This window comes from Balearica regulorum, chromosome 9, assembly GCF_011004875.1.
Source record: "Balearica regulorum gibbericeps isolate bBalReg1 chromosome 9, bBalReg1.pri, whole genome shotgun sequence".
NCBI lineage: Eukaryota > Metazoa > Chordata > Aves > Gruiformes > Gruidae > Balearica > Balearica regulorum.
The window spans coordinates 13782093-13853101 of NC_046192.1; the positions used below are offsets into that span (position 1 = coordinate 13782093).

General features: G+C 47.4%; 2 protein-coding genes across 4 annotated transcripts; one reads left to right on the top strand and one right to left on the bottom strand.

The window, feature by feature from the left end:
* Nucleotides 1-12668: 12668 nt before the first annotated feature.
* ZIC4 (Zic family zinc finger 4) lies at nt 12669-21069 on the bottom strand. 3 transcript variants are annotated; one of them, XM_075761176.1, is made up of 4 exons: nt 20304-21069; nt 19578-20195; nt 14830-15154; nt 12669-12792 (listed from the first exon to the last, which is right to left on the bottom strand). In XM_075761176.1, coding segments are annotated over exons 1-4 (1425 nt in total). In that variant the 5' UTR covers nt 20785-21069; the 3' UTR covers nt 12669-12791. The 3 variants fall into 3 exon arrangements, with proteins under 3 accessions (XP_075617291.1, XP_075617289.1, XP_075617288.1); XM_075761174.1 differs by lacking the exon at nt 12669-12792 and having other exon boundaries at nt 14149-15154; XM_075761173.1 differs by lacking the exon at nt 12669-12792 and having other exon boundaries at nt 14149-15154; nt 19578-21069.
* Nucleotides 21070-31643: 10574 nt separating this feature from the next.
* Nucleotides 31644-35975, top strand: LOC142602924 (zinc finger protein ZIC 1). The gene is made up of 4 exons (XM_075761177.1): nt 31644-33305; nt 34492-34655; nt 35186-35373; nt 35703-35975. Exons 1-4 carry the CDS (start codon nt 32330-32332, stop codon nt 35725-35727), a joined length of 1353 nt encoding a protein of 450 aa, XP_075617292.1. The 5' UTR covers nt 31644-32329; the 3' UTR covers nt 35728-35975.
* The last annotated feature ends 35034 nt before the right edge of the window (nt 35976-71009 follow it).

The following is a 71009-nucleotide window of genomic DNA, read 5'->3' on the forward strand; positions in this document are numbered from 1 at the left end:
CCTGGCCGGGGCGGCGAGCAGCCTGCGGGCGCCGGGCGAGGCCAGCTCCGCACGGCCTGCGCGGCCCCCGGTGCCCCGCTCCGCGCCCGCTCCGCGCCCGGGCGTGGTGGCGCTGCTGCTGCGGAGCCTTCCTGGAAGAAGTCGATTTGTTCTTGTACCTGAAGCAGGTGATGTTTATGCAGAGACATCTGAATGACAGCAGGAGTGAAGGACAAATCTAATAAAGCCTAATAAACCGTGAGAGTCTAAATGTCATTAAACTTACAAAGATGAGACTCCAAATCACCAAAAAGGTAAATGTCTTCATTAGTCTGATCTCTGAAGACTGTCGAACATTTCATTAATTTATAATTTATGATTGTTTGACAAATATTGAAAAGTATGTAAATATGAGGGGGATAATGTCTTTTCTGCGGGAGATAAGGAAATGACCCAAACTGTACGTGCCTGCTAGATTACACACGAGGTTCCATCTATCTGTTATCAAACTGTGCTTTCCCTTTATACAACATATTGTGCAACTGACAAGTGAAATAGTGCAGATAAACCAATGGTTTAAAACGTAATAAAGACAACAGCCATTTGCATTTTTTACATTTTATTACAAAGGTAATTTACTATGACACATTTCTGAATGTAATTTATGAAAACATTTTAAAGCAATTATATAATGTATACAGCACTCGGAGACACAGAAAGTCAGATAAATAACAATCTTATGGATCTTCAGAGACTTTCTATAACGCTGGAAATATAGACTTTCGCAGGAACAGCAGTAAAACATAAAATCATAGAAATAAAATGCAGAATGATGTAATAAAGAGGAAATGGGTATGCTTCGAACTGGAATTGCAGCATTAGATATTCAAGGAAACAATCTCATCTATTCCAAAGAACTAGATCATCTCAGAATATTTTTTTCCTTCCCCTGCTTTGTGAAATAGTCTTCCTGAAGCAAAGAGGATTTCTGAGGAAAACACCTTGCTCCCCGGTCCTCCTTGACGGACCAAGAAGTGGACCTTCCGGTGGGGGCCCCGAGGAGGCAAGAAGCAGCGTCAGCCTCCCTTCGCTCTCCTGTGACAAAGGGGAATTACGAGTTTATTATCACTCTTCACCTCGGGGACGGAGGGGGCAGAAGGCGCTGCTCTGTGCGGACCGGGGCCCGGGGGTGCGGGCAGGCCCGGGCAGCTGCCAGCCCTCCTGCCTGCCCTCCCCGCACCCCACCCGGCGGGACCCCCGCTTCTCAGCACAGCGCACACTTGCTCGTGCCCCAGTAAGGTCCACGGCGAGGTTTCCACTGTCCTGGTGGGCGAGGAGCAGGGGGCGGCCCTCGGCGGGGGGGGTCCCTGCGCCCCCTCCGCCCGCCCCCTCCTCTCACCGCTCCGCGGCTCTCCGCGGCTGGCGCAGGAGCTCTTCGTCGCTTACCGTGGAGAGCAGGGAGACGCCCAGAAACCGAGAGGGCACAGCATCGCCTGATAAGCGTCTCCAGGTGCCTCCAACGAGGTATTTGCAACCAGAGGGTCAGCAAACCCATCGCGTGCGACTGCCTAGCAATTCCCCCCCGCCCCCCCCAGCCACCCAGGAGACAATAAGCCACGGAGCAGAGTTTTGTAAAAGCCCCGCGTTCCCCAGAACGGGCTCTGTGTCTTTGTCTTTACATAAAACAGTGCCCTTTGGCCAAATGTGCCTGTAACGAGCTTGTAAAACAAACCAGAAATCTCAGCTCTTCCTCGAGTCGACAAGCAAGTCGCTTTATTCCCAAATCTTGCAAATATGTTAGGAGTGTTAGAAGTGGGACTAAAAAGCCCCCTAGCAGAACTGGTTACCTGCTGTGAGCCTCGCTGCCACAGGCCCTTTCACCAGACATATTAAATCTCTTACCCTAAGAAAACAGGCACTTGTCACAATTGAAACCCGACGTATCGGGGCAGCGGGATGTAACAGTTTAGGGAACTTTATATTTTCCCCCGGAGGCCCTTCCTAGCGGAGGTCCCTAACACGCCTTACCCGAGAGACCTGAAGGGTCTGCCCTGGCTTCAACGTTTCTGAGGGCCACGTCCAGAGAGGTGTCCCCTCGCTGGTGTCCCCTGCCCACCGCCAGCACCTTCCCTCTGGCCTGGCGCTCAGTTATTTATGGAGCGAAAGAGACTGCGACGAGATGGCAGGTGATGCCCCCCAACCCCCCCCCCCCCCAACCCCAGAACCCCGGGTTTTATGCTCCCCCTCCCCATCGTTTGTCCCGGCTGTCTCCCCCGACGGCAGGTCCAGGTGCCAGCCCCAAGCCCGGGGCCGGCAGGGCGGGTGCGGCGGCAGCGCTGCCCGGCGCTGGGAATGGCCACCCCGGCCCCCCAGCAGCCGGGGACGGGGTGCCGCCAGCTATCCCCCCCCCCGCCCTTCGACAACACGCTGTCATTCTTTCCCAGCTCTGAAATATGTGTTTTATTATAGATTATTTAATTACATGAGCAACATTCCCACCGCCCTGAGCACAGTCTAAGTGGAAAAAGGTTTACTTGGCATTGCGAAGCAATTTCAATAATAATCATTTAAAAATCAAAAGAAGCCAACGACGCGCACACAAGCAAAAAAGCTCTCCAAATATCACCAGAGGGGCTGAGCCGGCTTCCACCGACCTAGGTTGCAAGGTTTTCCACCCAAACTAGCCCTCATCTATTTTTTCTAATGGAGACAAGGAACAAGAGGTGTCCTGTCCTGCCATCCCACATCTGCTGCCAGGGCAGGTCCTCCCCGTCCAGTCCTTACACGGCTGTTTGTGAGCATCTTGGCTAACAACCGTCATTTGTTGAAAACTGGCAAAATCTCCCCTGTAATTCAAGTTCAATATACGTGAGGCGGCGGAAAGACACTGGCAACTCATTTTTAGGGCGTAAATGATTCCTTACAACACACGCGGGTTTGTAACTTGCAACGAAAGGAGGAAAAAAGGCAGAAGCGGCCGGAGGCTGGGCTGGGAGAAGCTCACCGATCCCTTAGTCATAAAAGTGTACAATGGAAGGGCTTTATTGTCTCTCGTTAAGCAGTTCATAAGTGACCCCGTTTATTCCTGAATAGCCATGTTTTGATGACTTATAGTATATGCAAAAACAAACTTTCCCGCGGTGTTTTTTTTTCTCGTCATGCTTTTCTTTTCAAACAGCCAGATGATTTTAAAAAGAAAAACACCCAGAAATGATAAATCGCGTCGCATAGCTAATGGCTGGAGGGCGCGTTTACCAATTCATAATCATTTATTCTTGGTGATGTATGACCCTTACTCTTAAATCTCAAAAGCTTCTATTTGAAGGTGTAAATAGCTTTTTCCCCCCTTGCAGTAAACCTTACTGCATTAGCAGTGATTGATCTCCTGTACAATTCGTCCCAGAGTGCTATTTTAGAGGGGGAACACTGGCTTTTGGAGATTAACTGGGGAGTCTGTTACATATTAATGAACCTAGGAGATATACTAACGTTTTGGTAATTTAGTTATTTGTGTCTATAGCTTTCGCCGTTATTTTCTCTTAGACCCCCGCGGTTGTTACACATCGAATTAAAAAGTGGTCCTTCAGCATCATTTTTTCAGTGGCAACTAAACGCCATTTAATGTGAAAAACAAATGTTGACTTGTCTCTTGAAGGAAGTGTGTTTCTTGGCAAGACATCAAAGTGTTTTAAACTGTATTAGAAGGGTTTGTTAGTTTTCTTACCCGGAGCCTACGGTAATGTAAGAAAACAGCCTCTCGGAGGAGGCAGCCCGTCGGCGGGGGGAGCGGGCGCTGCGCAGCGCTGCACATAGGTGCACGCTCGAGAGGCGGTTTTAGCTGCAGCAGGAATGCGCGGGCACCTCTTCGCTGGGATTACAGCCTTGATTAACGTGCTAATGAATAGGGATGTTAAAGAGTCGTCCGGAAACCCGTCTGTGAGAAGGAGGAGTGAGAAACTCCTAGGTTGGGCTTAGCCTGCAGAGAGACCAACTTAACTAAAATGCCATTAACCTACTGCTCCTTAGCAGACACTCGGACAAAACACCTCGGAAACGTCTGAGACGGGGCCGAGGCGGAGGCAGGAGGTGGAATCCCCGCTGGGCTCTAGCCTCTGCCCCCGCAGCTGATGCGGGGCTGCGGAGCGGGCAGGGCAGCCCGGAGCAGCCGGGCCGGGCACCGCGCACCCGGGGATGGGGCAGCCGCTGTCCGGCTCCTCGGCAGAAAAATAGGGTCGGGCTTGGGGGGGGGGGGGGGGCGGGGAAGGAGCCCGGCGGTTTTTTGCAGCGGTTCCGCTCCCTATTAACTTTGACATCTTGCGCGGATTTATAAATTAGAGTTCATTATCCTCGCAGGTCGTTAAACTAGGCAGCTCAGCTAAGAATTAATGCGTGCAAACCCCCTCGCTACAGCTGGCTTCGCCCTGAGCTGCCTGGTGGGCTCAGAGAGCAGGCGGAGGCTACCGTCACTCCAGTGGGCGAGGAGATGTACCGGTCCTTCCTGCCATCCTCCACGCCATTTATCGCCGGTACCTAAAAGGTTGAAGCATAGCTAGCCACCAGCCTGGAGAGAGCAGCGAGCGGATCCCCAAGTCAAATGGATCTGCCCTTATTTTTGAAGGGAACAAACACGTTTCTGCCCCCGCGTCCCATCCCAAAGTTAAACGCTTGTTTAGGACAAACTCGAGAAGCAACATTCTTTCCGAGAACCTTGTTTTCCCCTTCTTCTCCTTCTGAATAACAAAGTGATCATAGGCTACTCGGCCAGTTGGCGAGGAGAGAACTTTTGTTTTCTGGGGCGATTTATGTTCTTTATAAATATGTGGTTTGGAAAATAAAAAGAGACTTGAAAACGTTGTTACAATGAAAAAGGACAAATTAGAAGACATTTTCTGTGATCAAAGGAGGAAGAGAAAGCGAGTAGGGGTATTCAAAAAGCTTGACTTATTCACACAACTCCTTTGGAGCCCAGGGGCAACAAGCGTGTCTTACATTGAAAAGGCGGCTCTATTCAGAGTGCAGGTGCGAAGTGGTGTGGCACATTCTGCCACATTATGTAAAGGTTGTTGGAGATTAGTGTTCAGACTTAATAACTAAAGCGCTTGATTTACATTGGAAAAAAGCCCCCTCATCCGTGAAAGCAAAATAATTTAACGCGTGATCATTTCGAGTGCTGCTGATATCCTAATACTTGCATTGTTCTCGGCCAAGTACTAGAGGAGCGCGGATTGATGCTTTTGGGAACCTATCATTTACAGCCACTGAACTCTGCTCAGAACTGGAGGTCTGGAGGGGACATAAAAGAGGGGCACAAGAGAAAAGTTTCACATTAGGAAAAACGGGGCGGGGGGGGGGGGGAAGAGAGAGAGAGAAAACAATATAAATGTGACAGTTCCCCTCCTCCCCGCAGACGAGTCCGCTCCTCCTGCCCGGTGCCAGGGCGAAGCAGCGTCCGGGCTCTGCGGAGCCGAAAATTGGGCTCAGGTCTCAGGCACTTCTCTACTCCGCCTTCCCCGTCGGAGCAGAATTACTTACCTTACTAATTATTCATATTTATGTAAATGTCATTAGTTAATGTAACTTTCTATAAAAAGATAATCAGGCGAGAACGGAGCATAGGTATTACCTTAAGTGCATTGGCTCTGGTTGTTTCATTCATATGTTAATACACGTGATGCAGTAGTGCCAGGCGCGGGGAGGGGGGAAAGGAGGGGAGAGGAGGAAGGCAAGGGAAAGAAATTAAATAATAATAACAAAGCCCCACAAAGGCTTTAAGTTTGCATCGCGGGCTCAAGAAGCACGATGCCTTCTGATGAACTGAACAAAGGGGGACCCGGCGCCGTCCCAGACGCGGCGGCTGCCCGGGCATTCCGGCAACTTTGGGTGGCTTTTTTGTTTGTTTGTGCCCCCTCCTCTCCTGGAAGAGAATTTTACGCTTCAGACCGTTTCGATCTACCCAAATCCTCGTGCCGGGCTGAGACCCTCCATTCCCGAACGACTCGAATGAAAGTATCTTTATCCGGGACACGCACCAATTAAAATTGCAATACCTTTTTGCATCCCTCTTAAGTGTAAGCATTTTAGGGCCATTTCCATAAATTCTCCGCGAGAATAAAGGCTATAATGGGAACAAGGTGAGAAAGCTGTTAACCATTGTTTCAGCAAGAAAAGGTCGTAAGTCAGGCAATTGGTGTCTGACCTGTCAGGATAAGGTATAAAGGCTTTATTCATGCAGTCGCTCACGATTTTCTCAGCTCTCACAAAAGTGTTTTTATGATTCTGTTTTCTTACCTCGTTCCTTAATTAAAAAGCTGAATGATTAGAATAGCACCTGCATAATGTCTGGACGACGCCTGCATACTAATTCGCGAGTCTTTACATCTAGTAATTATAACATAAAATCAGAGATTGAATAAAACAGAAGGATTTTGCCCCTAAAGCCCCGCTAATCCCCCTTTAAAAGAGTCTGCTGAAATAATTCAGAACAGTTTCCGGAAGTTGGATTACCGACTCTTTTTTGACTATTTACAATGAAATGATATTTCACACTTAAAGGAGTCTCTGTATTTCTACAACAGGTTTTTAAAGGTGGCCTGTTTTCTAGACAATAACAATCCAGTGACTCCTTCTTTCTTTTCCTACCCATTTTTTCCTCCTTCCTCCCAGAAAGATCTTCATCTTTATCAAGCATATGCGAGGATTAATCTGTCCTCAGGTAGGGAGAACAAAACCTCCCTCCTTGAAACCTCCCTTTGACTCAAACTCCAGGACTCCCAGCCTGGCTACCCGGGGGGGCGAGGGGAGAGGGCTGCGTGGGGGCAGCCCAGCTTTGCCCAAATTCGGATGCACCCTGTTTCCCAGCCGCTCGCAGGAGCAGGCGGTGGAGCAAGGAGCTCCCATTGCTTCACTGTCGCCTCCCCCCCCCCCTCGCCCCGGGCAGAGGATAATTTAAGCCAGCAGTGACTAGTCAAAAGTTGGAGAATACATTTGTGTGTGTGTGTGTCTTCCCAAAACAGCTGGGTGGGGGGAAAAGAGGAGAGGGGGGATCCGCTCTTTTGTCTGGCTTTCAGGGCGGGCTGGAGCAGGTATCCTCAGGTGCAGCAGCGAGGCAGGGCGAAGGCAGGAGGGAGCCGCTGGCCGCGGGCAGCGCGGTCCCGGGGGTGGGTCCCCCGGCCCGGGAGGGCGGCGCAGCCCCACACGGGTCACCCCGGCTCCCGGTCCTCCGGTGCTCAGCCCTGCACCCCGGGGTGGCTTCCCCAGCCCGCGCACACCAGCACACTGACCCGGAGACAGGTTTGCAGCAGTAGTGAGCTGATGCTCTGGGTAACATTGACTTGAGGAAACAAAAAAATAAATTAGTCGGTTTGTTTATTTTAGGAAAAAAACGTTTCCTCGCAGCCCGGCGTGCTCCAGCCCGGCCATGAGGTTGACTGCTGCCGTTGAAGAAGAAGAAAACGAGCCTGATGCGCGGATTTCCAAACGCGGGAGCACCAGCCCGAAGCTGCGGGGTCTTGTCGCCTAATCCAGGCGAGCTAGCGGGGTCCTCGCCTCGGAGCGGGGTAACTCGAAATGCAGAAGTTGAGAACAAATTCAACCACACGGGAAAGCTGCAGAGGTCTCTCTGAGCTGTTGCTGTCATTAGGAACACCTTAATCTGATGTGACTCTTTTTTTTTTTTTTTAAACTGTCAAAGAGTTGGTTTTGCGGTGACTTTTGTCGTCTCCCCTCCTTCTCCTCCCCTAGTGTAATCCTGCAAAAACTCTAAATCATCTACGAGAAAATGGAGTCAATCTGTCATTCAGCATTAAAAATCTGGGGGTCTTAACTAAAAGCTTTAATTGCTATTCTGGCCCCATTATAACCATGGGAACGACGTGCTCTGTTGGGATCTCAGAAATGTTACATATCCCTTAAGCAGGGGCTCCCCTTGTTTGTTTACTCTAGCTTACTTTCATTTATATCCCAGGAATATTCTTTCACCAGGCGACACACGAAAAGACAAAGGGTGTAAATAAACTAACATATGGCCCAGAGGTTTTAGAGAAGCTGGAGCCGCTTAGCAAGTCATGTGGGTGACACTGGGAATCCGGCTTCTCTCCTTCCCCCACTCCCGCATAACCTCCACTTCCCTGCGCTCTCCTTCTACCTTCTCACGCTCGTGTCGCGACCGGCTTTGGGGAACCAGCTGGTTTTTCCTTCCGACTGGAAAAATCTAGGCAGGCAAGGGATGGGGAAGGATGGGCGCACGTCTGTGTGTCTGTGCCTCTACGTGCAGCTGCACAAATCCCGTTGACATAACAAATGTGCGTGGGGATGTGTGTACTCACGCACACCAGCCCTGGACGAGGTCGCTCCCGGGTAGGGGGGGACCGGCCCCGGGAAGCGGCGGCGGTGCGGAGCGGTGCGGAGCGGTGCGGAGCGGTGCGGGCCGGGCCGGGCCGGCCCCTCGGAGCGGGCAGGCTGGCGGGGGCGCAGGGGAGGGCTAAGCAATCCGACGCACACAGAGACACTTGACAACAACCCTTTTTTTTTTTTTTTCCTTCCCCTCCCTCCCCCAATTGTAATCCGTTTCAGGGTTTCTGTCCCAATTAGCCTAAATGGTGGCCGAGCCCCCGCTCAGGCTGGGGAGGTGCAGTGTGTTTAACCGCACGCTGCACCTCCTTCCCCTCCGCTTCTCCCGGTAAGGCGGCGGAAACGGGTCTCGGTAACTGATTCATATTTCTAATCTTCCTTTCCTGAACATACAATGTTCTTTTGTTAAATGAATGGTCTTTAATTAATGCACTTGCACAATGCAGGGGCTTGCATGGGGATCGATGATAGGAAGCAACAGGGGATGGTTCCCTCCAAAATGGTTTGTCAGCATTGAGAAAGAAAAGGCAATGTCTATAAAAGGACCACTAATAATGCCCACACGTCTCTCACCATGTTGTCTGAGGGGACATTCCTTCCCTTGTTGACAGTCAAGTGTAATAAGTACATGTCTTCGCTCAATCATTATAGACCATAGAATTGTATTCTTTAATTAGCATGTACTGTTAGCCCTCCTTTCCTTTATGGGCCATTTTTTTGTCTTTTACAGACCAGCAGAAATGTTTTCCTTCGGTTCTTTTTCTTGAATTCTTTTCTTTCTTTAATTATTTTCTTTCCCTCTCTCTCTTTCTGCAGTCAAATGTACTCTTTATTGACAATATTCCTACCAGCCCAAGCCAGCTTTTTGTCATCCCTCTGTGTTAGGCAACTTCTTTCAAGTTTTCCCTTTTTTCCACAGGCGTCAAGGCAGCGCGCATGCGCACGACGCCCGCCGGGGCTCGGGCCGCTGTGTGCCCAAGGCTGCGGCATCCCTCCCGGTTGCAAAGCTGAGGTTTAAAAAGTCATGCCAAGCAAACTCGGGGCGTGTTAGGGAGCTGCGAAACCCTGCGATGTGTTGGGATCGGCTAGGGGAATATGCAAGGCGAGGAAGGCTTACCTTCAGACTACTTAACTGAAGAACGAATTTCCTCTCTTAAAAAGAAATAAAATGCTCTAAATCATCCTAGGAGCATTATAAAAGTGTCACTGTGACAGGGACACATTTTTTGTGGGGGAAATTCTTCAAACAAACAGTTTCATCCCTCACCCGCCCTGCCAAAACAATAACCCCTCGGGGGCGGAGGGGAGCAGCAGCTTTTCGGGGGGCGGCTCCGGCTGGAAACTCTCACCAACATCCAGAGTGTTAGTGACCCCAGAACCGCGAACTGCGTGTGCTGGAGTCGGGGTGCCACTGCAGAGCTGGCGGGGGAGGGACAACAAAGGGACAGGGCTCCGCTTGGGTGACACCGGGCTCTGCGTCCGCTCTCCGCGCCTCGGTCACTAAAGTACGATTCATTCAAAGTCTCCGATCTGAAAAATGTTATGTCAGAAATGAAGCCAAAGAAGTGTTTTGGTTTGGTTCGTTCTTTTAATGCAAATGCCAACCTAAAACGATTAACATTAAAAGAGGTTAAAGACCAACAAAAAACACGCATTAGTACTTGATTGTACACCACATTACAAGTACACAGGCTTGAGGATTATTTTTTTTTTTTTCAACTAATATAAAAACCAACAGAAAGACAAGGTTGACTACACAGTGTTTTAGGAATGGCTCGGTATCATCAGTACAAACACACATTTTAAAAGTGCACATTTGTAAAAATAACCATAGAATTGAAACGTTTATAAATATTTATTGTAAAAAAATCCAAATATTAAAAATAAATAGTATGTTCAAACACACAACAGAACATTCCTTCATTGCCAAACATGTGCTGAAGGAAAATATGGAATATAAGAAGTCTGGAAAGAGATACAGCATATCAACACTGAAAAAATTTTTTTTTTTTTTTTTTTTGCGAGCTACATTTTTCAGAGGTGTTTCTTCTCTGTACAGTTCACAAGGAATGTGGTGGGCTTTCCCATAAATATGACAAGATCCAGGATTAATAATAGCAATAATAATAATAATAATAATAATAATAATACCCACTCCACTGCAGTTTGACTCGGTCTTTACTAAGGAAAAGTCCCATTCAATTAATGGGGTTGCTTAGAACGGCAGGATTGGGCTCAGATCATTCTGTAGCAACTAAACCAGAAGTACACTGATGAGTTACAACTTCAAGGAATTCGTGTTACGAACAGAGCATTTAATGATCTCCAGTGAGAAACTACTAAATAAACCTTGATCAGAGAATCATTTCAGTATACACCGTGATGTTTATAAAATGAAGATACAAAAGGGATGCAGTTTGACTATCTTTACACTTACGGACAATAAAACATGAGAGCATATGGAAGCCATCGCTTTGAATGCGTTAACAACTTCGATACATTGCAGTATATACATGCTTAATAGGTATTCGGACTGTTAAAATGATCAAAGCTTTTACTCTTATGTCTACGCTCATGCTTTCACTCTACTGGAAAGAGAATGTTTGTTGGTCACATACTGGTGTTAATGAAACCCAACGTTTCTGCCTTCTCCCAAGAATCGCATTCTGTGCAGCACATGTGTAGGAATAATTTATTAGATGGAAAAGTTCAGAGGATAAAATGCAAAAAAAAAAAAAAAAAGGACATAATTTCAACTTTAGAACAGTAAGGTCATACAGACATCTATGGAGACCTGTACACAGAGTTTCACACAGCCACATATATCCAGATGTATGTCTATACACAGGATTCGATAGTTTGGTATTTTCTGCACCCTCTGGGCCCCTAAAGTTATCTTTAAAAGTTTGATTTTATCTCTTTAGAAACGGTTTAAAGCTAACGGGCAGGGTGAGTTTGACAGAGAGGAGAACAAATCGCTGACAAAGAACCTTTTACGTTTCATCAGCGTTGTTAGGACGACGAGCAGGAATTTCTCAGATAATAACTCCCACTTCAAAGATTTCTCAGCTCAATAGAAATTGGACCATCCTTTTTATTCAACCACAAGGGCTGGCACTAAAGACGACTCAACTGTTTGAATTTTTTTTCATCGTGTTTATTTTTCCCCTATTCACTAGGGTACTTGGATAAAATAAACAACAAGACAATTACTGGAACATGGACTTCTAACTTTCCCGGGCCCATGGCCCAGCGCCCATGGCCCCGGCCGTGCGGGTGTCAAGTTCCCCCGCACCGCGGAGCCTCCGCTCACGGCCGCGCAGCGCCGGCCGGGCAGGGCGGGGTGGGAAGGGGGGCACGGGCAGCTCCCCCCCGGCCCTCGTCCCGCGTTACCGGGTCCTGGGGGACTTCCATCAGCACACCTACTCCCTGGGGCCGAGGTAGCCCAAGGGCGTCTTTCGGTCCCCGTCCTATCTTCCCCTGCGAGGTGGGGGGGTGGAGAGGAGAGGGAAGCACTTCTCGGACTTAGTGGCCGGGTTTGGCGAGAAGCTGGTCAGAAATGCTGGGGAGAGGGGACGGGAGCTTGCCCCGAGCCTGGCTGGTAGCCCCTTCCTTTGGGGAGAAGGAGAGCGGGGCTACAACGCCTGAGCGGAGCCCGCCTCGGGGGGGGAGGGCGAAGCCCAGCAAACCCCAACTCCGCCGGAGTGCATTAGGTGGAGGAAGTATATCTATAGCGGGGAGCAGATTGAGTGTATTAAGCTAGCATGAAACCAAAGGTCAGTGCAAATGTATCTTAATAGACTGTCTCAAATGGAGTGTGCCTCCTTTGAAGGCCGCTTGCTATTGCTCTCCTCATTACCATAGCGATCCTAACGTGGCATGCTGATGCACCATAAAACTCACACTTTCAACCCCAAAATCAGGCCCTTTGAACAACCCGAGCTTGATTAGACCTTTCTCCTTTTCTTTTCCCCCTTAAAAACCATTTCCTTGCCTTTAGAAACTCGCCCTCAAATCCCAAACGCATTCTCTGATCCCGGCAGAAAGCAGAAACAAAAGTGAGCTGAGGCGACGGTTCAAGCGGGCCTTTTCTTCCTGACAGTCTTATCCATTTTTATTATGGTCTGGAACAAGTGCCCTGTTCGCGTGGGTTTTGTTTACCGGAAATTAAATGAAAATGATTTAGTTCGTGTCAAACAAAAATATATACTTGTATACACAAGAAAAAGGGCCTGTTAGACGTAAATATTATGTCCTTAATGAAAAGACTGGACGGGCTCCAGACTTCGCCTTTCACTATTTAAGTATGACTTGCCTATTGCCATAGAAATCCTAACTTACCATGAAGATTCACCGTTGTGAAGAAATACTTCTTTGTGCGAGCTTGCTTTGATGTCTAAGGCATAAGATTCAGGCTTTCAGCTGCGTCTGTCTAGATTACCTTGAGAGCAACGGGGTAGACATCTGTAACAAGCAAATGAAAAATTAAAGGTGATTAGCCTGCACATCCAAACACTTCTGTAAATAGAGAAATAAAGAAATAAACAGATCTCAGGACACGATGGAAGCACCCTCCCTGCCCGCAGCTGGCTTCTGTACCTCTCGGTTTCCACGACACAGGTCTCAGGGGCTGCAGAGGGGCACAATTCTCCCCTAGTTTAGGCTCCTCTCTCGCACATTGCTCTCCCCTAGGTATTTTCCTACATGTATCTCCCGGTACCGACACGCTGTTGTCGCTATTCGAGGCGTTTAAACGCAAAAGTTGTCGAGTTTGGGCGAGTGGAGAAGGGAACCCCGATTTGGTGCCTTGGGAGAAAAACAAAGCTGCACCAGGGGAAGGCGTTGGGCGTGGGGGTGTTTTTAGCCACCGACCAGCGATTCCTTTTCCTGTAGCTTTTATATTTATACATATATACATGTACGTGTTTGTGCATGTGTGTACAGTTGCACACACACACTAACCCCAGTCACCCGGGTGCAGAGGTGATGTAGCAGACGCGAGAAGATGCGGTTATCGCAGCCTTCCGTCTGCACTCAGCAAGCCATGGAAACCTCTTCCAGCAGCCCATGCTATTTATTTGCCTATACTATCTGGTATTCTTAAACATCATTAAAGTAATTAAACCGGCACCATTCGGCAGTTTCAAGCTACCCCAGTGGAGGGGTTTGTTTATCTATTTTGTTGGGATTTTTTTTTTCCCCTCCTCCTTTCTTTCTCTGAGCCAGAGCAGTGAACCCTGTGGGTTTGTGTAGGGTCCAGCTTGCAGCTCTCGGGCGGGATGAAGATGCTATAGCCACGTTGCCGGACCGGTACAAGAATTTATCCCAACGGGGACTATTCGCAGGGCAAACGCCGTGGAGCAGCGGCCCTGAGTCCCCGCGCTGCTGGGGGCTGCCCGACCCCGGCCCCGGCCCTTGCCGTGACGTCAGCGAGCGGGCTCTGCCCTCACCCTCCGCCCCCCCGGGAGCCCCAGCGCCCACGGTTCAACAGGAGCCACGCTCTGGGGGGGGGGGGGGGGGGCGGGCATGTTTGGGTATTAGAAGTCATTACCAGTGGGAGCTAAAATGGACAGTCAATCATCGCACCCCCCGGGCCTTTCTTTATTAGCGGCTACAGGGGGGGAAATGTATATATATGTATATATATACACACACACATATATATATGTATTTATATGCAGCAACAGGGAAAAGTAAGGAGATTCTTTACAGAAACTTCCATCGAACGGGTTAATTAATCAAAGAATTTAATGGATCCATTTTGTACAATTCGGTAACAAATAATAGTTTATATATATTTCTTAAAAACAACCCCAAAACACTCTCGCAGAAAATAGTGGGCGAACAGAACACGGCAGCACACAGTACTGTTGACAAGAGAAAATCTGTACAGCCAAAATCTGTATGAAACCACTTTGGTCCTTCGGGGTGGGGAGGGGAAGGGAAGGGGGAAAGGAAAGGAAGGGAAGGGGGGAAAAAAAGGAAAGGAAAGGAAAGGAAAGGAAAGGAAAGGAAAGGAAAGGAAAGGAAAGGAAAGGAAAGGAAAGGAAAGGAAAGGAAAGGAAAGGAAAGGAAAGGAAAGGAAAGGAAAGGGAAATGCAAATCAGTGGGCTTGTAAACAGACTGGAGCAAGACGGTCAGAGCCGGGGGGGTGTGTGGCACTGAGGGAGGAGGCGGCAGCACCCCGGCCGAGGCGGGAGCAGCCCTCCCGTGTGCGGGGTGCCGGGAGCGCAGGCTGGGGCCCACGCCGGCCCACCCGCGTACTCCGCAGCGCGTCGTCTCTCCCTCTGCCAAGCGCCTCACTCTGCCTCTCCCGCTCGGCCTCCCCGCGCCCCGGAGCAGCGCTCCCCGTCCCCGGCCCGGGCGAGGGCCGCCCGACGCCGCTCCGCCGCCCGCGGAGCGCCCTAGCAGCGGGGCCGGGGCTCGCCGTGGGGGCGCGGCGGCGGGGGGGCGGCGGGGGCGGCGGGGGGGCGGCGGAGCCCCGCGCCCTGACACACGTACCATTCGCTCAGGTTGGCGGCGGGCTGCGCGGGCGCGGAGGGCTCGGCGTGGGAACAGGAGGCGGGGGGCTCCCGGCCGGAGTCCGAGGAGGGGGACACCAAGGAGGGCGTGGAGGACTCGTAGCCGGAGCTGGGAGGAGGGGATTTGCAGTGCACTTTCATGTGTTTTCTCAGGGAGCTGGGGTGGGTGTAGGACTTGTCGCAGCCTCTCACTTTGCAGTTGTAGGGCTTGTCGCTGGTGTGGACGTGCGAGTGCTTCTTCCTGTCGCTGCTGTTGGCGAAGCGCCTGTCACAGCCCTCGAATTCACATTTGAACGGCTTCTCCCCTGCAGGAGGCAACGGGCGAGCACAGCCGTTAGCGACGGCGGCCGCGGGGCAGGGAGCACCCCCCCAAACCCGCAGCTTCCCCGGGCCCCTCTCTCCGGCCCTGGCACGGTTCTCCGCGGGGCAGGTCCCCTCCGGCCACCGGCCCTGTCCTTCCCCGCCCGCCCCGCCGAGCTCCCCCGCCGCCGCCGCCGCCCCGTGCCCACCCAGCTGCGCAGCCGGCTCTGTACCGGGAGCGCCCTGCCCGGCCAGCTTCTCCTCCCCCTTCCCCTGCCCTGTGTGTCAACGCGGGGTTCTGTGCAAAAGACAAAGCCCCAAGATAAGGAAAACTCAGAGGCCAAGTGCTCGTTCCGAGCCAACAACGTGTGTTGTCCCCGCAGACTCCGATGTCCTGCAGAAAGAGCGGTCAGTGATGTATCTCTAGGAAGGTTTTCACGTTAAATACATTTCTCACACTCCCCTAGGTGCAAGTGGAAATATTATTCATAACCTGGCTAGATCACATCTCATCTACTCCATTCTTGCACTGATTACAATCCCGTGGAAGATCCGCATCCCCCCTTTCCCTGCTCCCCGGCTTGCTGATACCGTGTGTTAAGGCACAAAATCTTTCAAAAAGACATTGATTGTGGGGGGGCAAAACGATAGAGATTCAGCAGGAGGATGACTAGGCCGGCGCACGGCACTGTCGTGAGAATAGGATTCCCTTTTCATTTGAACCTACTCAGTCATGGAAGGAATTGCAATCGGGATTAATTTATCTGGTAATATGATAAGTGACGTTAAGCATAATAGAAATATAATCGTGTTGCTGGAGTTGTGTGAAAGTTTAGCCTCGGATCGTGTGGACCGAGCATGATATACGATATATAGGAGGTTTTCAAGGAAACACGCCACAGCCAGCTTCGGGACGAAATGATGACTACATTGTTGTATCTGATAATAGTAAATTGCAAAAACCTGCTCGCCACGGAGTGCCCGGGTCCTGCACCCACCGAGTATGAAAACAACCTCCTCATCCGTCCAAAGCGGAAAAAGTATCAGGGCGCAGAAGACACCACAAATAGATACGGCCGAACCTTAAACGTAAAGTGCAAACAAAGCCACTGTGTTCAGCATCATGGCGTATGTGGTCGAAAGGACTTCCAATACTTGTAAAAGCTTCCAGGTTTTGCTTTTGGGTTTGGTTTGTTTGTTTGTTTGGGGTTTTTTTCCCCGAATTTGTTGGTGTCCCCCCCCCCCCCCGTTTGTCACCATTAAATTTCGGAGGGACGCAGCCCACCTCGTCCTCAGCTGCGAACAGAGGCACATAAAGGAAGGCATTCCAAATATTTCACATGAATGCACTTTATGCAAGGTGGGTGGGAAAAAGCTCATGGCTCCGCGTTTAAAGTGTGTCTTTTCCGCACTGTAATAATCAATGAAGAGCTCCCACATCCTGCACCGCTAACATTTGCACAGAGAATGGGTAAATACCTAGCGTTAGAGGGAAAGGTGGAAGAGGTTAAAAATAAGGTCTCCTAGAAAAAGATGCGGGTCCTGTAACCAAATACGGTCGACGTAGAGCGGTGCATATGCATTGACACACGCACGCATATAATCAAATTACAGTTTCCACGTAAGGAAACAATTTGACCTTCAGCATCTGAGTTGAGACAACAAATCAAGGATATTAGCGTAGTACAAGCGAGCAGTAAGTTAGGAGACCCCAGGGAAAGCCGTCCTCATAAGCACTCTGCTTGTGCAAAGTGAGTTACATTCAGGTAAAAGCGGGCTGCGGCGCATTCCGCTTCCCCGAGAGTTGAAAAATGTTCAACTTCGCTTAACGCCCTGAAAGAGCCACTGAAAAGTCCCTCCGTACAGTCAGGTTTCGAGTGGGAAGAGGGCAGCATTTTCTCAGCTGCCCGGTTTGCATTCTCTGAACGCCTCAATAAAGAGGAGCCATCCGAGCCATTTGCAAGTATTCCTTTCGCGAGAGCAGGTTTTCTTACGTGGAAATCCCTACCCGCCAGGGAGAGGACATTTACAGGTCCTGGCTGCCGCAGCCCGGGCACGGAGGTGCAGCCACGCAGAAAGTTCCCCGGGCGATGGAGAAGCGCAGGATCTCAACCGCCATTTTACCCCCACACTTGTAGCTGGGCAAAAGTGTTCAGTGAAATTCAGCTTGGAAATTGTGGCATAATCCCCTGTCTCCGGGAGTGGATTAAGGTATTTACCAACTTCTCCGGGGGGGTTGGAGGGGGGGGGGGGGTGCGGGGGAAGCCGGAGGTGGCGGCCCCCGGGGCTGCGGGCGAGGCGCGGGGGCGGCGGGGGCCGCCCGGGAGGGAGAGGGGCTCCGTCCCACGCCTCGCACTATTGTTCCTGGCCCGCTGGGAAGGAGGCGAAGCGATCCCTTGCCCGTCCTGCTCGTCCCGCTGCCGCCGCCTTAACGGCCTTATCCGCCAACCTGGAAAATCCGCACATCGCCAGAAATCCCTTTGCCTGCTCCCCAGCCTCGGAGAAATCAGAAGTCATTAATATTTGAGGAGGCAATAATTTTCCTGTTGAATCTAGAACTGTCTTCATGAATAATTCGTAGCGAGTTCTATTAGGGTTTCAGAAACATTGCGTTTTTGACAACTTCTGGGTGTTTAATAGAAACGGTGGAACCATAAAGGCCCTGCAGGAGTTTTCACAATACAGCAATTAATCACCGGGAAAGTTAAAGCGAAAAGTACAGACGCGCGGAATGATGTTTAATAAACGCAAACCTCCGATCTCGGGTTCGCCCTGAGCCTGCCTCTCCGATGTAGGTCAGTTTTCCCAAGAATTTAACCATTTTCTGCTTCAGAGACTTCAAACAGTGAGGCCGTTAAAGAGCAGTAAAAGTTTGTTTACTTAAGAAAAACACTGTCATTAAGGGATGAGCTCTCCCGGTTAATGGCTGTACCTGTGCTGATCCGACAAGGAGCTGGCTCGGATACAAGTTATGTGACCCGGGGACACTCCTTTCTCCTCGAAAAAGGGGGCCGAGAAGGCAGCAGAGAAACACGACTTTGCTCTCGCCGCCCCCCCCCCGCACACAGACGAGCTATTCATAGAGCGATGGAAAAATAATTAGGTGACGAGTGACGGTCGCTGTAAAATCTCTGTGCTATGTTTAGCCGATAGCGATACGAAATCAGTGTACGTTCTGCATATTATATCATGTCGAGTTATATCATAAAAATGGAACTCCTGGAAGGTCAAGCCCTGCACCAAGCATGGGGGAAGGGGAGTTTTATGAACTGGAAGGCGAAAAAAATCGTTTGGCTGTAAGCAGATCTTACGATAGGATTATGTAGTTTCCCTCGCAGTGCATAAGGCTGTACAGGAGAGAGTGAGAGGTGGAAAACCCTACACTGGAACAGATTAAATTTTCCAAAAAGGGTTTATTTCTTATCTTCTTCTTCAGAGATGGGGGGGAAAAAAAAAAAGGGAGGAAAAAAAAAAAAAGCCACCGCTACTGACTACAAACACCGGCTGCTAAACTAATTAATACAACTTCACAAGATGCTCCTGGAAGTGTGAAAACTTTTTACCTGCAATTTCAATAATAATAAATGTTTTCCTGGCCGGAAGAGTTCAAACATAGTTTTGCAAGATCTTCCATCGAGTTACTTTATTTTCTCTTAGCTAGAACTAACAGATGTTTCTGACACATGTCCCAATTTCGCTTAACAGATCTGCAAATGACATTTCAAAATGTACAGGCCGAAACAATGCCGGGTTTTCTTCTTTTTTTTTTTTTTTTTTTTCCCCCCTCCCGAGAATCAGAACTTGCAGCTCCCCATATTTGCGAATGCAGAGATTCGTTGGACGGCAATGCTCATTAAAAATGTCAGTGTTATTCAGATCAAACATTTGAAACTCCCTCTGCCCAAAACAAAACTGTTGAACGAAAAGGTCGCAGCTGTGTTATTCTCACAATGTTCGAGCAGCAGCATCTCAGCGACATCAGTCAAAACTGACTAGACAAGTTGTAACTTCTATTGTTCACTTTTAATTTGTGAGCTTGCACAATGATTTCATTTTTTCCCCAACTACTTTAAACTGCCAAAAAAAAAAAAAATCCTCTCCTGTGTGAATAAGCAGAAATAGTAGCTATATCACTCGATATTTACACAGCTCTGCACACATAAACATTACAGCAGCCTCTCCGCAAAATCCGAAAAAAAAAAAAAAATAGATGAGAATTCTGAGATTTGTTCTCGCTCTCCTTTTTCCTCCCCTTTTCTCCCCCCCTCCCTCCAAACGGTAAAGAAGCAAACAAATCTGAGAATTTATTTTCCAGAAGTACTTGGCGTGCATTCAATAACAACGCAAAGGATACATTAAAAATAAAATAAAGCAAAACAGTATGCTGAATAACACAGAGAGATAGTAAAGAGAGCTTTACATACTGACCTGTATGAGTTCTTTTGTGTATTTTGAGATTCTCTGATCTGGCAAACACTTTGCCACAGCCTGGGAAAGGGCAGGGGAAAGGTTTTTCACCTGTGTGGACTCTGATGTGATTTACAAGTTTATATTTGGCCTTGAAAGGTTTCCCTTCTCTCGGACACTCTTCCCAGAAACATATGTGATTGGACTGCTCGGGTCCTCCAACGTGCTCCACCGTGACATGAGTCACCAGCTCGTGCATCGTGCTGAAAGTTTTCGAGCATAATTTTTTGGGAGTCTGGTCCAACTCAATCCACTTACAGATGAGTTCCTGTTTGATGGGCTGCCTCATGTAACGAAAGAAGGCACCCGGGCCGTGGTGTGGAGCCAGATTCACGTTCAGATTCATGCCACCGAAGCTATGAAGCGAAGAAGCAGCAAAAGGATCTGTCCTGGAGGCTGGTACTTGAGTGAAATGTTCAGACCTGGCGTACATTTCTCCAGGTAACCCCAGTCTTATCTGTCCGTTTAGATGGCCACCTGGAGCTGCATGGGGAGGCTGCTCATGGAGTCCAGTGAACAGAGAGGGATTCCCAGCTTCTGAGTGGTGGTGGTGGTGGCCATGGTGTCCGGGGTAGCTACCTGTTGTTGAGACAAACAGTCCGTGGTGAGAACTTGCAGCAGGGTGCTGCTCGGTCAGCCCTGGCATGAGTGGGGCCGGCAGGTCACTGCGTATGAAGAAGTCCCTACCTGCTGCCAGAGCCTGGGCCGGGTGAGAGACGGGGTAAGGGGCTGCTGGTGACTGCGCCGGGCCAAACGCTCCCGTTTGACTAGAGACCACCTCGGCTTGGCCTGCCGGATGATGATGATGATGATGATGATGATGAAGATGGTGGTGGTGGTGGTGGAGCTGGTGGTGGGGATGAGGGGCAGGGCTGAGCTTAAGGGCCGCGGGGTGATGCTGAGGAGGAGGATGGTGGCGGTGCCCCATGTGTTCTGGCCGGAGCGGATGCGGCCCGAGGCGGGACTCGGCGGCGTGCTCCCCCGGCTGCGTGGGCGCCGTGGCGTGGGGGTGCCCGGCGAAGCCCGGGAAGCCTGTCATGCTCTGAGGGGGGTGGTGGTGGTGGTGGTGGCGAGGAGCCCCCCCCAAGTCTACTAATCTCAGCGCCGTGTTCCGCCTGGAGAGAGCAGCAGGGTCCATCACTGGGATCCCCAGAGCACCCACGCTCATTAGCTTCTAACGCTAAAAAGTCACCTGACAGCGGGAGGAGAGAGAGGGGGGAAAAAACCCCTAAACTTTTTTTTTCTCTCCCCCCCCCCCCCCGAAAAAGTTTCCCGTTCCCGCTGCCCCGGCGGCGGGGCGCACGGGCGGCGCTGCCAGCGGGTGGGCTCGGCGGGGACGGCGGGGGCTCGCTTTTGGCGGCGGCGGGCCGGGGAGGTCCCCCCGCGCGGCCCGTCCTCCCGCGAGGCCGGCGGGGAGCCCCACGCGGCGCGGCCGCGGGACGGGGCGCGAGCGGCCGCGCGCCGCCTCCGGGCCGCGGCGCCGGCCCCACCGGTCAAACAATCGCCGCGCCTTCCCATTGGCTGCCGCCGCGGTGACGTCGCCGATGACAGGTCCCGCTGATGACTGAAAGGGTTATCGCTCGATGCGACGGGGGGGGGGGGGGCGTATGTGTATGGGCGCGCGGGGGAGGGACCGCGCATGCGCCGCCGCCGGGTGTTCCCCCTTCCCCCGGCCCCCCCCCCCCCCCCCCCGACCCGCGGAGCCCCTCGGCCCGGCGTGGGGGGCACGGCGGGACCCGCGGCCGCAGCCCGGCCCGGCGGCGGGAGGCCCTGACCGGGGGAGGGGTCTTCCCCCGGGCCGCCCTGCGCCCCCGCCGCCGGGCCATTGCCGCTGGGCTGCGGCCGCGGGGGAACAAAGCCGAGGCGGGCGGGGGGAGCCCTGGGGGAGCGCCATTGTCCGGTCCCGCTGCCCTGCCCCGGGGCGGGGGGAGGGGGGGGCTTCTCGCGGGGTTCCCCTCCCCAGGAGAGCCCCGCCGGTCCCGGCCGCTCGGCCGGAGCAGCGGGAGGCGAGGCGGCCCCGCGCCCCCGCGGCGGCGGCCCCGGACCAGCCTGCGGGCCCCTGACACTTGTTGACAGCGCGGGGAGCGGGTCCTTCCCCGGCAGAACCGGCAGCTGGAGCCGCACCGCCGAGTCTCTTGCCGGGCGTACGCGTTTGGCCTGTTGCTCGGGCTATCGTACCGTGGCCTGAGCCCTGACAAAGGATTCCTGGAAGATTCCCCGTCCCCTTCCGCTCCTTCGACAAGTTTTAGCAGTTATCTGGTTATTGGCTGCCGGAGCGATGCGAGAAATCGTGATGCTTAGACTGAATCTTAGTGTTTAACCCAGAAGAGGGAGTCTCTCTCCCTTTCCCTCTCTCTCTCTCACATGCACACTTACGGAGTAGTTCCACGTAAAATCACCACCCTTGCCTTGAAGGAAAAGCATTGCAAAACATTCATGACCGACTCGGTGCTGATGCTTCTCACCCGAAGGAAGGGACATTCTCCGCAGGGATTGCGTTGCTAGTGATGAAAGTGTAGGTTAGGGTGTCCGCTGCGCGCACTGGGGCCTTGCAGGTTTAGGAAAGCTTAGGGCTTCCGCGCAGAAGGAAGCATCTACTCAAGGTTTAAAGAAGGGGATTGTGAACTTCAAAAAGTAAATGAAACATGGGAAAAGAGGAAAGAAATAGGGCTTCTGCTTCAAAAAAGGAAAACACAGCTGTAAATATCTGCCCACGGTATTACCACAGAATGCAGATCCTGACACAAAAATGACTCCACCAATAAACGCGCAGCCTTACGAAATAAAGCAACAATTAAGTCTCTATCCGTCGTGTCAAACTCTCAGCGTTTTAAGACATTGACTTGCTGTTAACTTGGCAGTGGGTACTTTACGGCATGCACGCCAGGCAAAGCCTCCAGCGCGGAATTTTGCATCGCCGTGAAAATTTAACTGTATCGGCGATCAATAGGTTTTATGTTAAGTAGTAAAACAAGAAACTGGCAAAGTCAACCCAGCTACTCTCACAACAGAAGCTACCAGGCAATGATCGGAAACTGTAAGGTTAAAGTGTTGGACGTACATAACCTCATAGGGGACATTTTTGTCACAGCTTCGCATACTCTGGGCGGGCTGCAGTTACATATTTTGGGTCTCCTTGGCTTTCACCATATTTCCCCTGTAACACAAGGCTGATATTTAGGTAGCTTGCTATAGATACATCCTTGTGTACATCCTTCTGAGTGGAGATGATGAAAAGTGACAAATGACGCAATTAGCTCTCCATCCTTACACAACATGTTTACGCAGGCATTTTAAACCACACACCATCCTCACAATATCTCAACTTTCAACTCTACTTGCTCTACGAAATGGATTTGACAGTCCTATTCATGACCATCTCAACAGGAGTGCACAGAAGAGACAAACGTTAGGAAGTACGAATCTGTTACTTACAAATGTACTGAGAGTGTGAATTCCAAATAAAGCTGCTTTCCTCATACCTCCTTAAAACACTGCATCTCTACATACTTGTTATCCATCAATTCTGACACTTCTCAGTCAAGGGAGAAGACATCTGGAACAGTTTATCAATTAAAAAAAATGTCATAACCGGTTTGCCCTAAGCTCGTTTAAAATATTGTGAGGGTTTCTCGTCAGACACTCAAGCCTCTCAGCTCGCCCCTCACTCAGGGCTTTCTCTAACTCCCTTTTCCAGGCTGTGCAGGAGAACCTGGCCCTCGGTGTCCCTCACTGTTAGGTGAAGTTGGTGTGAGCCCCGGTTGCGTGCGGGGGGGGGGGGGGAGCGGCGCGGGGGGCGGGCGGGGGCCGCCACATGACTGCGGGGAGGCGGAGAAACGGGGAAGAGGAGGGGAGCGGGGCCAGACCCGGCCAAGCTCCGCGCATCTCCCAGAATGTTTTGAAAACTTGAATGCCTGTTTGTGCAGCCCTTTGGCAGCTTGAGCTCGTACGGCTGCCACTCGAGGGGTGACCGAGGTCTCCTGCTTCTTGGCAGCGACCTGAGCCGTGTTTGACCAGATAAGCCGAGCTCTCGGCAAACTCTCAAATGTGTCAACATCAGCTTACTCAGGGCCTTCTTTTTTCGTCTTTTTTTTTTTGTTTGTTTTAAAAAAAAAAAATTTATTTCCCTTCCAACCCACCTGGCTACTGTAAGGGCATTCCCTTCTAGACTACCCTCGGGACTCATGAGCTGGATGAATCAGAGCCTTTCCAGGGAGAAACCAAGATTGCTCAAGCAGCAGAACAGAAACATCCTGATCTGAAGCTGAAACTCAGATGTCAGGGCAGGTCCATAGGACAACATTTTTATAAGATCTATAGGATAAATCTCCTCTTAAGGAAAATGAAGTTTAGAGACACTACGTTCTCTCTTTGAGTGCCAGATCAACACGAATAGACGGGCAGCTTGAGCTTGAGTACAATTTTTCCAGTGGCTGCTGCGTTCCTGCGACCCGCTCCGCAGCCCCCGACCCCAAAGCCCGCCCGTGCTGGAGGGCCGCTCGACAGAGGTGACATGTTGTAAATACGAGTCACAAGCGTTTTTCTTCCCCACTCCCCCCATCCGATCCTGCCCCCGACCCGGCTCTCCCGGGGAAGAGGTGCGTCGGCCGAGGCAGCGCCGGGAGGAGGCAGGAGCTCCGCACGTCGGGGCTGTGCCCTGGGAGAGGGGGCAGAGATGCCTCCCTGCTCCCCGTCCCGCCGTGCGAGGGGATCCAGAGATCCGCCTGCCCACACCTCGGAGGTGCGGGACCGACCCGGGCATCCCCAACCCTCCGGCCCCTGCCTGCACCTCCGGCCCGCACCGGGCGGCTGCCGGGGCCTACGGGATGGAAACTGCGCCGCACACCCCTTTGCGGTAACTCTCGGGGATGGGGACAGCCCCAGCTGCTGAACGGCTTTACAGATCCACCACCCTTCGCCTTGGTTTTGGTAGGAATCTACCCACACAGCAAGGCGCTTATCCCTATTTCTATCTTTGCCGGCGAAAGGGCTTGCTGTGAAAGTGAGGTGCAAAGCCCCAGAAAATCAGGGGCTGCTCCTGTTGTGCTCTTTGACTTGGCGCCAAATCCTGCTCACTCTTAAGAGTCGTGCTCAGCGCAAGGAACAGCTCCTGCCCTGGGAAGCATCGGGGAGAGCAAAATCTGACTTTCATCCACCCCCGTGCTCCCACTCCTGCCTCTGCGGAAGCTCCCCTTCCCGACAAGCCAGCCAGAAACTTTCCAGCCGGTGCCTGAGGGCTGGGACGGGATTCCCTGAACTCTCCAGACGGCAGGTTCCAGGGGTTACCTGTAGGCTTCAACTCCCGGACGAGAGGAGGAGAACGGATTAATCTGAAAATCCTAATATTTACTGTGAGAAAGGAGATTAAAAAAAAAAAAAAAAAAGAAGAAGCGAGGAACAGAAATAGAGAAGACTGAGAAGTCACCCCGTGCAATTCCTTATCCCCCAAACTCGCTTTGGGCAGGGAGGGATACGGGAGGCAAGGGCGGACAGAGAGGCAGGCGCAGGACCCGAGCCCGAGTCCCTGCCTGCCCCGGCAGAAGGCATTGCTCTTTGGGAAGAGGTGGTTCAAGAAAGCCTTTCAGTAATCCCAGCATCTCCTCGGAGAGAAGAGGAGAGTCCCGAGTGTCTCGGGAGCATACTCTGCTTCTGTTTCTGTTCCTCGCCCCATTCCCGCTTACGGTGACTTCTTTATTTCAGGGTTCCCGGATAATGGGAACTCAGCTACCAGATGAGGAAGGGCTTGTGCCTAGGTTTGCCTCTCACTTTTTGTGACCTAGAGCTACCCTAGGACAAGCAAATCATATGCTTATTTTAAATAGCATATTTCATTCAGTACCTCAAGATTAAGGTATTCCTGTCAGATAAGCTGTCAGTCACTAACTACTTAGACACCACATTGTGGAAGCCTGGTATCCCTGGTAAAGATGATACATATCATGTAAACCCCATCAACAAGATCAAAGTCTTCTTCTTTAATAGGATCCAATACATGTCAAACCTCATTCCAATCAAATCGTCCGTAAATGAATTCAAGATGAATATGTCATAGAATAATGTGACAGTGCAATCACATGGGGTCAGGGGTTGTTGTTTCAATGAGAGAGTCGTCAAATATTAATTCTAGAACCTCCAAATGAATAGGCATTGAGCAGGATTAGGCAGCTGCTGGTGGGGAGTTGTGTCGCTGATTTGTGTTTATGCAAGTACGTTAAACACTAAGCTGAAAAAAAAAATTGTCTCCTTTGAATTGAAAAAAAGACATATTTTAACTTACTTGACTTTTCCAGGATGTTTCTGTAAAGTCGTTTTCTTTTCCTCATTACAAGGGGAGTCTTGTGCCTCATTTCCTGACTTTGTTCCTGTTTGGGAAGAGGGGTGGAAAGTTAAGAGCAAAACCATTTGTGTGTGATATGAAATGAGTAAGGTGCTACATGACTCGGGCATCATGGCTTCAAAAAGAAAAGAAAAACCGGAACAAAACACAAGAGTTAAGCAGCAAGAGCGGGGGGAAGAGACGCTTTCTCCGAGGGAAAACTGGAGGCTGTCTCCCCAGCAAAGCAGCACATGTTTTATGGAGTCATGAAGTTTCCATGGCTGATTTAGAAAAAAAAAAAAAATATGAAAAGACATCTTTTCAGTTCTCCTTTGATCTGACATTCACCTTCTGGCAGGCTATTGTAAAGCAGGTTTTTACCAACTCGACTATATTGTTTACAGATCCTTCCCTCCCGAAATTAAATTTCGGACTCTCCGCGAGTCTCCAACGCAAGTTGTTGTCTCAGCAAGGATTAGTATATCACCACCCTGGCATTTCTCCCTGCCTATAATTTTCAGCTTGCTCTTTGCACTCTGCAAGGCAGAGGACTGCCACTACAGCAGGCAGAACTTTGCACAGCTTGCTTTGAGCGGCAGCAATAACCCTGAGAACGGATGTGGGGTTTGATGCAACGTCCGAGTCTGAATTTTTGCAGACATTTTTTAAATTATCAGTTTTGGTGTTTGTTTTTGGTTTGGTTTTTTTTGTTTGGTTTATTTACTTAATTATTTATTTAAATACAGAAAAGCACACTAGGATCTGGAATCAGTTCCTTCAAAGGGGATTATTATTATTATTATTATTATTATTATTATTATTATTATGGCTGTTGCTACTATTATTATAGGGACTTCAGGGCTGGTAAACAAAAATCTTTACAAATGCAAATAATTGATGATATTAATTATAAAACTTCATCAGCATATCACAGTCGTACTCTATCACAAATAATTTGATGTCCTCAATGTTTTCACCGCTGTGATGAAAATTAGTTCCGAAATAAGAAGAACTGGAGGAACCCCTTAGGAATTAAATTTTCTAGTCGACTTCCATTCATCCTCACGCTTTTATCAAGTCAGAGCAGCAAACACTGCCTCGCTAGCGAGAGGTTTGCAGGAGTTGTGCTTTATTGGTTAGGATGGGAGGCTGGAGGAGTGCTCAGTTCCCAAGCACTCGCCAAAACTTGTTGAAATTGGACAAATAATAAAACAAAAATTCGCTGCATTTAATATTCCAAATGGTTACCAGATGACAAAAAACGAAGGCAAAACGGTTGTAGATTTCAGAGTAAATATTGGCTAAAACTCTGGCTCGACCTCACGCCTTTCTCATCTATGCAGTGCCACCGGCGGAGCGGGAGGGTGAGGATGCCCCAGTGCCCGACCGGGTCGGATCCCGGCCGGGCCGAGCCCCGGGACTTCGGTGCAGGGTACCAGTTCCCCCTCCGGGTGCCACGCTGGGGCTGGGGGTGCGAGGGGTTGCAGAGCCGGTCCCCCTTCCCCAGGGACTCACTTCTACACCCGGCCAACCGTGCGCCGGCGGAACCCGGGTGGGTTCGGCGGCGTTGCCCTGGGATGCGTGAGCCGGACTGAGCGTGCGGCAGCGGGGACGTCGTGTGCCCCGCCACCACCGGCTGGTCACGCAACCTGTGCTTTCCGCCGCCGCGCAGGGTGAAGGCAGCGCTCGCCGGAAAAGGTCTCGGTGCAGAAACAAAGTTCCTCGGCTCCGGATGGAGCGAGCCCCGAGCCCAGCCCGGCAAACGAGCTGCCCGCCCGGCCGAGCTCCCCGGGGCTGGGGCACCGTGCGTGACAAAGGAGCAGCAGGGCGGGGGGGACGAGGGGGTCTCGGCGAGGAGCCCACGCGGGTCCCCATCCGGTCCGGCGCTGTGCCGGTGCCCGGGGAGGGCACAGGGAGCCGGGCTCGGGTCAGAGGTCACCCTCGAGGGCATCACCCTCGCCGGGGACTTGGGAGCATCTCCCCTTCCCCAGCCGGCGCGGGGCGGCCCCTCGGGGCCGGGCCGGGTTCTCAGCTCCTCCGCGGGCTCTGCGCGAAGTTAGCGGCGGCACCCAGCTCCTTTGGCAGCTCCCCCTGCCCTGCCCGCGGGTGGGTGAGGGGGTGGTAGTGGAGGGGGCCGGCCGGGCTCCCGGGCTCCGTCCCTCCTGCACCAGCCTATGAAGAAGGGCGTGCGGTGCCGAAGCGCCGGCTCCCCCGGCGCGCCCCCGTGGCACCGGGCGCGGTGGTGGGCGAGGCGCTGGGCGGGGAGCGCGTCCCCCGGGACGCCTCCCCACGGGGCTCGCCATTGTCAGAGCTCCTCGCCCTCTGCACGGCGCCCCGGGCCCCCGGCCCCGCCTGGGCGGCCGCAGGACCAAGCCAGACCCGCCGCCCGCCCGTCCCCACAGAGCCCGGGCACTGTCGGGGCTGGAAGCGCCTCCACCCTGCTCCGCAGACCCCCGCCGCCCCGCGTTGCGCGGACAGCCGGGCCGCCCCCACCCCCACCCCCCGCCCCGGATTCAGGGGGGCGGGCGCGGCGGCCGGCGGAGGGTGCCGGAGCCCCCCTCGACGGCTCCTGCGCGCTTCTCCCTCCGCCCGCCCCCGCCCGCCGAGGTGCCGCCGGGGGCCGGCCCCACGTGGGCCAGGAGCAGCCGAGGCACTGCCCCCCGCCCCGCGGGGCTCCAGCCCGTCTCCCCCGGAGTGCCCGAGTCTCCTCCCGCCGGGGCCCCCCGAGGGCAGGGAGCTCTCGTCCAGTCCTTGGGACAGGCAGTGGGGGTTAGCCAGCTGCCCGGGCTGCCCAGGCACCCCCTGCTCCCAGACACTTACCCCTGCGACCTGTTGAAGGTTTCCCCTCATTTCTGAACTGGCAAAAATAAAGCGGGGGGGGGGGGGGGGGGGGGGGGGGGGGGGGGGGGGGGGAAGGGGGGGGGGGGGGGGGGGGGGGGGGCGGGAAGGAAAAGAAAGAAAGAATGAAAGAAGAAAACAATAACCCCCCCTCCCTAAGAACCCACCACCTCTTTGGCGCTTCCATCGAGGCGGTCATCCTTCATTTCTTCTTTTCTTGCTTTCTGGAAGCAGTTAGGGAATGTATGATGAAGCAGAAATGAGCCGTCAGGATGATATTTTAATGGCTTATATGTCACGTTGGTGCATGTGGCTTTGAACTGGAGCAGCTTTCGTTTCCTGCAGAGAGCGCGCCGCAAATCCCACTTGATAACTTCTACAACCCACAACATTTTTTTTTTTTTTTTTTTTACATTCACTCTTACACTGTATATTTAGATACGCTTCCTAAAAATACCCTCTCGTCTGCCTGCTCGTATATTTCGTACCGACCTGGAACGATCACTGGGTTCGCCCTGCACTGGGAGGCAGGCTAGCGCTGGACTGCCTAACTTTCTGGACCTCCTAATGCCATCGCCCTGCAGACTATACAATAACACTGGCAGCTCTGTCCTTTCCTTGATTTTAGCACCAAGCACAGAAAGTAACGTAACACCCGCCCAAAGACCACGTCCACACACAGGCGCGCTCCTAGAGCGGGTATACCTGTTGCTATAAGCTATTGCAGTTCCTTGGAATGGGTTTGGCAGAATAAATGCAAACGTGTAGATTCAGCCCAGCGTTATTCTGAAAAAACTGTAAAGCCTCCCAAGATCCAGGGGAAACTACATAATACATCTGCTCTGAGAGCGATCTCCACGCACCGAGCCCAGGCAAACTGCGTTTGCAGATAAACTGCAGCGAAACATTCCTTCGAGGCGTATCAAAGTTTATTTCTTGTTGGTTGGTTGGTTGTTTTCTAGGCGCAATGGCCATTTTTATACCTCTCGAAATGAAGGAGTTCTTACCCGAGAAGGGTTCGCGCAGCAGCGCTGCTGGTCTGATTCCCCGGTACCTGCGCGGCGGATTGCTTACCGGCGCCTTTAATTAGAGGGGATGAGTTTAAAGTTTCTTTGTTTGGCACTAGGAATTGGAGGGGCTCGGATTGAGCTGCGAAGGAGGCAAGTGAAGGGCTGAACAAAGGCGAAATGGAAGGAGTCCGACTCTTAGCGAGCTTTTGGTGTTTTCGTTACCAGAAAATAATTAGAGCTAATGAATATGCAGGCGACTGAGTAAATAAATAATTTGCCAGTTTTATATATGTACACACACACACGGGCACATACGTAAGTGTATATATGCATACGCCCACAAAGACGTCTATATGTTAAAGTTTCACGAGATCTTTTTTTTTTTTTTTTTAGTGCCGAAGCATCGTTTAAAATACTGTAAAAATGTTGCTTAGCTTAATTGATTAAGCCACAAAGGTTTTCTGCTTTTAAATACCATACTTATACCTTTCAACAATCATTTTAATATATAGTCAATGGCTCTTTGTAGCGAGAACAAAAAAGAACTATCCGCAGTTTTTCAATAGACTTTGAGCTGGGGAAAGACAGGTTAATCGAGGGTTGCATCTAGAAAACAACCAAGTGTTGTATGTTTGCACTGAATCCAAATGTCTGCATTTTTCTAACTAAATCAAAGGGAGTGTTATTTCTTTTTCTGCTCACTCATCTGAAGGTAAGTAAATTTTCTCTGGCGATCAAAAGCCTGGTCAGCAACAAAGACACCGCCTGCTTTTTCCACCGTCCTGGTGTGGCAAGTTGAGGAATTTCAATAACTGTGACAAGGGTGACTGATTTGTGAACTAGAAAAGATTTGAATGTCAGAAAATTTACATTGCTCCTATCGAGGATTTAAAATAAATTTTTACAAAAAAAAAAAAAAAAAGAAGAAAAAAAAAAAAAGGGAGGGAAGAAGTATCCGGGAGTTTCATGCAGTAGGAGGGGAAACAATGTAGGTTTGGGAAATTTACAGTTTTACCTGAATGAAAGAGACTCCGTAAAAAGAGAAGGAGAGAAAGGGAGAGCGAGAGAGAAAGGAGAAGGAAAACAACAAAAAAGAGGCGAAACAACAACAACAAAAGTAGAAAGTTAAGAGTTCTCACCCACCTGCGTTTTGATGGGTGCAGAAAACAAGATTTATTTCAGAAACCTGATGGAGAGATAGAGTCAGCTACCCAGAGAAATCACGCCTGGTGTTTAAAAATAAAATCAAATGCCCCCAGCACCTACTCTCGCAGAGCTTCAGTTTTAAACAAGCGGAAAACAACTTCAAAAGAAGCGAGTCCCTACAGGGGCTTCTCTTTTCAAAGCCTAAAAAGTTGCTCAGTGATCTTAAAAATTCTGGATCACCAAGAAATCATCATTACCATCATTATCAGGGTGCGGGAGAGAGAGGAACAGAGAGAGGGAGAGCGGGGGAGAAAATCACCCTAATAATAATCAAAGATTTTTTTTTTTTTTCCTTAGCACACATACACACAAAAAGATGCACTGGAAATATTTTCGTGGGGGAAAAAAAAAAAAAAAAAAAAGGTTTTATATATTTAAAAAAAAAAAAAAAGTTGCTACTCCTGCAGCCCTGTTTGTCAGAAGGGATGTCAGGGCGCTCACAATACCTGCGATTGATGAGGCGGAGGGGCCAATCAGCGGCGGGAGGCGGCCGTGCGCGCCCCTCGTTGGCGGGGCCGGGGGGAGTTACGCGGGGAAGGGGGAGCCGCCGCCGGCCAATGAGCGCCCACGTCCGCCCGCACGTCGCTCCGCCCCCGGCTCCCATTCATCAAGGGGGGGGACGGTGTCGTCTTTTCAATTCATTTATCTGCAGGAATGATTGCCGCTATCAGTCTCGCGTTCACCGCCCGGCTGAGGAGGTGAAAGTTTCTCCCCAGGAAGATAAACCGCAAAAGACAATATTGTGCATGATTTGCGCCTTTTTTTGCAAAGCGAAAAAAAAAAAAAAAAGGGCCCCAAAAAAAAAAAAATCGGGGAGAGTGTGGGGAAGCTCGAAGAGGAGAGAGAAACAAGCTCTCGGCCACTTTGCAACATTCCTATAGCCAAAAAAATCACTGAAGGAAGTTTCTTTTTTGTTTTGTTTTTTTGCTGCCCGTGTTGATCTCTCTCCGTTATTGTTATTTGCAGCCAGTTTATTTTTGAGCCCACCCAACCCCCCCCTCCCCACTTAAACCTCCCTGAAAAGTCAAAGCAGAGAGACAGTGAATATTTTTGGGGCACATTTTTGTTATTATTATTTGCAACTGCGAAGATCTCTTCCCCCCTTCCGCACCAGCCTCTTTTTTTTTTTCCCTTTTTTTTTTTTTTTTTCCTTCCCCCCCTTTTTTTTCTTCCCCCTGCGCTGATGCCGAAGGGGGTGTTTTTGATGTGGTTGCTTTGGTGGTGATCGTCGCTGACTTTCCAAAGAGGGTGTTTTCGCCGCTGCTGCTGCTGCTGCTGCTTCTCTCCGCGTTGTGTGTGTGCGCGCGTGCTTTTTTTTTGGTTGCTGCATCGACGCTGGGAAGATGCTTCTGGATGCTGGACCGCAGTATCCCGCCATAGGAGTCACTACCTTCGGATCCTCTCGCCACCACTCCACGGCCGATGTCACGGACAGAGAAGTGGGGCTGGGGATCAACCCCTTCGCCGACGGCATGGGCGCCTTCAAAATCAACCCCAGCACCCACGAGCTGGCCTCGGCCGGCCAGACCGCCTTCACCTCGCAGGCGCCCGGCTACGCGGCGGCGGCCCTGGGGCACCACCACCACCCGACCCATGTCAGCTCCTACTCCAGCGCCGCCTTCAACTCCACCCGGGACTTTCTGTTCCGCAACCGCGGCTTCGGGGAGGCGGCGGCCGCCAGCGCCCAGCACAGCCTCTTCGCCTCCGCCGCCGGCAGCTTCGCCGGACCCCACGGACACACCGATGCCGCGGGACATATACTTTTCCCGGGGCTGCACGAACAAGCCACCGGCCACGCTTCGCCTAACGTGGTGAACGGGCAAATGCGCCTGGGCTTCTCCGGAGACATGTACGGCAGACCCGACCAGTACGGCCAGGTCACCAGCCCCCGCTCCGAGCACTACGCCTCGACCCAGCTGCACGGCTACGGCCACATGAACATGAACATGGCAGCCCACCACGGGGCAGGGGCCTTCTTTCGTTACATGAGGCAGCCCATCAAACAGGAACTCATCTGTAAGTGGATTGAGCCCGAGCAATTGTCAAACCCCAAAAAGTCCTGCAACAAAACTTTCAGCACGATGCACGAGCTGGTGACTCATGTCACGGTGGAGCACGTTGGAGGACCCGAGCAGTCCAATCACATATGTTTCTGGGAAGAGTGTCCGAGAGAAGGGAAACCTTTCAAGGCCAAATATAAACTTGTAAATCACATCAGAGTCCACACAGGTGAAAAACCTTTCCCCTGCCCTTTCCCAGGCTGTGGCAAAGTGTTTGCCAGATCAGAGAATCTCAAAATACACAAAAGAACTCATACAGGTACGGTAACCTTCTCCGTGGCTTTTCTCTCTGCGAGTGGAAGCGCCGAGCGCCGGGGCCGGAGCGGGGTGCAGGGACCGGCCGGAGGGGCCGGGGCGCTGCTCGGGTCGGGCCGGAGGCGGGAGGGGGTAGGTGTGATTCAGGGCCCCTGATTTTGCCGGAGAGGCGGGTTCGGAGCTCCGCTGCAAAAACAGCTCGGTCACAGCCACGCCAGCAGCAGCAACAAAAAGAAAATTATCCCTGCCGAGGCAGAGGGGGAGAAAGGCAAGGTTTGCTGCTGGGATTGTTGTGGGGGGGGGGGGGGAGGGAAGGCGGTGGGGTGGGGTGGTGGTGGGGGAACCTGTCCTGTTTAAATTTATAGGTTTTAATTAATTGTTGTTCGGCAGTTTTGACGGTGGCACGATGAGAAATTGTGCTAAATATTGCAGGCAGCTCATTCGTCTCCCCTTTGCAATTCAGGGCTTGGTAAATATTTAATTCCGAGGAGCGATTTTAAATAAACCCAGCCCGGCGCGTTAGTGTGTTATTGTTGTGCGGAGGGCAGGCGCCGGGATCCCTGAGAACTTTTCCCCATCGCGGGAGGTGGAAACGCAGCAGCCCCTGGCTGGGAGAGCTCTCTCCCCCCGCTCCCACCCTCGAGCGCCGAAAGCCAGAGCTGCTTTCCCGAGCGCTTTTGCCGAGGGGCTGTGGGGCTGCCCTCGCATTGTATTCCCCGGCCGGATAATTTTCAATATTGCAAGAAAATACGGGGGAGGGGGCTGGGGTGGGTGAGAGAGTAAAATATCACGAGAATGAGCTATAAAAATGGAAACTAGACACTGAGGATCGTGTGTAAATACCAGCACGCCTGCTCTCTCGCTTGGAGCGTTGCGAGGAGGGAGAAGTGCCCAGGGCTGGGGCTGCAAATGAAACTCGCCCCTCGAAAGGGGGGGAAAAAAAAAAAAAAAAAGTTATGTAGCTCCCCCCTCCCCGAAATGGCCGCTGAGCAGGGGTCGGAGGTGCCGAAAGGACAGAAAAGAGAAGCAAGGTTTGGGGATTCGAGCCTCGTTGAAGTTAGAAAGTTGCAAGTGTTTGAAATGGAGCCCTGGGCTTCCGTCCGGCGGTGCGATGGGGACAATGAAAAATCCAGCCGGCCCTGCTTAATCAGATCCGTTTCCCCCCCCCCCTCCCCTTCCCTCTGCAATAGGTGAAAAACCATTTAAGTGTGAATTCGAGGGCTGTGACAGGCGCTTTGCAAACAGCAGCGACCGCAAAAAGCACATGCATGTGCACACTTCCGACAAGCCCTATCTCTGCAAAATGTGTGACAAGTCCTACACGCACCCCAGCTCCCTCAGAAAGCACATGAAGGTAAATGGAGGGCGCCTGATGTGCGGGGCTCGGACGCCGCCTTGGGCCTGGCCGGGGGAAAGGGCTGCGGGGACGGCGGGCAGGAGCGCCCGGGCCGTGGGGCGGCGGCGCGGCGGTGCCTGCGGGCGGAGCGCGGCCCGGGGCCGGCCGGCTGCGGGGCTCCGCGCTGCTGCGGCCCGGCCTCAGAGTCCGCGCCGGGCCGCGCCGCCCCCCGCCCGGCCGCGCTCAGCCCCGGCCCCTCGGGCAGGGCCTTTTGTCGGTGCGTTTTATCCGGGGAGGGGGGGGGGGGGGGGCAGTGCGAGGAGGCGGCCGGTGCGGCGCTGCCCGGCCTCCTCCGCCGAGCAGGGGCCGGGGCCGGGGCTGGGGGCGGGGGGGGGGGGCGCTGGGGCCGGCCGGAGCCCCGCGGGGATGCCCGAGCCCGAGGCTGGGCGCTGGGTCCCGTTGTCTGGCGCATCCCCAGCCGAAGGCGACCGCCGGCAGGGCCTCCGTCCTCTGCCGCTCTCTATTTCTGCCCGGGTTTTCTCTTGCAGGTCCATGAATCGTCCTCGCAGGGGTCCCAGCCTTCTCCCGCCGCCAGCTCAGGCTACGAGTCCTCCACCCCTCCAACCATCGTGTCTCCATCCACAGAAAACCAGACCGCCAGCTCCTTATCCCCTTCCTCCTCCGCAGTCCACCACACGTCCAGCCACAGCACGCTTACATCAAATTTTAACGAATGGTACGTCTAAAACGCTAAAACAAAACAACAAAAAAAACACAAACCGAAACAAAACAAAAAAGCCCCAAGCGAGCAAACAAATACCCTATTTAAAGACTCCAAAAATAATGAACACTTTGCAATCAGAATTTAAATGAGCAAACAAACATAAAATGCTGCCAGTAGACCCAGGACTGAGTAAAATGAAGACTTCATTTTAAATTTTTTTTCCTTTTCCTTCCTTTCTTTTTTCTTTTTTCTTTCTCTTTTTCATTTTTTCTTTCCTTTCCTTTTCTTTTTTTTTTTTTTTTTTTTTTTTCCTTGACTGTTCTGCTCTGCTCTGTTCCAAGGCTTGGTAGGCGAAGGGGTGAGTAGAATGCATAAGAAGACAAGGTTACCAGGGCAAATGCCAACTGTGTAGGGCTTTACTGGAAACCACTGATTAGAGATCTCCAACTGCATGTCTGCTCGGGCAGCGGCCTTCCCCCCCCCATCCCCTCTTGTAAATACAGAATTATTAGCTTCAAAAACAAAACAACAAAAAAATGTACTGTTTGATTTTGTAAATAGTTATATCGCAAGTTGAATAAGGGGATCTGTGGATTTGTGGTCTTTGCATATATGTGGGGGGAGGGGCGGGCGGGCGGGCGAGGCGGCGGGGAGGGTGGAGGTGGTGGGGGGGCAGAGGGAAGAGGTAGAAATTCAACTATTTGTACTGAATGGCAAGAATGTTCTAGTAAATGTGTACCAAAATGTGAATTACTTTGTATTATTACAGTCTAAACGTCGATCTAACAGAATATTATTGGTATTAATGTGCTTTTTTGTATAAAGTGCAACATTTCGTCCCAAAGTCCAGTCTAAGTAGTGCAGTAAAATGTTGTTACACGTCCTGTCAAGAAATTCGTATAGTGAAAGCCTGGATCTGCGTGTCAAACTGTTACATTTGTTTATGTAAAGTGATATTAAAAAAAAAAAAAAAATATAAACTATATCTGTCCGTTGCTTTTGGCAAATACAAGAACATAATGTATATAAATCCTAATTTCCATATTTATCCGCATGTAAAGGTCCGGTTATACATGTTACAAGATATTCAATATTTATGGCTAGAAGAATTGGTATGTAAAATTTAGTTTACAGAACTGTTTGGTAACATTTCGTACCTTATTAAAGATTCTTAAATCCCATGAATTGTGGTAGGAATTCTTATTCGCTAAGTCAACCTGCTGCAACTCCAACTAGCTTTAGGATATTAGAATAAAACTGTCCCAGTTTTTCACTGCTTTCCATTATGTCATCACTAAAGCAGCGAAGGTGATATAAATGTGATAAATGAAAGGATCCCTGCTGGCATTACTATAGTGTATAATTAGTATTTATATCAAAATTTATGAAACAAATTTTCGGCCGCAGTATAATTTAAATGACCTTTGCAGACATAGAATAACAACCATAAAAATAACAGAAATAGATTGCATATGCTACATAAATATTAATGTGGGGAATTGTTACACGAGAAGTGCTGCACTCCAACACTGCCCATGAATCTGCATAGACTGGGTCCCTAAATTAAATTAATTCGGATAACATATATTAGGAGATTTAAAACAGAGGAGATTTCGGTTGCTATTTTAATTTAAGGCATTTATGACCATAACTAATTCTCAGGCAGTGGATTCATGACTTTCCTTGGGCCTTTTACTCCAAGAAGTACAGCACTGTTTCACGAAGGCTGTTGTTGTTATTGTTGGGTATATTTTTGGTTTGGTTTTTGGGTTTTTTGTTTTTCTTTTTTTTCCTTCCTTCCTTCCCCCCCCCCCTTTTTTTTGATATTCCTTAAAACGTGATGTTAATTTAAATCAATTACTTCTTATGTTATGTTATTATTATTACTATAATTTTGCCAGTGTTAATAGCTTTCTAAAAAATAAATCTAGGAGATAAGAATTATTTTATGTAATTTGATTATCTTTCTATCTCTTTTATTTATTTCTCATTTACTTAAGAAATTCGTTCCATTGGCTGGCGTTGATACAGTAAATTTGTAAATGAGAAGACAATATAAAAAATCTAAATTACTTGTGCTTAATGACTGTAGCAGAACGCCTTTTCTCTAAATCAGATTGTCTTCCTTGCAGTTTAGTTTGATAGATTTGCAAGCTGTACTGCTTCCACTAACTTAGCTACGGTTGTTGGAACTGTTGGGCTTTGTTCCTGGTTGTAGCTTGCATGATCGCCCCATTAAGCAGACAACATATCAACAGACAACACAAATCATGAGGTTGGCTAAAGCTGCGAGGGCTTGTGATATGTCATAGAGTGAATTGCACAAACTGACCTTCCAGTAGACCAAGATGACACTTTAACAGCTTCTTTAAAGAAATATTATGTGTACAGCGAGTCAATAGCCATATTAACCGCTCGGGGGGGGGAGGGGGTGCCGGGGGAAGCCGCTCTCGGCTCATATCCATGCGGGCGCTCCGCAGCTCCGGCGGTAACCCATCCAGAGCGCGGCTCGCCTGTCTCACTACAAAACCCCGCGAGTATTTTTCTTTGTCTGTAAGATTTGGGGATCTCCCTTGGAGATTTTTCACCGCCCCAAAGCACACCCCCCCCCCCCCAAAAAAAAAAAAAAAAAAAAAGTTTGCCTTGCTCAGATGAAGCCCCACTCCGGCCAGCCCGGCATCCCCGTCTGTTCCCTGCAGCACCCGTGGGAAGGCTTCGCTTTAACTTTACTTTCTGCAAAATGTTATTATTATAAGGCTAATATCAGTTTTCAATGAAAAGAGCGCCACCTTGCAGGGCTTGGCGAGATAGAAAAAGTTGGAGCCCGGTGGGACTCGGGCAGAAAGTGTTTGGACTTGAGGAAATGTAACCCACCGGGCAAAAGACCCGGGGGGAAAAATGTTTCGTGCGCCGAAAATGTTACTTTGCGCCAATATTTCAGGTTAACTGTCCCACCGGCTTGACCAGGCAGAGGTTTTTTAAAAAATAACCTTAGCGTAGCTAAAAAAAAAAAAAAAAAAAAAAAAAAAAAGTAGAGATCCATCCCACTGTAAAATAAAACCGGAGAAACGTGGTGGAGATGATATATTTTAAAGACGCGTATTGCAAGTTTCTTTGAACTTGTGTAAAGTCCCTAGCGGTCGCTTAACACAGATCTGTTACTTGTGTGTATTGGAGCACTTGGCTAATGAGTATTCTTTTAAACTTTCGGTCTGAGGTTTGTTTGAGCGTCCTACAGCAAAAAGAATGATTTTAGTGTTGTTGTTGCTATTGCTGCTGTTGGGTTTTTTTTTTTTATCCGGGGTGTGTGGGAACGGTGCAATACTGGTTGATCGCCATCCCGTGTATGTTCTGAATTAGCGAGGATCACTGGGGCTGGAATTGCTAATACTGAATTCAAGTCCACGCCATGCTTGTGCTGTTCGCTTGGCTCTGGAAAGGGGAGCAGTGCTTTGAAATCCTCGGCAGAGAGAGGGGTGTTTTTGCAGGCAGAGAGGTTGCGAGGCGTCTCTCGGCCGTTTCTGCGCTGTTTCAGTCGCTAAAGACAACTTTGCTCTAGCAAGGCGCCCTTTGCGGACTTACTCACGAAGGCTTGCGGGGAGGAGCAGGAACCCCACCTCTCCAGCCTCGACGGGCACCACGATTTTCTTTCTAATGTCTGGCTCTCGAGATGCTGTCGGGGTACTTTTCCTGCGTGGGTTATTAGGTTTCGAAGCAGGCGGGGGCTGTCTGCGCGGGGTCGCGCCGAGCCCACGGCAGGCCGTGCCGGCAGTCCCCGCGCCGCTCCGCGCTGTTTCGTGGCAGCCCGAACGCTGGGGCCCGACGGCCGCCGTCCGCAGGCTCCCGCGCCCGCGGAGCCTCCCGCCGCCCAGGGGAAGGGTTTGAAGATACCCGCAGCAGCACGGCCGTGCTGGCGGGAGGGTGCAGGAGGCTGTTTGGGGTGCGGGGGGGGGTGGGTGGGTGGGTGTGCGCGCTGTCCCCTCTCGGGCGACGTGCCCGCGGGGCGCACGCAGCAACCTCTGGCCGTGCTTGTGCTGTTTGCACGCAGAAAGTTAAACGCAAAACAATAATCGGGCGCTTCCATTTCCCCCCCGAAAGAGTCGCCTTTCAGGTCACTTTAATGGCTTGTGAATGATCGCTTGAATTTTTTAAAAGGAGAGTCCGGCATTCATAGGACGAAGTTAGCTTCTTTAAAGCAGACGCTGTTTGAAATGGGGGGACACGCTCCGCGCTGGCCTCGGCTGCTTATCGCCCTTGTTTCAGCCGTAGGGAAGTAGCAGTCCCCCCAGGCTGATGCACGTAACACCGGGACTTTTATTTACTGCTTTTCTGGCCACGCTGGTAAACGGCTCCGACTTTGTAAGTTTTCCCACGTCCAGAGCTCTTGCTCCTTTCTGAGCAACTTTTAAAGGGAGCAAGCGGCGAGCCCGGCGGCGGGCCGGTGCCGGTGGGCGCGCAGGGAGCCCCGGAGCGCGCCCCGGTCGGCAGGAACCCCGGCGCGGCCGGCGCGGAGCCGCAGCCCCGCTGCAAAGCCCACTTCCAGCAGGCAGGACGGGGAAGGAGATCCCCTCCGGAAAAGGCTGCTGACACAGGGCAGAGTGTTTCAAGTGACCTGATGCTGAAAGAGCCGGTGTGCGTTTTACCGCAGGAGCTCAGAGGGAGAAGAATTCGTGAGCGGTATCCCCACGGAGGAGGCTGTACCGTTTATTAGACACGTTATGTATCACCGGTGTAAGATGTACAAACGCGTGTACGCACGTACGCACCCCGTTCACCCTCGCACCACGTCTGTGCACCCGCACACGGGTGTGCGTGCCCGTGTCCGCGGGTGGGAAGCGCCCGCCGCCCCACGCACACGTGCGCCCTGTGCACCTCGAAATAAGGGATCGAGCCCCGCGGCGCAGCGAGCGGCGTTTCCGCGGGAAATAGGCACGTTTTCTTCAAAATGTGGCGATTCTCTCCCGAGCGGGGGGTTTGCTGGCGGGGAGAGGCCGGGGAGCGCTGGGAGGCCCGGCCGGGGCCCGGCGCGGCTGCGCAGCCCGACCCGCGGAGCGCCTCCGCCGCACCCGTCCTCCGCGCCTGGCCGCGGGCCGCCACCGCGGGCGCGGGGGATCCCGTGGTGGGGACGTGCCCTGTCCGTTTTGTGGGTGTAATCCACAGGACACGCGGTCGTTGCTGCAGATGCACACAGGCTCACCGGCATCACCGTTCGCGTTACTGGTTTTGTTCCAAAGATATACGTATCTATAAATACATATACATCTCGCTGGTTTTGTATGTAAAGAAAGAGTGGAGTTTCTAGAAAGAGACATATTCACGTGTTTACGTGGAGGTATATTTTTGAAGGCTCACGTAACCTCTATTATTTAACGCAAACGCCTAAGCACAATGGATCGCGTTTGTAGCAAAATGGGTGTGTTTTCCAAATTCACCCAGAGAGGTTAATAATTGAGATTCGTGTTTTCAACTAGGCACAGGGCATATTTCTTGAACTTACTGAACCTACTAAGGTGGGTTCTGTTTCGCTGCGAAGAGGCTGTGTTTTAGGGTGCCCTGTACATTAAAAATGGCCAAGGTTTTTATTTTATATCAAATTTTTTTTTTTTTCGCTGCTAAACTCTGTGGGTCAGATTTGGTTCATCTTCGATAACAAGAAACACGATCCTGTGAAGCGAAGGGGCTATTTTTATCATGCAGCTGGAAGCTGTCATCAATTCGTAACATTTATTTCGGCTTTAGAACGATAGTATAAAATAGCATGAAGTTTCCAGATGACGCCCGTACTGCAGACAGGATTTTTCAAGTATAATAAATCAAATTAATTACCTTTTAGATATATACGATCATACTACCTCTCTATGAAACTGCTATTAAAAAAATGGTCCGTGTGTGCATCTGTGATTGTGCATGTGTTTACATCTCGGGACCAAAACACGGAATTAGCTGTCTGGGGGTAGCTGGAGCGAGGCAGAGCACATGATCAGCGGTGCACACTCAAGCCCACGTCCACACATGCCCTTTCGCGAGACGTGGGCAAAGCTTTGCTTGGCAAAAATCTGAAAGTTGTGTACTGGCACGGGTCAGGACTTTGAGATCCTTTTGGATCTTTCTCACTTCCAAAAATCCCGCGAAGAACACGGCCAAAAGCTGAAGAACAAAATAGAAGAAGGATCCCCCCCCCCCCGCCCATCACAAGCCCCCCCGGCCCCCCACCCGCCGGGACATGTGTTTTGTGTTTGATATTGCCTCTTTGGGGGGGCGGCCGGGGGGCAGCGGGTCGGTGCGGGGCTGCCCGCCTGGCGACGGTTCCTAGAAACCGGGGCCGTGCGCGGGGGCGGTGTGTGTGTGCGCGCGTGTGTGTGCGCGTGTGTCTGTGTGTGTGTGCGTGCGTGTGTGTGTGCGCGCCCGTCGCGCACCCCGGCGGCAGCCCCGGTGGCGCATGCGCGCCCGCCGCCCGGCTCCACGTGCTGTTGAATATTTATGACTCTCGCCACCTCCCCGCCGCCCGCGGAAGGTAACCGCGCCCGCCTCCGCGCCCGCGCAGGGGGAGCGCCGCCGCCGCACGTGCTGCCCGCCCGCCCCGCGCCCGCCGCACCCCAGCGCGGCCCGGCCCGGCCCGTCCGGGGCTGCTCCCACCGCGCCGTCCTCCTGCGCGCATCGGTGCGCCCGGGAAGGCGCTTTCCCCCTTCCCCGCCTTGCCCGGCATGTTGGGCAAACGCGACCTCCTTAATTTAACGGGTGCTTTAGCAAATCGCCGGCTGCCTCCGCACAGTAATTCTCAGCTCCGGTGTCCGCCAGCCGAGTGGCTTTTCGTGGGCTTATGTGGCAAAACGTAACGGGCGCAGTCGCCAGAAAAGTACGGTCTCGGGGGGCGGGAGAAAGGTTCTTGTAATGGATTCCTTTCTGCCGCGCTCCTCTTAGTAAAATCTCATTATGCTGTATGGCCCATCATATTTTATTGCTGATATATCGACATCGCGTGATAGATCCGAGGAACAAACGCGCTGTCTTGGCATTTATTCCGTTTGTAGGCTGCAGGGGTTTTTTTAAACAAATAGTAATAATTCCCAGCACTCATTGTTCAGCGGCACAAAGTGATTTTAAAGCCTTTTGTACGGTGGCAAAATTACATCCCATGTTATCAGAAATGTGCTTCTCGATCTTGCTAATGAGGTGGGTTTTTTTCTTTGCCTCCAGAGCCCGGTAGAGAGGGGGCAGGACGGAGCCAGGAGCCCTCGGAGCCCGCCCGGGGCTCCCGGGCACACCTGGGCGCGCTGGCACGGCCGCGGCCGCGCAGCCCGGCCCGGCCCCTCCGAAGTTCCCAGCACGGCCCTTCCGGGTGGAGCGAAGCTGGCTGGAAATCTCCCGGCGACAATTCCCTCTCCGCAGCCCCTCTTTCCTCCTTCCCCTCCGCCACAGCCCACCCCCCTCCATCGCCTCCTCTCTGCCCCTTGCCCGGCGCTACGGAGAAACGCGCGCCCGTCGGTGTACGCGCAGGGGCTGGGATGTGAAAGCCTCTCCGACCAACACCTTGAGCGCCTGTGCCCCCCTCCCCGCCCTGCTGAGGCTTCCTGCGCGCCCCAGCCAACTACAAGAGGCGACAATAAAGCCGATGTCCATCATGTCGCCTGTTCATTTCAGAAAGGGCAGATCCTGACCCTCCGTTCCCCAAGTGGAAGCTTGTTTCGGGCTCGCACTTGAGGGCACCATTTACTCCAACCTTTACACAGATGTGTATGAACACATATTGCTCCCCCCCCTTCCAACAAGGCTTTTTTTCTCTCTTCCATTTCCCCCCTTAGCGGAAGAAGCAGCTCCCCGGTATTTGCAGGGGGCGCGGAGGCCGTTGAGGGGCACAGTGGCACCCGGGCACACACCTGAGCCACATGCCCCTGCCTTCGCATGAGGACCCGCTCGCATCGTTTAACTCCCAAGAAAACTGTTGATCTCCTCCAAGTGTGAGGCTGAACCTTGGCGTTTAGTGCTCGTGGCTGCGTCGCTTCCTCCCTCCCCCCAACCCTTTCCCCCCCCCCCCCCCCCCGAGTTCGTCCCTATTCTGTATTCCCGGAGATGCCCAGGCTCCCCCCGGCAGTGCTGGGGCAGACACGGGGCGCGGGCTCCTGCGCCGGGACGGGACCGCGGAGCGTTTGCTGCGGGGGCAGGGGAGGGGGACATGCCCTCACTTTTTAGCCAACTGGATCAGGATGGTCATTATTATTATTATTATTATTATTATTATTATCATCATCATCATCATCATCATCTTAAAATTATCCCTTTGTAACTTGCAAAGCGCTTGTAAATTTACCTTAAACCTGATTTCTTTCCTAGCCAATGGTGTCAGGGGCCGGTTAGCCTGTCCCTCCGGAGCATTAACCCTTGTCGCTAGCTGGAGTGAGTGAGAAGCTGAGGTTTGGCCCTGAGGAGCTGTGTGTGTAGATCTGGCACAGCTTTGCTCCCTTAACTCCTGGATCTTTGTTTTGGTGGCGACCAGGGAGAGCAGGGAGCGCTGTGCTCGCATTTCCCTCTGGCTTTTACGCACACACACACACACACGCACACACACAAATCCCCCTTTCCAACTTTCTGCCTTTTGCGCTTCCCTTCCAGTTTTTTTCACTTCTCAGACCTACTGGCAGCATTTGCCGAGATCTAGATCCCCGCCGTGGTAAGTGATGCTTTTCTCCATTGCAAAACTCGCTCAGCTCTCGGCTCGCTGTCCCAGGGATGGGTGTAGAAGTTGTATTTGTTTGGAACAGAATTGCCCAACCCCAGTGGTTTCACGTCAAGCAGCACAGAGTAAAACTATTGTCGTGTATTAACTCTGAATGGGAGCAAACAGACCAAATAATCATTGCTGGCGCAGACAGTAGCACGGCACTAATGTCATTCTTTTTAAGTTTGCAAAGCAACTTTTTTTTTTTTTTTTTTTTTCCTTGGTTGTTATGGGTAGAGCGAGCCTGTGTTTTGGGTCTGATCTTTATATTTACATTACACACCAGACCATAACAAACTATACAAAGAATGCAGCTGCCATATGTGCTTTGTGAACATACAATTATGATTGGGGGGTTCATGCATTCAACCTAAGTGTTGCAGACACACTGATACCACTCCGCAAGGTTCGTGCAATACCTGAAAACTCACTCCATATTTGGGGGGAGGGGTTGGAGAGACGTTGCATTTTTAAAACCTCTATATTTAAAAAAAAAATCAACTACAGTAAATGCCTCCTGGACATTTATTTTTAATGTACAGTCTGCAGCTCTGACTGGATCAAATTCACGATTATTCAGATGAGGTTGAATTTGAATAACTTGCTGGTTTCTCTCCCCCGCCCTCCCCCCCCATCACCCTCCCCCTCCTTTTTTTTTTTTTTTTTTTAATTTTAAAAATTAAGAAAATGAAGAGAGCCGCTGAGTCCGGCTGACCTTTGGCTGACATAATTTAGCAGGAGACCGTTCACAAATGAAGACTGGATAAATTAGACACTCTAGTTCTCCGGGTAAAGCGATACTCAGCTCCCGGCTCGCACGGAAAGGAGCCGGGGTAGGGGTTACCCCGCGGCCCGGGAGCCCCAAAGGGCAGCGGTGGGAGGACGGTCCCGGCCGAGGGGCGCGGGGAGCCGCCGGGCACCGCCAAGTTCAGGGCGAAAGCCGCCCCCGCGCGCCGCTGAGAACCCAGCCCGATAACCGCACGCTAAGGAACCCCCTCCCGCAGGACCCCGCTCCGCAGCCGCGCAGAGGCCGCGAGTGCGCAGGAGTGGCGGGGCCGGGCCCGGCGGCTCCAGCTCCGCGCTACACGCCGCGCCGCTCCGCGCCCGCGGGCTCTACCCGGCAGCAGGGAGACGGGGACGCTCCGCGGCCTCCCCGCCGGCGCGGTTATCGATCTGCGGCGGGGCTGGGCTCCGCGGACGGCGGCGAGGGCGCGGAACCTCCCGCCGGCCCCGGAGACACGGTGCCAGGGTGCGGGCGATCACGGCCCCCCGCCCTGCCTTATTAGCTTGTCAGAGTTTATCTCGTTAAGTTGTGCAGGACGTTACTCACATGACAAGGCACGGGCAAACTCTGGAGAGGGCTTAATCCCCAGAAGTTGCTGTCAAAAAAAAAAAAAAAGGGGGGGAGAAAAAAAAAAAGGAAGGAAAAAAAGAGAAGGAAACCGCGTTTCGGGTTTTAACCGATCATTTGTTGAGCATCTGCGGACACTGCTGCTCTGCTCACGCAGGCTTGCCAGGGGATTGCTGTTTTAGAGACAACGGAGCGTTTTCCAAGCGCAGGCTAATGTCCTTTTCTCCCCACTGGAAGAGGTGAGAGCCATTCCCTCCCTGCAGCGGGCGGAAGGGGGAAGGGGCACGGCGGAGGGGCCGATCCTGAGCTCCTTAGGCAAAACTTCCAGCTGAAGCAGGACCGAGTTCCCAGCCGACAGCAATTTCCCCCTCTCTAATGAGTCGCCCCTGCTAATAAATGATGCCTCCGCTCAGGTTCCTCAGCGGTCTGCAGCTGAGTCCGAGAGAATTTGATCCTTTATTTGAAGATGTGTTTTAATAAAACTGCTGTAACGTTGCCATTTTATTAGGAGGTTATTGTTTCCAAATTAATACTTAATCTATGAAAAATGTCTATCCTACCAAACTAGATTCACCTCCATGCACTCCCTTCTTCATTTACATGCGTTTTACAACTAAGAACCTAGCTCAACATTTCCCTGAGTCATCAGACCATTAATTTGCTGGGGAGCTAGCTGTTTCACCCAGATGGATATAATTCTGAATAAACTCAGAAGAAATGCAAAACCATATGATTTTCTGTCATTTTCTCTCCCCCCCCCCCCCCCCCCCCTTTTTTTTCCTTCTTTCCTCCTTAGTCGGTCTGTGTTGAGCAATGCCTTCAGAAACTTCATTATCTAAAAGGCAGACCTAGAGGGCAGGGACTTTGGAAATAATTCCCTTTTATTCTGAAACTTTCTAAACTTAGAGCAGGGTTGAACATGTCCTCAAATCTGCACCTTCCAGGAAGAAATGAATGATGTGCCAGACATTTCACTTCTACTCAAAAAATATAAACCAAATGCTGTTTGGTTCGGAATGCTTCCTCAGGCCCATTTTCTGTGCACATTTTACAGTCAGAATGTAAAATGGTCACCTCAGAAGTTGATAAAAACCCTATGCAAATGTTACTGTATATCTCTTCCTCCATTTTATTTCAAGTAGATTTTACTAACAATTCATAGCAAAAAAATGGATAGCCATCCTGACGAGATACCTCTGCAGGTTGCAGGCCAATCAAGCTCAAACAACTCATGTTAGAAATAAACTTGGGCTAGGTGTAATATTTCTGAGAGAAGAACTCCCCCCCCCCCCGCAAATGAGTACTATTTTGCACTCAAAATTTCACCTTTCTTTGACTTTCTTGAATGGTGAAAATTTACACCCAAGTCAGCATGAAGCGTTGTAACAGAGGGTGGTTGCAGTGGAATTTTAGGTTTTAAAGTATCGTACATTAAAAAAAAAAATCCTAACAGAGCAAGTGTAGTTTCTGCTTGATATCTGAAAGAACTATCATCTAGGAAATACCCCCAAAATATTAATCTGCTAGATAATGTACGTACTGAATAGAAGTGTATTTCCACCAGCCCTGTAATACAAATCAAGAAACATTGTAAATATCATATGATTGATAAATCAAGAATTTGTAAATGCAATGCCAGCATCACAGCACTCAAGATATTTTTTCCTATTTATAAAGATACATGCTTAATTATTCAAGTTTAGGTTTTCCTTGTCCTAACTTTATGCTTTATTGAAAGCTGTTGAACCCTTAGACTTTTGATTGCTGGCATTTTTGGTTTAGGAAGTGGGGTTATAATACAGGCAGTTACATACCTAATGCAAGTGTCTGTGTTTAAATCAAAAGAATTATCTTTCATGCAGGTGAGTGAAGCAGGTTATTTGCTTATGGCAATTTTAGTGTCAGTCATATTTTTTGATCCATTTAGATTTAGTTATTTATTTTTATTTACCATTACTGCTTGCAGCAGGACTTTCACTGAGGTGAATATCCCTAATATGAGCATTTAGAATTGTCTGGCTGGTTTGTTTAAAGCATTTGGGATATTTTTTTAAAACTAAAATAAAAATATTTTTTAATGCTGGATTAGTTTTCTGCTGTGATATTTGTAGGAGTTCTTTGTGTGGTTGATCAATAGACAATGTGCTTCATGTTTGTACAGACATTTTTAATCATATAGCAAATTGTTGAATGTTCCTATAAGGAGCAATGGAAAAAGGCTACCGGGAAGTGTAACGACATTAAACTGGGGAAACACATGAGGGCTGAAATGAGGGACTGAACCAAACCACAGTGAAATCAATGGGAGGCTCCTGTTGAGTTGGAACAGGCTTCAGGCACAGTATAAATGACTGCACAGGTACAGCACTTTTCATCGCTTTCCGGTTTTGCTTTGGTTTACAGCACATTATTTACAGGTAACATTCTTGGGGTAGATTAAAGTTTACTGATTCATGTCTGGCATAAAAAGATCTGTGTTTGGATGTAAGTGCCGATAGGAAGGCTGGACTGGTATTGCAGAGCTGATGGAAATGATATGCAAGGTTCACCTTATGCAAGCAATGATTGCTTTTAGGATATTTCTTAAACTATTGTTCTTGTAGGTAAAGAACGTATGAATGCAGCAACTATCCAAAAAATTTGGTCAAGTCCTTTCCAGTAAACCAGTTGTTTTCAGCCACATGACTAAAAGTTGAAAATTGAACAGCTTACCCAATCTATATTCTTCTCTGTCAAGGAGTAACAGCAATGAGGGACACCCCCCACCCCCCCACCCCCCAGCACCCCCAATCTTAGCAGCATTCTACAAATATCACTTAATAATTAATTCCCTGCTAATATTGGAACTTGACTGTGAAAGTGCTGTTTTCTGCTAGGAGAATTCAGATGCAGTAAACACTGCTACAGCAAATGGACTGTTTCTGTTGGGACATGCTATAAGTGAGTTTTAGTCTGTTCCCACTGGAGCCATAAGTTTAGGATCAGATCCTGCTTAATATCATATTTCTCCTTCTCATGATACTTAGTGACTGGAGCAAAAAGCACGCTATTTTAAAAAAAAAAAAGACCCCTTAAAAATATATGGAGTTGCTTATCTAGAAAATCTCAGTGTCACTGGAATTTTTAATTTTCTCCCTCCACTTGCAAAGGACTTAGAGACTCCTTTAGAAACTTAGCTTCATATTTAGATACGCTCTCCTTTTAAGTTCTATTGTGTACTGAAGACTAGCACATTTAATTAAAAAATCCTAACAAGATAAAATTGTGCAGTGTTGTCAGTAGTTGCAGAGAAAGGGTCAAATTCTTCCTTTCTTAATCTGGCAAAATTCCCATTGACATCAGTGCAATGTTCTTTACAAAGCAGGACATGTATTTTAAGAGCCCACCAATTACAAGGAAATTGTTTTACTCTTGCTGCAGTGTTGTGTTTGTCTGCTGGCTGACAGGAGCAATCGGAAACCTGCATGCTCCTAGTTTTTCTGATCGTAAATTAGGAAATGTTAAGATGAAATCCTAAATGTTTCAAAAAAGCTGTAAACAACTCACTTCTGATATGAAAGCTAGGCAAAAAGGATCTGGCTGTCTCTCCTCTTCCAAGCAGGACTTCGAGTTAAACTATAGGAAAAGTTCTGAAGCCTTTTAACTTTTCCCCAGCCAAAGCTGTCATTAGTTAAAATATTATTTTTACCTGTAGAAGTACGATGAAAGGGCTTTACAGTCCAGATCTGTTTATACTCTGTAGGTTTAGTAAAGAAACAGAATTTCCCCTCTGACATGCCCAAATAAACAATGAGCCTATTTCAAGTTCCGCTCAATAAGTGTGTTAAATGCATAAAGTATTTTGAGTAAATGCCATGCAGCTGTTTGGTAGCTTGCAATTACTGCGGTATTGTGTCTGCCTGCGTTTTGTGTACTGCTATAAATCCTGCAAGCGGACACTGCTATTTCTGACACATCGTGTTGGATTTTCTGTAAGTCTATAGGTTTTGTTCCAAGTAGATGAAAATAATGAAACATTATAAATATTAGATAGTCTTGCTCCAGTGTGTGGTGCTGTAAATCTCTGGAGATTTACAAAGAGACAGTGACAACATGAATGCAATTACACATGATACTATTTTATGAGCTAATTCTATAAAGCAGCATCTCAGCTCTGCACTGACAATTTTTCACGGCAACTTTCGGAATGTCCCATGGAACCTTTTAATAGATTAATTATTTGCTCATCCCAAAATAAATTTGCACGTGGCTAGAATTAAACAAAAGGCCTACCACTGCTTCAGGAGGAGATTTGCTTGAGAAGGGACTCAGGATAGAACGAGTTATTTCAGGGCTCAGATTAAAATGCTGAAATACAGTGATATCTGCCAGGAGGCTCTGCTCTGGCTGTGCGCCGCAACCGTATGTGCCCTGCAAAGCCTTTGTACTGCCCTCTGGTCTGTAGAGATTCTAGGCTGGTGAAGGAGAAATATTTCTTCTCTGAACCTTAGTTCAACAGGTGACTTTGAAATGACCTATGGATTCTTCCACTTTTATCGAGCTGAGATCAATAGCTAGCGTGGTTCTAGGAAAATACACGTAGGTATTTTCTCAAGGCATGCTAATTTAAAAAATAAGACCTGGAAAAACACTTGTAGTGTTAGAGGATTCAAAGAGTGCTCAGAAAAAAACAACTTTGGAATTGTTATAGCAGCTGTTATAATCTATTATGTAAATCATCTGGGAATTAAAACAAAATATTTTGTAAGATAGTTTTTGTCAAATAATAAATATGCTATCATTTGGACTTAATGTTTTTCCAGAGGTGTTATTGTTATCTGATGAAAGTGAAACCTTAGAGTACTCCTTATTTTGACTGATGAGGATTTAATATTTATTTATAGCTGTGCCAATGATAACACCCATATATCTGTTCAAGAGAACATATGCTTCTCAGAATTGGGTGTTGGAACTTACGCTGTTGATCCGTAGCAAGTTTTATTTGTCTTCTAGGTGTCACCTAGATATTCTCACCAATTTTAATCAGAGAAACTAAAAGATAAAGTATGTGAAACACCCCCCCCCCCCCCAAGCCATAAGTGTTTTTGGTCAGATTATTATTTGCTTTAATGTTCATTTATACCACCATAGCCCTCTCTGCAAAAACTCAGTGGTTACTCTTCATTGCCTGAGTGTTGTAAACTGGCTCTTATAAAACCAAGAATCAGCCCCTTTAAATCATTTCTCCCCTTCTATACGGGGTATTGGTTGCTGGTGCAACATGTCAGTTCATCAGCCTGTTGACTGCAGTACAGTATGATTTCACTAATGACTGGGATGCATACTGCAGATTACCACATTTTGCAAATTAGTGAGTAATCAAACAAACACCATAAAAATCAAGGATACTGCATAATGAAATATACTTTATTCATTTATTTTTTCAACCATATATTAGTTTTAATTATTTGTGTTAATAATTCATTGGGTGCTAGCACATACAGCTATGGAATGTGTTTTTTAAAAAAATTGTGTTTTAGTAACCAAAGCCCCATTGTAGCACTCTGATCTTCAATCCTTTGTGAGAAGATGGCTGAGAGCTTCTTTCTTGAGTGAGGGACCTTGTTTCAGCGATAATCCCTAAGAAGGTCCTAGAGTCCTCAGGGCCAGCCTGGTGGCGATGCTGGGGAGGAGTGGCTGTCACCTTGGGAAGGTCGTTGTAGCTGGGCTGGCTGCTTGCCTGCGTTGGCTTCCAAAGAACTGATGAAGAGAGAGAAACTCATCACAGGCAGGTTAGAGCAGGAGCTTGACTTGGGTGCTCTCAGCCACTTACTGGAGGCAGTCTCTCCTGCTTCTTCACTCCCCTCCTTCCTCCTCCTTTGCCAGTCCATAGGGTAAGCCTACAGCATGAATAACACCAAACTGTATCTTTTACCCATCTTGATTCTGGCGTAATGTCTAGTAATGAATAAGGGAGTGAAAGCTTCTCTACTAGGTGGCTGGTGCTTGCAAGGAGGGCAGCGTTCTCTGCCTGATGAATCCCCGAGTTCTCCTCCGAGATGTCGACCTCCAGTGCCAGCTGCCCAACTGGGCAGAAATAATTCATTTTGTGTCTATGGGATGAACTTCAGCTTCTTCTGAGCTCAGTTTGGACGTCTGACATGGAGGAGAACATCCCCTCAGGGTCTTCATTTCTTGCCATTCCTTTAGGAAATGTTCTGTTTTTTTAAAGTGTCGAGGTAAATATCATGCTTATGTATAAAACCTATGTGCAATGCGCCTTTTTTTCTTACTGCACAATTTTTTTTTTTTTTTTTGGTCATTTGACAGTTCCATAAACTTTCAGTTGGTAAAACCATTTTTCTTTTTTCCTTGTATTTTAAGTTAAACCCATGAATGGCCTGTCAAGAGTTTTATATTATTGTAAGCTGAAGTTTGGATGGTAGCAGCAACAGGCCACTAACCATAATTGTGTTGCTGTTACCACTGTAACAAATTTGTGTAATTTAGCTATTTTGAAGCTTGGGAAGTGCGTAAAGGCAAATGCAGTACTGATGAATATTTATTTTACTGCTGTGGGATCTTAGGTTTAACCATGTTTACATCAATTCTGGAAAACTGTCCTTAAAATTTAGCAGAGTGGATTATATCTGAAAATGGGGGACAACAGTGAAAAACCTTGCTGGAAAAAAGATTTATGACTGTGGAAGATATTTATTTATATCATTTTAATAGTAACAGTATGAAAGAGAGTCTTCTTGCAAAGACCAGTGTAGGAGACAGACGTTTGATCTGACCTTAAGAAGTGCACCAGTGTTTGACAAGATGCTGAGCACCACGTGACGTACACAGATTTTCCTCATTTGACAGCATTCAACCAATTGCAGGTTTATGCCCCAAATATCTGTGTGTCTTGGTGACCTTATTAGAGAAAGGAAAGTTTGAGCCCCCTCGTAGTCTCAGCGGGAGCAAACCCGTGTGTCACACGGTCAGGGCAAATGAAGGCTGTGTCCTTCAGTGCTTATCAGGCTGGTGGGATATTATTAACCTACTTGAAACATGATTCTGATGTGTATAGAACATGCTAACAATTTCAATTTATTGGCAGGTCATTGATTTTTTTCAAGATTTTTTTTTTTTCCAGATAGATTTGAATCTAGGCAATAGAAAATCGGTAGACGTGTCATAGTGTTTCCCTCCTTTACATCATGGTCGTCTTTTTGAAATAGCCATAATCTAGAAACTAGCTTTTCTTTTTGACTCCTGTTGATAATATAGTGTACATTGGAAACTTGACAGAATGAATTATATCTAAGATATTCTTCTTAGAGGCATAGTAGCCAGAATTTATCACATATAAAGGACCAGTGTTGGAATGGACCTTGGTTTTTTTTATTTTCAGGTTAGTGAGAACTGCAGTTATCTAACAATCAGCAAGTAACTACTAATGGTTGAGTATGAACCGTAAGGAAATTGCGAAGCGTTGCAATAAGAAGAGCACTCTCTCAACGAGCTGAGTCTGACTGTCCGTCAGTGCAGCTGGGACAAACTGGTCTGGTCAGACTTCACCCTTCGGCATCAACGAACTTATGTCAAGATTCACTAAAGTTGAATAATTTTGGAGCTTCAAGTGGGGGCTAAATAGAGCCCAGATCATCTCATGACTCCTGCAAACAAGCAGCTGACTTTCACCCATTCAAACCTAATGGTTGTGCATTTTTTTCCTTGGCCGGTGAGTGTGTGCAAAATACGACTATTTCTAAATAAGAAAACCTCAGACATTTACATGGCAGCATCTCTCAAGGTCATAAAGTATGTGTGCTGAAGACAAAAGGATATTAATTTGACCATAATTTATGTGAGGGCTTTCAACAAGGCAGAGGAATGCATATTTTAAAGATTTTTTTTTCTCAAGTAATTTAATTTCTCAGGAAATACTGCCATTAATATTTTATTTTGAGCACTGGGGTGCAAATGGTATTACCCATGTTCCTCTTTACTCCTGACAGTACACTCGACACCAAACACTTGTTCCAGTAGCATATTTGTCCCCTGGTAAACACAAAGTCTTCCCCCCCCCCCCCCCAGTGTCCCTCACTTATAAAAAGCCCCAATGTTTAGAAAGACTGGAAAAATAACGAGATGAGGGGGACATGAAAAACTGTGATTTTTCCAAGTGAAATTAGAAACAGGGTCTCTTTAACATGGAAATTTGATTTCTCTACAATTTGAGGACTCATTTCTGCAACTGTCACATATGTAAAATTTCCAGTGAAGTCAAAGAGGCCTTTGAATACAAAGAAACAGCACAATCAAGCTCTGAATATATATATATTCCATATGCTTTTCTCTCTCTCCCAGTGATGTACATGTTATAGTAATTTCATCCAGATAAAACTGTCATCATTTTAATTTTTACAGTCCTTAAACAGTTTAAAAAATAAAATTAATAAAAACAATTTCTGAGAAGAACAACTCATCTTTGTGAGAGCATTTAATTAGCATCTCCATTTTTTATTTTAAACTGAAATGTGAAATATTGCATTGTCAGGACATCCTGGAATGATACGCTAGATGTATTGTTTGTTTGGAATGGCTTGAAATCACACAACTTTACTGAATTATAACCAGATAAATATATCTAAGCCTGAGGGCAGGAAGTCCTGGCAGCTGAGACGTGGGGAACATGCAGTTTGTCCATACTAGATTCTTCTGTTCCCTTTTACTAATAAATCTACTAGAAAGCTTTGTTTTCACTCTCTGCATGATAAATAAAGTCTCTGTCTATGGTACCATATTAGTGCTTGGTACCGATGCTTCTAACTCCGCCTATTCTCATGGAGAGATGAGACCTCTGTGAACCAAACCTCATCAGGTCAGGTTTTGTTTGGGTTGGTGCCTATTCCGAAGCAGGGAAAACACAGCGTATCACAAGTATTATGGGATTGATGAATCACACCTCGGCTTCATAAGGTCATCTGCAACAGTCACTTGAGCTGCCAGACCACCCACCTCAATTTTTGATTTCCCAGACTGTCTAGTTTTATTTTCTATTTACCCATCTTAAAATCTGCCCCCCTCCCCTCCACCACATCTCCCTTGTACAAATCAGTTGCGAGGAGACCGTAAAAAGTCAGGGTAGCACCTTCTGCGTGTTCATACAACTCTCCGTTTGGTTGAGCCCTTTGGTAAACAATTTTTCTTGCATGACAGAGCATGTGCTGTGTGGCAGACATTTTTATGAGGTAGGCTAGGACAGGGCTAATCACATCACCGTGTCTCAGGTTTTGACCTTATCACTGTTGTGCACTGAGCCTAAAAATTGGGCACTGGCAACCACATCGCAGGAAAATAAATGGGAAACGACATTTTAGTTAAAAAGGATAAGTGGATTTTATTTTATTGAAACATAAGGTCATATGACTTTTATTTATTGTTCTTGTATGAGTGTAATTAAATAGCTGCCATGTTGCCATGTCAAACGATAAAAAAAAAGGAGCGATTTCACTTGCCAGGACCCAATTCATGGTTCTGCAGCTGTTTTACATTCGGGCCTTTTAACGAAGCCAGTGGAAAATCTACCTGGAAAGCAACGAGAGAATAATATTCTTATGTGAAACATCGTTTATAACATCTGTAATAAAGCAGGCTAAATCATACTTCTGCCATTTAAAATCATAAATAGTATGTTAGCTTTTAAAAGCAGCGTTTGTCCTTTTGAAATCCTTTGATGTCAGGCTGCTTTAAGAAAAGCGCAAGTAGACCTCCTCTGTACAGTGGTTTGATTAAGAAAAAATCATTACAAAGTCTCAATACATATATAATGAAAAGCAGTATGTAAATGTGAGCCTGGTAATTTATTATTGGTATCAGAAAAATAAGAATTTGTTGATACAACCATCATTGTTTCCAAAGGATGTAATAATATAAGCTATTCTTATTTGATTACCTACATATATTTTTTATATATACATATGTATGTATGTGCACACATGTAGATTGGTGACATAATCTTTAATAACCTGTGTTTAAGAATATAATTTTTCAGTGATGCACAGAATCTCTTATTTCATAGACATATTGGCACCTTTTACAATGATAGTCTGACTCTGTACAAAACAAGAGACAAACTCTGATAGTACTAGTAAGGATCTTTCTTAACAAGAAGTAGAAATAGTTCCTGAAAATTCAGAAACAACAACATGTGTTACTGCAAATTGGAAAATAACAGTTACTTGCAAAATGCCAGGCTGCAGAGAGGGATGTGGTTTGGAGGGCAAACTGGCCGCAGCTTCCAGCGTAAAGCCATCGAAACCCAGCATAACGCCAGGCAGCCGGATCTGATCCACACGCGTGTGACCTGCGGTGCTCTGGGAAACCTGCAAACTGCGCAGGCAGCTCTGCCTGGGGCGCCTGCGGTGGGATGTCGAGGCAGGACCTGGAAAAGAAACAAACTCATGTTGAGGAGAAATGGCTGCACCGTAGTGGTTCCTGATTAAACTCTTGACTCCAGTGAAAAAGTCTCACCCTTTTCATCCCCGTGTAATTTTTTCACACCGCTCACCTCCGGCACGGAGCTCCCCACAGCCCAGGCAGCCGGCACCCACAATGCCCTTTCACCGGGTCCCTGCTTCAGCCCAGGTGTCTTCTGCCCACCCCAGGTCCAGCAGCTGCCTGGAGACCCACTGCTGAGAGGGGGCTTGTGAGGGGAGCTCCGGATAAAGATGGAGGCTGTTTCTGGTTGGGAGAAACGAGCAGACAAGGCTTCTCCCAGCACCTGCCAATCAATCAAATTGAACACACAGACCAGCGGCCAGCCCTGAAAACCCTCGACCGTCATTTACACTAACACAGTTATCTTTCCCCAATGCTGTTTGAGAGAAGCAGGTCCCAGATGTTACCTGCTTAATAATTATCCTGTTTCCCAAGGACAAAGCTCCCCGCAGCTCCTGCACCGAGGGCCGGGCGGACACCTATGGTGGCTCCTCGGAGCTGTGCTTTGCCACTGGCAGCTGACGGAGCACATTGAAATGGCTGTGCCTCATGTCCCCACCTCCAAGAAGGACAATTGTATTAAGGGTTGATTTTTTGTTGTTGTTGTTGTTTTTTATTAGGTAAAAAAGAATAGGAGAGCCACAGTGCTGTAAACCAAGTATAAACATAATTTTGCTGCCCTTCCTTTTTGTTGTGCTGATATCACCTGTCATAAAGCAGAGATAAATGATTTGGTCTGTATTTGTATCCCACAATATGTGAAGATTTGAGATGTTTGGGACAGAGCCTGCTATGTCTGCTCCATGTATGTATGATGCACGGGGCAGAGGATAGCTCATCAATGTGATTAGTTGCAGCGATACAAGGATGCACCACGGCGGCAATGCTAATGTTTCCTCTTAGCTTTCAGCTTATTATGTTCAATGTAACAAAGGGATTGATGACCTCTAGAGCCTAATTCTCATCTCACAGAGTTGACAGAGATATTAAACACACTGTAATTGACCTTTCCTGATTTATAACAGAGTAAGTAGACTCAGATTCATTCTGAACTGGACAAGCTTATCCACAACTTCCAGATGTTGACAATGCAATTGGTCCCCATGTGGAAAGAAAGAGAGGTGTTTCTTCAAGTCCATATTTAATTTCCACGCTCCAATCCTTCTTTGTTTTAACTTTGCCCACATGCTGCTATGTCATGGTGATAATTGGACATTTTGGTTTTTGAGTCATATGTAGAATCTGCGCCCAGCTCATTGACATATGGATGAATAAGATGCTGGAAAAAGAGAGTGAATACCTCCGTTACAAGTGTAAATAATTGGTCTGGTCTTAAATAAAAATATATGAAGAAAACAGAAAAACTGCTATTAAATACACCTTTGCTGTCTGCAGTAGAACACAAGAGAGATTTACAACATTAATTATTTCCACCAGCTTTGAGCCTGAAATATGAATATGTCAGGTATTTAAATACTAATTTACTTTAAAAAATCTCTACTTTATTAAAATATCATTATGCATATTGGAAAGTTAAAAGTCAAAGCTATATAGCTGCTGAGGTAAAATTCACATTTATTGTCCACTGAATGTGATGGAAATTGAATTTGTCAGGAAGCTGATTGATATCTAGAAGTGTTTTGTTTTCAGTGACTGGCACTGCCGAGTTACAACCATCTATCATCTAACAGGTAATTAGTCAGATTTCTCATCATGAGCCTTCAATCCTGCTGTTTTATTATTGAAATACCACAAACCAGTAGGCATCTGAATGCAGATAAAGTTCTCTGTCATGGTCTTAAGGACAAAGACAACATTTTGCAACTGAGCTGTAGTAAGTTTGAATAAAAGTCACTGAAATGTGAGGCACGATGTTAATAATATGAGAAAAAGAGGTTCTGGAAAACATCATCATCGACTATTTTTCTGCAAAACAACATTTAATATTAAAATCTTTAGTCTTGCAGTCTACATGTAAACAAGTATCTACCTGCACAGAAGAGAGGCTTGCTGAGGCAGAAGACTGTTTAGACCTTAGGAGGGTATGGTGGAAATCAGGGTGTATCTCAGAAGTGCCATGTCCCTGTCCCTCCTGGCTGGTGGCAGATGCGAACTCTGATGCCCATGCAGGAGCCCCAGGTTCTTGTTGGTGGTTCCCAGAGAAGCCAGTTCTGCTCCTGCATACATCCGTGTGTTGCATGTGCATACATCATTTGCTTTCAAAGGAAGCAAGGCACAACTCGCTGTGCTTGGGCCCATTTGAAATTGGACAGGAGTGGACTTTGGGACTCAGGCCACAGCTGGCCCAGAAGTCTAGGTTTAAACAAAAATAGCTTTGTTGGGAGGTTGTTGTAAACTCTTCAGATATAGGTGAGTACAGGTTTGAACAATTAGCATGCTTTAATACAAAGGATAAAATAAAAGAAAATATTCGATAGCAGAGTTGTTACCTACACGACTGTGATAAATCTGCATTTTTTTTACACACCCCTCTTCTTCTCCCATCATCTCTTTGAAGTGTTCGCTGTAGATGATATAACAGCAGTTTAACAACCACTACTAGATAAGGATATAAAAAGTAAAAATAAACTGTTACTAGTGCTTCAGGAAAATAAGCAGGATGAACTGATCACAGTACTAAATGTGTTACACTCTGGATTCTTACTTTGTGCTCAGTGTCTACAAGGAAATTGAAAATGTGTTGCTGTTCATCCTTAAAATATTGCTTTTGTAACAGAATGCAACTGCATGAATTAATATTAGTAAAAGCTTATTTAATGTTCGGTTTTGGGACTAATTGATCTAATCCAGCTGCACAACTGTCTCATAGCACTGGGATGCCAGCGGCCTTGGTGGCTTCAGGAAGTAAAATCTAACTTTTAAAAACTTCTAATGTAGAAAGAAAATGTTTTTGGTGGAAGTTTGGGTTCATAATATCCCAGCCCTCCACAATGTCAAGACACAACAGCCTTTAGTTCTTCATGAGTTGTAAATGTTATTCTTTCCTAGAGAACTTCCACTGTTGAATGTATGAATTTTTACATACTTCTGTAATCCTGAGTTAGAAATGATAATTCACCATAGCTGATAAAGTGTTCTTAGTTTATGCAGCACACCAGAAAACAATTGCTAAGAAAGTTAGCTAACCATGCTAAAAACCATTTTGATCCAAAATGTCAAAACATTTCTAGAATGAATAAACTGTCCATTTGGTATCATGTGTTTAATGATTCAAAGAATTTGACAGTAGTAGGATTTAAATCACAGTGTACATTATCGGATAACATATATGTGAATATTGTATTATGGTATTTAATTTGCAGTTGTTCCTTAAGATTATCTTGTGTTGCAGAGCCAAGTAATTTTGAATTATGAGTTTGTTGCATATGCTTGAGCTGGCATTGTCACATGCGAGCAAGAGGCTGAGACATGACTAACAGTGAAAGAGAAGAGTGTATATGGAAGAGACAGCTGAAATGTGAAGGAAGGTAGCTCTTGTTCTGTGGACTAAGTTTGGCATGAAGGAGGATCGAAACTTGGGAGTTCTGAATAACCCAGACTTTTGGGGAGACTGAAACGGAAGGTACTCTTTGTGGCTGAGACCCATCTTTCAAGTAAATGCTCCCTGCAGAGAGGATCAAACAACCCCTTGATGGAAAATGCAAATATAAATCCAACCGTGAGCCACAGCTTTTCTTTACTCTCCTTCAGTGCAAGAGGTCTGTTTTATGTGAAATTTGGATAGCTTGTGTGCTTGGGCAAGCTTACTCTGTCAAGCAGTAAACAGACCCCTTATTTCTTGTGCAGTTATTCTACAGTCCAGCCCTTACAATCCTTCTGGCAACAAGGACAAACTCCTGTCTTGAGAGAACTCAGTGAAAAGAATGTGTAGATAAAGATCAAGAGTCATACATGAAATCAGGATAACTGACAAAAAACGCTAACTGGCAGAACATAAGGTGACTGTCAAAGCAGGGCGTAACATATTAGCAGTAATAAATAACCCAGAAATCTCACTTCATGGAAACAAACCAATGCAAACACTGAAGACAGCCAACACTAAACACTAATTAGATATAATTGCATTTTTGAAATGATTTAGTGGATTGGAGAACCATTCTCTGGCGCTGCCCTCCTGGACACCTGGGCAGAGGCCATCAGCTCACCCCCAGGCTTTGCAAAGCGTCAGTGAGGAACCAGTGGCCACATCAGGGAAACAAGAAAGAAGAAAACTCCTTTGGCAGGGTGGAGCTTGAAGGCTCACATCTGACTCCAAAGGTGACTTTCCTCTAGCTTCGCCCAGGGTCCCCTTTCTTGCAGAGAGCAATAACAAAAGCTAGGATCTCTCTAGGTTATTACAAATTAAGAGGGTTTTTGCAGGGACATTTCTAAGCGACAGGTCACAGGCTGTTGGGGTTGCTGAGTGTTTGTCTGCAAACGTGAGCTACAGTCCCTGTCAACGCAGTGAGCTAGTTGAACGGGATGAAACACTTGTGCTTCAACATTTACCTCTGCTACTTCCAAGCAACCCGGACAAGTTGTTGAGGTGATTTCTGACTCTGTCATTGTACGTTGTAATTTAAACTAATTGATAGTGCTTCTGGCTGTGCCTGTTTCTTCCATGAGCAGTTAGCAATTTAAAGTTTAAGAGATCCAACACCTCAGCATTTTGATTCTTGCTTTGCTTTTCTATCTCCCATCCAGCGAGCACCTAGCTGAGGGCAGGAGACCAGGGCTGGTCCTTAGTGAAATGTCAAGATGTCTTATTCTTAACCAATCACCTTTGGACAGTTGGTACATGAACACAACATGGTCTCTCCTAAATGGCTGCTAATCATCATTTGCATCAATAGCAGCTCCCACCATGGTCTTGTTGGTCTCTAAATAGAACATCCCTGTGCAGTCCAAATCCCCTTCTCTCTCCTCCCATCTCCTCAGTGTCTGTGGTCTGTCTCCAGGAACTAGTAGCGTTCATTATTCACACAGTGTCATCTTCTGCCTGGCACTTAATGACCAAGGGGTGTGTTAGCCCTCCCCTGGCTCAGAGGACTTGGCCAGTCACTGCTCAATGTCGAAGACAGGCAGCCCAGTGTCATTGGCGCAGCATGGGGCACGGTGCAATGAAACAAGGGCGCTACCCTGACGTTCTGCCCTCTCTTCATAGTCTGCTGCCAGGACCCACCACCTCGGTGGCTTCGCCACAAACCCTCATATAGCCATAATCTACCAGAACAGGCCTGTAACAGCAAATACCCTAAAATACCCTTAATTTTGGGGTTTTGTGGCTTGTCTCTCACTGTGTGGAAGAATAACATACTTAGAGCCTTATTTAGCCACAAGTAAGGAATAAATGGCAGTGATCAAATGGGAGGTACAGGTTACAGAGATCTGGTGGAGCAAAAGTGACATCGATGGAGGGTCACAGGACAGGATTCTTCTCATTTCTGAGTTTTGCAAATATTCTGATACAGGCAAGATCCATTTTGAAATGACGTTTCAAAGCACCAAGTCTTCAGAATGAATGCTTGGAACAGATTATTTTCCTTTTGATGTTAGTAGATTAATTAAGCCCCTGAAATCTAAAGTGAAGGCTAAAGTCAAGCCTACCATCAGTAGGAAGCGTGAGCCGACAAGTATCTAATGTGTACTTTTCTCTCACCTTTCAATTACAATTTCAGCTTCCTGCTTAGAGTGACAATGTGCAGGTTGTTGTTTCAGAAGATATGTCAGACACCTGCCAGCGTCAGAGCCGGGTACATCTCCCGGTGCTTTGCCGGGTAAAAGCCCCATGTGTTCATCCTGCGCCCGTCGGAGGTGCGTGGGGTGGCCAGCCAGCCAGTGTCACCTGCTGACACAGCGCTTGCTCCCCTCGGATGGAGAAAAGATTTTGCCCATCGTGAGGGGACACGAGGGGATGATTTTCTCTTCCGTGGGTGCGAGGAGACCCCACTTCCACCCGCACACATCCTCCCACCTCCAGGCACCTGAACCAAATCCTGTAAAAAGGGCAAGGCTGCAAGGTGCTAAATACCTGGGGCTTAACTAATACCCTTGGGGATAATGATAACTGACGCATTCGCAGAAGGAAATTCTTTAAAGTTCAGTGGTTGTAAAAAGGATAATGTATTAGCATTTCAGTATGTTTATTAAATACTTAACAATGTAATTTTTTAGAAGACTATCCTAGCATTGCTATCTTTCTGCATGTGCTTAGTTACCATTTTAAACAACTACAAAACAGTGACATGTGGTACTGAAGATTTTCTAAGCATCCCAAAGCAATATATGTGTGTGATATATGACATCCTTCCATAAATCCTAAATTTACACAGTATGCTAATGCTTGATTCCATAATTTCTTTTAAAAATGATTATACCCTGCTGCTAAGAGCAAAGGCATACTAAAATCAGTTTTCTATGCTTTTCCAACAATGAAATGCAAGCCAGCACACCACATAACCAATACTTACCATATGTTAGAAGATAATCCAGTAGGCTTCAGACACTGACATGATTTGCTTAAATAAAAATCCCTTTTTTTAAGGCAGGAACAACAGCCTACCATTTTTATTATTCCTTTAGTGACCTACTATAGAAACACTAACGTTAAATATAAATATTTTTATTGTAAATCGGTCTAGTCTATTTGCATTGCCTTTAATGTGGGATGGCTCTGGCGTAGTTGCTAGGCTAGGGGAAAAAGAGCTGCAATTAAATCATTGGGTTGTTCAACAAAATTCTCAAAACCAGAAAATATTCACCAGATCAAAAGCAGCCTAAAGAGCAGCTTCAAGATTTCTCTGGTATATTGGAGATGAGATGAAACAGTTCAATTTGGTATTAAAATAATTAAATGTAGTCTAGAAAAACAGCTATAAAATATTTTTGTAGAGCACTGATGTCTCTTAAGTACAGTTCATTGCTTTCCCATTCTGTACCAAATGAGACTTAATATTAAGCACATGCTTAAGTGTTTGCAAATTTGGGGTCTAAGGAAAGAAAATGTGAAATGCAATTTTTTATAGTGAAAGGAATGAATGCATCTGACAGGTTAAGATTAAAGCTCTATGCACTAATGTGGCATCTTTCATTGTTACAGAATGATAAGAAAATAGAAAAATTGCATGCAGAAAGTAGAAGGTAGCAAATACACGAATTCCCTTCTTTTCAGATTCACCAGGGAAAACATACTTGATCTCAAGTACTACTTATAGGTGGAAAATAAAAATTTTTAAAGCTGTGATACTTTCAATTTTTCCCAAATCATTAGGACATCAGGGTTGAACTCTTGGCCCCACTGAAGTCAGTGATAGATGAATGAGTGGAAAATACAGGTCTAAAAGAAATTTATAGCTATTACCACTAGACCATTTCTCTCACATCATACTTCTAAATACTGTTATCATTTCAAGTCATGTCATTACATGATCCTTAGTAAAATATATTTGCACCTGTGAGGCAGTGCTTTATATTTTCTTCTAACGCAAAAATTATGTAATAAATCTCGGCATGCCGGATTTATTCACAGCCCAGTTTCTTCATCTAGATGTGTCTGAATTTCTGGTGCCCTGTTTCTCTGACCAGACCATTCCAGCTGGACTAGTGGCTAGTTTTATTGAATAATGGACTGAGCAAAACCAGTAGTTATGGGGATACAAGGAGTATGCCCGATGGGAGCATTTGGCAGTTATGTAGAAATATTTGTAATAGGAGGATTTGGCACGTTTCCAGCATCTGCAAAAAATGTAGACTCCTCCTTTACTCCCAGAATATGCAAAGGGTTTACAGCTGAGAACAGAGAAATGTGGGAACTCCACAACTTGACACATTGATCCGCTCCCAAATTGCCCACAACTGCCTACGTGCTTTGGAACACCCTCTGCAAACCCCAACATTTGGATTAAGTGTTTGTTAGCTCTTTTTCTAATTAATAGCAGAGTGGATTATTTTGCTCATTATGTAGTTAGCTATTTATTGGGCCAGATCCTCAGCTGGTGTTAATCAGCATAACTATTGATCTTGATGAAACTACCCAAATCGTATCAGTCACAGTTTTGGATATTTGACTTTATGTTATTTTATAATAACACACTGAAAATTACAAATGGAAACCTATATTTAAATATTTATAGCTATATATTTAAATTCAGAATTTTGATGAGTACAATAAATTATGCACAGAAATTAATTTTGGACTAGATTTTGTAGGAACAAAATACGATTCATTCTTTCAGCTGCTGGGGTCATTTTGTGCAAACGTATTTAAAATTACTGAGAGGATTCCATTGTGGCCTAATCCCATTGAAATTAATAGCTAAATTATACAACACTAACTAGCCAACCAATGTATTTTTTTTTGACATCTGGAAAATATCACAGGTTATCTCAACCTTCTGTTAAGTCAAAGCTCACATGTTCATTTTGTTAAAACCTACTTTATTAAAGATACAGCAACTGTACCTTTTTCAGTAGTAGTGGAAATTAAATTGTATTAATTATTTATAACCTCAGGTTATAAATGTACACCCTCAGAAAAAGGGCCAACAGAGGACACAGAAAATGATATGAATGTCCAATGGTGGGATTATTACATTTGAGAAAATATAATGGTACAATAATCTCGGCAAAACTTACGACATGAAGACCTGGATGTCACTTTCAGAACATTGAAACATGTAATCCCTGTTGCAGTCAATCCCAAATCCTGCCCTAGGAGAAACGCGGGCTGTGTGCATGTTTCCAGTGAACAAATGAAGCCACGCGCGGTGCTGTGCTAGAATTCCAGGTGGATTTTTCAGCGTACTTAGATTCCTAACTCCCTTACTAAATCAAAACACCTAAATCTAATTGCAGCCTTCCAGTACCCGAAGGGGCCTACAGGAAAGCTGGACAGGGACTGTTTATCAGGGAGTGTAGTGACAGGACAAGGGGTAATGGATTTAAGCTGAAGGAGGGTCAATTTAGATTAGATGTTAGAAAGAAATTCTTTACTGTTGGAGTGGTGAGGCACTGGAACAGGTTGCCCAGAGAGGTTGTGGAGGCCCCATCCCTGGAAGTGTTTAAGACCAGGTTGGATGGGGCTTTGGGCAACATGGTCTAGTGGAGGGTGTCCCTGCCTGCAGCAGAGGGGTTGGAGCTAGATGATCTTTAAGGTCCCTTCCAACCCAAACCATTCTATGATTCTATGATTCTATGATTCTATGAAATACCTTTAAAAATTGGCCATTTGTACTACTCACTGAAGGACTCCTGCAATTGCAGTGTAAACTCTGCTTAGTTATGCAAAGGTGTATGTACTTGTCAAACTTTGAAGGTGTTAGGAAATTCTGGCTTAAATAGTAATTTCCAATCATTGTTGTGTGCTTTTTCCTGTTCATTCCCTGAGTGTAGGAAGAGCCTTGGGGTAGTTAAGGCCATCTCTGAATTTGAGGAGAAGGGAATAATCTCCATGTGCGATGTGAGAAATAGGGCCGTAGAGTGTGTCCTTGGGGGCACCTGAGGTAGCACTCTTAAAAGCCAATATGATAGTGTCACTTTCCAAAAAAGTGACTGATTTACAGCTTAATGAACCGTAGTAAAATGAAAGCGTGTCCATCATAGTTACCTGTATCATGCTATCACAGATGAGACTGATTAGTCACATAGTCTGAGAGGCATATTACTAGCAAATATGTATCCCTGCATTTTAGTCACACGAGGATTTAGTCTCCCAGCTGCTTTTAATGAGAGTTGCATGGCTAAAGCCTAGTCTGCTCTTGAAGATCTTTGTGTGGAACCAGGAATTATACCAGCAATGAGAGCATTGGCTCAGAAAGTTGTAAGTTAGAGGTGATCAGATAAATATTGTGTCTTTCCTAACCCATAAGCAAGATGTAGTCCTCTAATACAGAAACTATAAAATTAGTTTTAAAGTATGGTGTAAGCCAATGGTCAAGAATGTATAATTATACCAATAAAATAAACTCAAATTGCAGGAGGTTTGAATAATCTTTCAATACGGTATATATCAAATGTTTCTTATGCCAATTTCCCCTCATTTTCCTGTTTTCACCGTAATATTTATACCTGTTTTACAAACAGGTTATCACTGAATTACCTAGTAGCAGCTATAAAACACATTGCATAAACACAGATTCCTCCTGGTATATGTGGACTGTTAATCCTGGTCAACTGCTGGAAAAGTGGCTCCTGGAGAATTTCTGTGGGCCTCTCTAAGTGCAGAAATGGCAGCTTCTGAGGCTCAGGATATACATGGGAACAGGCTGTGGTTTGTAAAGGGGCAAAACTCAACCCAGGTATATGGTACTTTAGTGTCAATAGGGAAACACCTTGCAATCACCTATGTCACATCAGGCTTTTTTTCTGCTTCTTGATTCCTGACTATGCTATAGAAACTTTGAAATCCACTCACTTCTTAGATCTTTTGCCATCACTCCAGATGCAGGGTTCAGTCACGCTCATTTTAATCTCTGGGATGAAAGTTGTATCCACAGTGACTCCTGAAGAGCAACAGAAGGATCTACTAGCAGGAGAAACTCATCTTTGCAGAAGGCAGAAATTTCTTGAGAGTCAGCTCAAGGCTTTGTCTGCCTGTACAATGTTTGCTGGAGTCGCTTTATCAGCAGACCTTCCTCAGGTAGATTTGCTGTATACCATCAGAAATGTCCTTTTGTCACCATAGTTTTCCACTTGGGGAACTAGCAGAAACTATGCTGACAAAAGGACATTTTTTGACAGTAGGAATGTTTCCCCTTATAACACCACCAAAATTACAACTCCTGTCTGACAGAGATACAGTGACTAAAAGGCAACTTTCCTGTGAGCTTCTACTGGAAGTAAGAAGCATCTCAAAACTTATCTCCCCTTCCGAGAACAAGATGCATCTCTTACGTAGTCTTTGTTACCATAAACACTTACTTAACACTGCATGTTTTCCATTTTAAAACCAGAGGAAAGCAAAATCCCTCAATCCCAAATCCTGCACTTCAGACAGCTCTTTCCCGGTGGAGGAGGAGGAAGGACATGGAGCATAGGAGACAGCTGCCATCAATCATCCTCCAGCCTGCATCACTCAAAGCTCCTTGGATAGTGTAAGAAAGGCTGCAGCAAGATTTATACAGAGGACCTAAGATAATGCCACAGACATCCAGAAAAACCCACTTTTCTCTTTGAGGTATCTGTGGTCAAATTGATACATATCTATTCACATTTTTAACACACAGTCATTTAATTTCATCAATTTATATTTTGTTAACTCATCAATGAAAAAGTGTCTAACCCAGCCAAGCTAGGGCTAATATGCAACAACCCTGGAACGGTCTAGTGTGACCGGTCCTTAAATAACAAACTTTCTTACGGAAGTAAACAGCTTGCTTTTTTCCCACCATAAACCCCTGTCCTCTCACATTTCTTAGCTTACCTGTCTTTACATTAAAGATCCATCCTCTCTGTAAGTTCTGACACAGCTTTCTCATTAAGCTCCATAAGACTGTACAGCCGTAGAAGGGTTCTTTGCTGTATTTCATAGTACTGTCACATAAGAAACCGAACTGCTAAGTATGGTAGCCACACTTCAGTTGGCATGCTTTGAACATGTGATTGCCATCATTTCACATAAAGCCAGGCAATCAGCAGGAGTTCTAATCATTACTAGATAGTTTATTTTCACACTATTTTTCATATAGTACTTTATTTTGGAATTCGTATCACTGAATGGGTTAGTAAAGATTAAATTAGACAACGTAATGATAATCAAGACATTGTGCTGACTGTGGAAGAAGTAATTTGATTCTTTGAGAATTTGGCGAGGGGGAGGGAACAAGAACTAAAAGTTTTAAGTAACTCCGAGGTTTGAGGAGGAGGAGGAAGGGATGGAATTAAACAGGAGAAGACTGGAAAAGGTATAACCAGCTGAAAAGGGATTAATTGAAAGAATGAAAGAAAGTTTTGAAAATTAAAATTGAGAATAGCTAGGTTTTTTTTTTTTTAAATTAAAAAACCAAAGGTTATATCAGACAGTTTTAATTATATATGAAAACAGAAGCAGCCTAGGCTGATTACAAGTATGGGTAAATGGAAAAAATCAAAGTAGTAAAAAGTAACACAACTCCAAGTAGAATTAAATAAAATAGAAGGAGAAAAAGCCTTAGAGGAGGAATTAATACACCCCTGTTTTGGCATTAGTGCTTTCAAGGAAGCTCTAGCTGCCTGTCAGAGCCCCACTGGAATCAATGGGTTACTCTATGGGTGTGGATATCAACCAGTTCTGTGCAGTTTGCAGGCTCTTGGCTAAGATGTGAAGCTATCATCACCTTAACCACTGTGCTTGTACGTTATATCACATTTCCCCATCTGGATTCTGTTTTTTTGTCTCTTAAACTAGCAGCCTCCTTGGAGCAGGGACTGTCTCTTCTGAATATTCAGCACTTAGCACAATGAAACCTTGATCCTGACTGCAACTTAGAAAAGTAATAATTATTTCTAATGATATCAGGTGTAAAGATTTTCAAAGAAAAGCAGAATTCAATTCTGCTGGACTGGCCCCATGTAATCTGGGAGTTGTTTTAATTGTTCTGCTTCAATATTTACAGCTTCTGCAAATATCTGTGAAGACTTACCGGAAATCCAAATACTTAAAAAATGGTATTGGTGGTGTTTGAAAATACATATAAAAGCTTTGAAATAATTACTCACTACGTATAGATCAACCGATCTCCACCTCTTCAAAAAGGTTTTAGTCAGTTGTGGGGCAGAGACGACACTGTGTGAATTGCGTCTCTGCTCACAGAAAGCCAACAATGAACATGGCCAGCGTAAACGCTCCATGTGCAGTCCATATCCTACGTGCAAGACTCTTAGCACTGGTGCTTACAGTGCTAAGAAGAGTGACTATGTTTCAAAGAGTCAGAACTAGCTTGCAATCATGTCACTTTTCCCAAGATTGCAAAGCGGGATCCTGAAGTTCTGGGGTGACCAAGCTGAGATCCATTTAAAGGATTTGGGAACAGGCATTTTTTTGAGCCCTCAGGTGTTACAAAACCCAGCAGAAGCACTAGTCACTTTTGAAAACATCTGTCTAAGTTTACCATGAATGTTGACAGAATGTCATACATCTGGATGGTTATATGAATTTAGATACCCCTGTTGAAACATTTTTCTTATTGTGTAAGCAATAGTAATGTTTACATCATCTCTTCATCCCTGGACAATGGCATGGTTGAACATTTCCTATCAATGCATATCACAGAACTAAGGTCTTTTTGGAAACAAATGGAGATATTTAGTTAAAAACCATAATAGGTAAGAGAGAGCGCATCCTTCTGACTTTTAAACGCAAAGCAGTGTGCTTACATGAGTCCTGAAATGCATATTAATTTCACATTTATGACTACATCTTTTTCATTTTGAAGTCAACAAGAAAAGGTCAACTGAATTAAGAGGAAAAAAAGTAACATTATCTCAACACTATCTGTGCTGCTTTTAGGATTTTACTGAACCTGTAAGTGCTGTTGTACGAACCAGCAGTACCTAAGCAGCAGGCCACGGAAGGTCCGTTCAGAATGGTTGCAGCGCCGATGTGGCTGGAGGCAAGCAGAGTAACCCGCCAGTGAGCTGTGCCTAGGAGATACAGTTGTGACTTTCTCTGCCCAGCAGCCTTGCTGGTTTGCCATGCAGCTGTACTAATACTGCCATCTCCCTTCAGATCTCTACATCTGGAGAAAGGCACAAGATAGATCTGCTTTGATTTAATACACAAATATCAGTTTTTAAGGTGCTTCACATGGGCACAATACATGGTGACTCAACAATGTATAAATTATGAGATCATGATATTTCTGTCATTCAAGACGTGGTACACAGGTAATCCTAGAAAGCTGAAGATTGACAAAAAACATATGGGTAGCTCTTAAAACTGTTAGTTATTAACAAGAGAAACATGGTAAGCCACTGGGGAGACCCCGTGGAATTTACATTTTTGCAGAATTGTTGAAGACGTATCTGGACGCACCGGAGCAAAACCTTACATGTACAGCTAGTACAGTCACACATGCTGACTAAAATTTTCAAATGTTATGGATTAAAATTTAGTCCTAACTGACATTAGGTTTCCCAATTATGCATCGCTATATACCCAATACTCATTATTCTCTGCTGAAGTCAGAGCTTCCAGCTGGTCACTGGCTGTGAATAATCAAGCAATTTTATTTAGAAACCTAAATTTGGATGTAATAGTCTTAGGGCTGTGGGCATCTATGATAGTGTTTGTTTTATTTATCTGTTTCTCTGTTTGAAAAGTTAAGTATTTTAATTTAAATTGTAATAAAACCTGGCTTTCACATTTTAAAACTCTTGTCTTATTTGGAGAGCTCAGTATAAGAACTATGTCTAGAAAAGGTGACCTCAAAGCTCTGGCCCACCTGAGGTCTTCTCACAGGGAGCTGTATTTTTTTCTGGCTATAGTCATACATGAAGCAACACAAGTGGCTGTCTATAGGACAGCCTGTATTTCAATTAGTTGAAGACAGTGCCTGATTTGTCTAGTGGTATAATAACAGGGGCAAAATCTTAATGAGTCTACCTACAGCTTTACACATTGACTTTTGCAAGGGATTTTCATGAATAAGGCGTCGGAGCTGTGGGCCACAGCGGTCAAATTGTATCCCATCACACATGGGAACCTAAAGTATCTCTCTTTATGTTTTGCTAGTGTTGGTTCAAATTCAGTGTGGTCCACATATGAAGAGCAGAACTTGATAATAGCTGAGCTGTGACAGGAAGCACAATCAGTTCTGTGAGTGCTAATAGGCGTGAAGCAATAGGGCAGGCCAACGCATCCATGTCATCAGCTCTGCGTGAGCAGACCGGCCCCCGAGTGAAAGTCCCCAGTGTCTCACTGCTGGCCCAGCCATCCCATTTCTGAGGGATCTTTGCATGTGGGGGATGCTGGCGAATGAAGCTTTTTCTATGTTGAAGTGCCATAAATTATTGAGACCAGGTTTGCAGAAAGAAGTATTATCGCTTTATTAGACTGAACGAGAGTGTCAGGAAAAACATGTGGGTTTCAGTTCTGCTGTAGGAACTGTAGAACGCTTGTGTGCCAGGGGCTTG

Excerpts from the sequence above, each read along its gene's own strand:
- ZIC4 (XM_075761173.1), bottom strand. The coding sequence starts at position 20,784 with ATGAGCGTGGGTGCTCTGGGGATCCCAGTGATGGACCCTGCTGCTCTC. Across the intron at positions 15,155-19,577 it reads ACACAAAAGAACTCATACAG|GGGAGAAGCCGTTCAAATGT; the intron begins GTCAGTATGTAA and ends TGCCTCCTGCAG.
- LOC142602924 (XM_075761177.1), top strand. The coding sequence starts at position 32,330 with ATGCTTCTGGATGCTGGACCGCAGTATCCCGCCATAGGAGTCACTACC. Across the intron at positions 34,656-35,185 it reads CCCTCAGAAAGCACATGAAG|GTCCATGAATCGTCCTCGCA; the intron begins GTAAATGGAGGG and ends TTTCTCTTGCAG. Across the intron at positions 35,374-35,702 it reads ACATCAAATTTTAACGAATG|GCTTGGTAGGCGAAGGGGTG; the intron begins GTACGTCTAAAA and ends CTCTGTTCCAAG.